Here is a 71070-nt window from a genome sequence, read left to right on the forward strand (position 1 = left end):
AATTTTTTTTCAATGAAGTTTAGTAGAGATAAGGTGGCGAGACGGACAAAATTGACCGTTTCCTGCAGCAGACGGTCAAAATTGACCGGGCGGTCAATTTTGACCTGGTCCGAGCCGGACAAAATGTGCCGGCCTCTGTATCTCCACAACCCTTTATTGAAAAAAATTGAAACTTTAGATCTACTCTATGGACACTATAATGAGTTAACCCTGTGAATTTCAGCAAGATCAGAAAAAAAAATTTGTCTCGTCACTAATGGGTTAACAAACATTATAAATACTACAAATTAAATTACTTCAAAACATTAGTGTGAGGAATATTCTTGGCTATATTTTATACGGAAATTATAACTAGTATTCCGATAGGCGTTTCAAAGATGATTGGAGAAGATGAATCAGCAAATCAGGTTTTGTTCCAGCTTGGATTAGCTTGTCAATTGCATAGGGCTAGAGCTTGCATTAATACATTGCTATGACACTAAAAAAAAATATTGATTATCAAACATAGTATAAATCATGCAAGATAAATTTTAGATATTCTTTTCTGTAGGATCATGTGGTTTTTAGTAAATAAAAAATATGAACTACAAATTATTTTCCATAAACGTGTAATTTCTCTGCTTAAAAAGTTTCAAATTGTAGGGATAAAAGTAAGATAAAGGTTCTCTAAGATTTACAAGGGAAAAAATATGCAAGTCAAACTAACCTGATAAAACTCATGAGACACGTGAACATATGTAGAGATAAACAAAAGTTTAGGATTGTGGAGCAGTATTTGTGGCATATATACAAGAGCGAGCAATATTGCAGCCACAAAGTCCACATTTTCTGAACTGTTGGCACTAAACATTAAAAATATCCATAAATTAACTAACTTAAACAGATTAAGGAACAGTATAAAAATTTTGATAAGAGGCAAAACTTTTTCGAAAAAAATAGAATTTTTAAGGATACAACAGACCTCTTTAAGCTAGATGTAGGTGGTATGTAGTATAGGGTGTACAGTCAGGTTTCAAGGTAGTATTGGCACACAATTGATACAGTACGAGAGGTGAGATGGTATACCCCTGTTCTGAGAGAAGTTCTCGGTGTCCTGTGTGGTCCTGGTATAAGTTAAACCCGGATAAGGGAACAGGTAGTTCGATGGGAATGAAAAGAATCATTAGAAAAAGTTGAAAACTCATTGGGTTGATTCTGATAGGGAGTGTATGAATTGTTCCTCTTAAAGGAGGAGGGGGCTCTGTATGAGTTGGCTCTTTTCTCCTCTCTTTCTTTCTCTTCCTCTCTTTCTTGGCAAGATCTTTAACTTTTTTCGACTGCTCTGCTGTTAATCCTGCTGAGGAGAGATCAGCCGCAACAAATTCATGAGCTAGATCGGCACCATGAGTGAGAGCAATATAACCAGCTTGATAGGCTGATGTTGCTTCCTTTATAGCTTTGTTGATTTTCCCCAGGAACTCTTGTTTCCTCTGCGTGTGAGTATTAGGTAGATCACATTCTTTGATGAATCTGTAAGAATTCTCCAGGTCAATCTTCACACTAAATAGACTCCTGGTGAGATCTGTAGATACTTGTTGAGCTGGATTAGATACTTCTTGTTTCTCAAAATTGGGGTTAAGTCCTTGATGTTCTAGGTCCAGATCTTGCTTGGTTGGGGTTATAAAATCTACAGGCATATTGTAGCTAGGCAGACAGTGGGAAAAGAGAAACTAGGCAACCTCTCGCAACTGCAGTAAAAGTGAAATTAACATTTTTTATTATTTATTTTTAAGGCTTGCTAGACTAGATTAAGAAATTAATGTGTAAAACACAAACAGGAAATCTTAAATAAAAATTTTAAAAAATAAGAAAAAAAAACTGAAATATACAGAAATAGAAAACACTAATAACCAGGGCTGCCAGATGGCTATTTTTCCAGCCACATTTCCTTAAAATGGCTATCTTTCAAGGCTGTGGCAGAAGTGGCTTAAAAGTGGCTTTTTTTTCAAAGTTTTACAGTAAAACCTTTAAATTTACATTTATCGACAGTAAAAACTATAATTTCTTCATGACACATCATGCAAACCAAAATTTGGCTGCAGTTCTCTCTCTCTTGATCAAAGTTTCTTGTAAGTTGTACTTTCAAAAATTGGGTATTTCAACTGTTTACATCTAAAGAGTATTTTCATCTGGACACAATTTATAACTGTAAAAGTGTTCACAAACCAGTTTGCCAGTTTCAGCAACCCTGAAACACTTCATTTATCAGAGGAACGAGATTCTTTTGAAAATAATCTTTTGTTTAGTGCTTGCATTTACAGTTATACAGCTTGGATTAGAATTGAAATATACTTACTATTCATATTTCATATTTTTATTCAACTACAAAGCATGAGATAATACAAATAAAAAATCACAATTTACTATGTAGTTTGGACCCGCCTAACCAGAGTAGGTTGTTTTAATTGGTTGGCCCACTATAAACGAATGAGAATTGCAGATAAAAACAATGTACATTGTACATTTTAAACATAAGAATGATAATAAATCAGGTAAAAGGTAAGGAGGAGGTGAGGGAGTATAAAGAAAAGGGAGGAACAGANGATTCATCTAGGTCGTCCTCACATTTTCTAAGCTGGTTTTTTATCTCCTTCTCTTCTTGCTTCTGTTGTTTGAGCTCTGATATCTCCTTGCTCAGTATAACCACAATTTCAACTAAATGGTTTAGAATTGTACCAAAACTAGATTTTTCAGGTTGTATATCAGTCTCAGAACCAATTCCTAGATCGGACTATGTTTATTAATTTACAGTTGATAAATTATTAAAATTGTTTCATAAAGAATGGGTAGTCCAGTCAAAAGAAAAAGGTTACCAATAACTAAAATCTCTCCAAAAAAGAATAAAACACCTATTTTTATAGCTTAAAAAGTGGCTTAATATTGGTTTTTTTTAGACCAGAAATGGCTTAATTGGCTTTTTTTAAAAATCAAAAGTGGCTTTTTCCTAATCTCAAAATCTGGCAGGGTTGTCCATTACAGTTGTATAAAAATGACTCGCAATGTCGATTGGATTCTATATGGTAAACAAAATTATTCCAAATTTAGATAAAATTTATTCAATATTATTGTTGTGATCTCGCGCACGTGACTAAAAAATATTGATTAAAATACACAATAAAAAGTTTTACAATACTTTATCTTTAATTCTAGTTTCTGAAGTAGAGGTCAATACTTTTCATACATTTAATACATCTAATTAACCCCAAGGGATTAATTATAGAGCTAATCCAAAACATAGAAATATACTTCCTTAGTTAATCTATTAATTACAAGTCTTACAAGAAAGAGAAAAAGAAGTTAATACCTTAAAATCAGTGAAACAAAAATAGCTACTGTAAAAAAGGGATTACAAATTTATTTCATGTTTGTAAGTAATGAAAATGAGTTAAAATAAAGGTTTTAAAATTAATGAACAACTCCCCCCCCACATACCACCCCTTTACATTTTCATTAATTAGTCTCTTTGATCAAACTGAAGTTTAAATTCAACCTTTTTCACATTATCCTCATTTGCCTTATTTTCCAGCCAGGGAGCACATAATCTAAAAGTTGCAAGAAAACAACAGAAAATTGTGTAGTCCGGACGACGATAAATAGGTGAAACAAACACATTTTTTACTCTTTGATAAAATAGACTTAAAAGTTAAATATCATTTGATTTTTTAAAGAAAAAAGCATTTTAAACCGTATCCGCCCACGAGAAACATGACCATTCATAAATTTGAAAAAAAACAGGTGTTTTAAGGCATGAAAAATACATTTGAAATCCCAGCAGCAACGCCTGGACGCTAAAAGGTGACGTTGGAAGGAATAATGATGAGTTGTGACGTCATTTGTGGTGCGGACGGAAAAGTGGTTCTGTGTGCCTTCCATCGCTTGCTCAACACACCCTGAAGCCATTTTAAAATACATATAAATAAATATATTATATATATATATATATATATGCTCAAAAGTAATAGAGAAGAATAAAAACTGTTTTTCAGATGAGTCTCAAGGGGGAACTAACCTTATACTTTATACAATAACTTTTATTTTCTAAACATTAAACCTTTATTTACATCTCAATTTAAACTCTAAACTAAAATTAAACACCTTTTATTCATTGCATTTAAACAACATTTTTTTCTTTGATAAATGAATTCTGAACTTTTCTTTTTGAACAAAGAACAATTAATTAATAACGATATTCAAATTAACAATATATATCTTTAATATCCTACTTAGTCCGGTAAATATATATTATTATTATTATTATTATTAACCCTTTTTTGTATCAATATCAAGAATAAAATTATTGAAACTAACATCTTGGCAATATCTAAATTGTATTTTTATTTAGTGTTATAGATTTAATCTGCCCATTTAAAAAAAGAACATGATTTGAAACAAATATTAAATAAAATATATTTTGGTGAAATGAACTATTATTTCTGTTAGATAAGACAGAACCCGGATATTAAATGATACGTTTCCGGAAACTTGAAACATGCATTTCTCCTTCAGAACAACATGACTTATTTAGAAATATTTTAATTGTATAATGTATATCTATAAAATAAAACTCTTCGCTTATACACATATATATCTGTATGGACATGCATATATTTATATGTCCGCTATAACTGACCAAACGGCTGGTTTCAAAAATCGATTTTTTTAAAATTTGAATTTTTAAAATTTCCACGGACAACGCCTGACACTTCAGCTAGTAATTACATTATATTTGAAAGTTACATTACAATGTGTTATAAACCGAATTGCTATTCATGTAAAACTAATTAGATATGTTTTAATATGCTTTGATATTTGTTGTGTACATGTCAGAAAATTAGTTTAAACTCTAGTTATTCTAATAAATGTGTAAACTACTTTGCATAAGATAAAATCGCACCCTGATCTCTAAAAGTTCTCCTTAAATCTATTTAATTGAAATGTGTTGTTATTATTATTAAAATTAGGTGAAAAAAATAATCAAAACAGCCAAGAGCTATTTTCCACCTAGTTGCTTTATACTTGTATTGTTAATATAATCATTAATTTGTAAACTCGTTCTGTACACAGATACATGTATTTTAGCAATAAACTTTATTTATCTATCTAATTATATATAGTTATAACTTTGTGCTAAGTGAGTAATGTCAAGTAACCTTTCGTTTATAAAGTGCCATTTCAGATTCACAACGCTTCTTTTAAGTAAGTAAGCAATTATATATTTATGGAATATAACAAAAACATACAAAATGAATTGTTTCAAGAGAAAATATTTTAAAACCTCCAAAATAACAGGGTTGTGGGAACATTTCCCCCCAATTGTAAAAAAAGGAAAAGGAAAGAAAAGGAAAGTTATAAAATTATTGTTTACATTACATTTAAACATTTGGTGGTGGATTGTTAGTATTTTTAAGTTTTTAGATTTATTTTTTATATCGAAAAAATAGATTTTAAGGGATGTAAAAAATATATAGGTTTTACACAAAACGGGTATTTTTAAGCATCATTTAATAAGGGATGAATGCGATAAAGTAAATTTAATATTTTGCCAGATAGAAAAGTGACGAAATCTTTATCATCGTTTCTCAGATGAAGGGGTTAAAGGGAGTTTTTGTGAATCCTACATGCTTTTATTTTTACTGAAGGGTCCCTTATATGCATGTTTACGGTTCCATTATGTTATATCAGGGTTCGAATTGTGGACTAAATTTTAAGATATCTTATTCAGATTTAGATTGATGGACTACTAGAAAAAATCGACTGTAGATGTTCAATCAACAGAAAATAAAGGACATATTGAAAATATATTGTATAGAGGTCTTGAGGACGGACTTTAATAAAGCACAGGGATAACTTATACCAGTATATATTTACTTATAACAGGGTAGGGATATGGAGATCATTGTTTACAAGTTCCACGAGATCAGCATAAGTTTACAAGTTCCACGAGATCAGCATAAGTTTACTAGTTCCACAAGATCAGCGTAAGTTTACAAGTTCCACGAGATCAGCTTAAGTTTACTAGTTCCACGAGATCAGCATAAGTTTACTAGTTCCACGAGATCAGCGTAAGTTTACTAGTTCCACGAGATCAGCATAACTTTACTAGTTCCACGAGATCAGCATAAGTTTACTAGTTCCACAATATCAGCGTAAGTTTACTAGTTTCACGAGATCAGCGTAAGTTTACTAGCTCCACGAGATCAGCATAAGTTTACTAGTTCCACAAGATCAGCGTAAGTTTACTAGCTCCATGAGATCAGCATAAGTTTACTAGTTCCATGAGATCAGCATAAGTTTACTGTTCCATGAGATCAGCGTAAGTTTACTGTTCCACGAGATCAGGTAAATTTACTAGCTCCACAAGATTAGCATAAGTTTTATGCTCTGTCATATTCTGAGCTCTCAGAGTACTGCTGTGGAACTATCGTCGTCCACACTCGCATGTTTTTAAGGAAATAAAAAAAGTTGGTTAATTCTCTAAATACAAATATTGAAATAAGTTTTTAAACAAGGTTTTATAAAACGGCAGATTAAAAAGCATTTGAAGTTTTTATTGAGTTGCAAGAAAACTTTGTTATTCTGCAAATCCAGTTCCTTCCGTATGGAATATTCTGTTTGAAATGATTTCTCTAAACTGGAAAATCATTTCCAAGATACAAACCACAAGCAAGGAACCTTATTAGACAAATTCATGAAATCATCATTTTTGTTTCGCCTTTCATCTCTAGAATTAATTTTTTCTATGAAATGATGATAAACTGGGCTATTTTTAGCAGGTTGTGATCTTTGGGGAGGATTCCAACAGCCCCCCCTGACATTATTACCTCCCCCCCCCCTTCTCTGAAATACAAAAGTGTGATGTTGAGACTTCTGAGGTCTTTTTATTTTTAAAAATTTCAGACCTAAGAACATAAAATAAAAACTTTGCGTGCGTTAGAAATTAAATTTGTTAGTAAACTTTTTAGAGTTTTTAGTTTTTTCTTCAAATTCAAGGCCTATTTTTATATTTTTCAAAAACATGTTTTGATTAAAATTTCAGGCTTATTTTTAGATTTAAAAAAATTGTATACTTTATTATTAACTGATTAGCTGGGTCGGGAAAATCAAAAAATATTTAAGTGCAAGCCTTTTTTTGAGGTCGCGGGGGGAAGGGGGGGTAGTGTAGGGTGAAAGCGCACGAGTATACTTTTAAAGTCTTATGAAAACTATTGGTGTTTTTAGTCAATGTTTTACTGTTTGGATGTGTTTGGTTTGGTTAATGTTTACAAAGTTGTGTTTATATTTAGTCCAGTAAACAAACTAATATTGGTCAACAAACCAATAAAGGTTACATTTACACAGATAAATAAACTTTTTAACAGAATTCTCAGGGAGAGACATAAGGAACAAAATTGTATTCCATTGTAATTATTTCGTCTCAAATGTACCTTCTATTATAAAGCATAATAAACTATTTGAATTATGAATGTTGATATAATTACAATAGTTACATTACTGAAATATAATATGAACTAAAGGAATCCCTAATGATAATATGTTGTCAAGTAATTTTATAATGCTTTTCCTGAATTAGTTGATGTGTTATAGGGGTTTGAAATCTAGTTAAACTTTTTTAAAATCATTTTACTGAAGCAAAATAGTATTCCACTGGGAATTCTAAGACATGTTTATGAAATACATTTTTTACAAAATTTAAAAATGTGCCCCTCAAATGGGGTTTCATGATAAAAAATCACTATTGTAAGCGAAAATGAAAAATTTGACAATATTTATAATATTATTATATTATAAAGATTTTTATTATAAAGATTTATTCCCACACAAAGATATAAATACATATATAAATGGTGTAGTTAAAATTTGTTTAAATAATTTTTTTTTGAAAATACAAGTTTCCAAAAGAAAAGAGAAAAATATGCAAAACTATGCACAAATAGAAAACATTGATTTTTACTCACTACATAACATATTTATCATTTCAGTTATTACGTAATCATCGAATCCTTCAACATATAAATAATTCTTGTACTTAAAAGTTCTTGTAAAACCGGAACTTTCCATTCATGTTCCAATGGGACATCAAAATATTTCATTTGATTCTTAACTAACATTTTACTAAGATCGGAAGGATTTACAGATTTATGGGTATCCATTAAACCAGCTTGAAAACGTAGCCGGATCTCGAAACAATTTACTGAATTGAAAAATGGACAAGTTATGGTCAAAAATAATTTTTTTTTTATCTTTCCATTCTGGGAATTGATTTGAATTCAGAAATTCAATTCGGTTCCAATGATAACCAATTCAATAAGTATTTCAAAATGTTAAATTTTGCTGATACTAGTGACTTTTTAAATATTAACCCCCATTTGAGGGGCATATTTTGATTTTTGTGAAAAATATATTTTATAAACATATATTAATATTCCTGGTAGAATACTTTTTTAATACTTAAGGAAAAGAACATGGTTACCTCACAACAATATTATATATGATAGAAATTTCTCTTTGATATTAATATCGAAATGATAGCTTTTGGACAGTTTAAATGGGTCTTACTACTTGTAATGCGTACCTGTGCATGTCTCTAAATTTTCTGTTAACTAGCTTTTATATTCCAAACAGCTTTTGTTTTATCAAGGATGACTAAGATTTATAAATTTTATAATTGTGTTTACTCCACAAATATGACTTGCGTTTATATACTACAGACGCATTGAACAACAATTGTCAGAATATAACACATAACAACGATTATTACAATACCTTTGTAAATAGAACCTACGACTCTATAAATGGAGGGTTACTTGAAATAACATCTCTAGACCCTTTCATGTCATTGAAATTTCTTTGCTCCACGGGATTTTCCCATTAGATATGAGTTTTTGTCACAAACTCAAATTTTCCAACCCTTATATCATGACAACCTGATGATATTTTAAACTTGAATTATTTGATCTACAGTTATTATAGTTTAAAACATCTACAACACTAGGGTTCAAAGATTAGGATTAGAAAATCAGATTTTTTGGCAACAACTCAACTTTTTGAACAACCGGTTCTTAAAATCTGGACTTTTTAATCATTTATCATGAATCCATAAAAAGGGTCATAACCAACGCAGCTTCTATATCTTCAAGGAAAAGTCTGGAACTGAATCCTTTTGTATGGAATACATTGCTGTAAATAATAGTTGAATATAACTAGAGATGCATTAAATTCAATTGAAATACAAGGTTTGTTGACATTCTCCTAGTATTGTTTAATATTCACATATGAGTATGACAGAGGGAGTCATACCACAAATAGGGATGTTAACGTTATCATTTTTTTGAAAAAAGATCGTTTTGTTATGAAAACGACGATGAAAAATTGAAAACGAAACGATCGTTTTTAAAAGCTGTTACAACAAAATAATGTTAGTTTACAACCATTGCAACCTTTGGAATGGATGTACAATGTAGAGAAAAATTCCGGTACTTACTTATTAAGTTTTCATTTTTGTTGAGGATTGAAGGGACATGAGGCTGCAGTAAACTGAATTTTTTGAAAATCTAAATTTGGGGGAAGCTAGTTTTATCATTTTCTATACTTTGTTTAACAAATAGTCAAAGGTCACTGGATCAGAAAGTAAATCAATACATCTATTAACAAAGGTCTTGTTGGTGAACGTATTTTATGTTTTTTTTTCAACTTAAAGGGACTGTAAAGGAAAAATGAAAAGGGGTATAGGATAAAACCTAAGATTTCAAGTTTTGAACAGTACATATAAGACATCTATCTTATTTTCCTATCTCGAGAAGTGTCAAAATTATACCAAAAAGGACATATGTCAGATTTTATATAAAAGTTGTTGCATTTAACAATTACGCAACCATTCTGAAAACAACTATATCTCACAGCAACCTGAAAATCTCAGGTTTGCTCCTGTTAAAATTATTTAATTTTTGATTTCCATTTATTATGGATACATAATTGATAAGATACGAGATGCTTTAACTTTCTTGAAAATACAGGGCAATAATATGAAATTGACAAAATGAAACAATATCAAACTGGGAACCGCGCGGATCAGTTGCTGAAAGTTCTGGTCCCATAATTCTTCTGTAATCCACAAAACAATATGGCAAGAACATAATGGTAAACTAAACCAAAAAAACGATTAAATGATATTCTACACATGCCTAAATTTCTGCCATTTTCTGAAACTTTATTTACTTCATGCACTTAAATCCAAAGCATTTAAATGTCATTTTAATGTCAGGTAAATAAGTTCAAAAGAGTAGAAAAATAAAAAAAAGATCATTTTTATTTTTTTCTTAACTTTTCATCTCTGTTCAAACTACGCTGCCTATACATGTCAAAAGCAGTCGGAAGTGGGTCTAACTATTGATTTAGCCTGGAAGTGAGTCTTAATATAGATTTATCCTGGAAGAGGGTCTAAGTATAGATCTAGCCTGGAAGAGGGTCTAAGTATAGATTTAGCCTGAAGGTTAATGTAAATATAAAAAAACATAACAGTATCTACATCTACATTTATTACAAAAATTTTGGTATATTTTCTGAGATCAGTTTGTGATTAGATAATACAGACAAGATTTGGTTTGATCTAAAGAGTAGGCACTGTGCACATTTGTCGCAGCCTAGTTACGTGTAACAGGTATTATGTATGTAATAATTATTTATGGTGCATGTGAAGGCCCTGGAGGAGTATCCATCTGATCACTATCAGACTCAGCTCCAGGGGACTGAGGTGCAGGAGGGGCAGCAGTGGTTGCAGACCTCTTAGAAGCACTGTATGTAGGTGAATCAGGGCTTGTCTCTTCCTGGTCGATGGGGCCTGCGGGATTTCTGATACATTCAAGGTCTCAGCCGCCTTGTTGAACTTTCTTTTTGCCTCCGATGGGTCAACCTTGAATACCTTCATCATCTCGATGTAACTCTCCTTGCTTATCGCCAATGCAGTGTTGTTGACTCCACACAGCCTCTGGATTTCTTCCGTGACTTTAAGAGTCTTATCCTTAGTGGACTTGCAGAGCTTGTCGAACTCTGCACTAAACATAGCATGGTTCATTATAATGTGCTTTGAGACGGTTATTCCTGTTGCACATAGAGATGAGTGATGATGTCAGTGTGCTCTGGGGGCAGCGGTGGTAAAGAAAGCTGCTCGACCTTCATGATTCTTACACCTGGGGTTGACTTTAAAATCCCTCCTGCAAACAGCAACTTCATCCAAGAAGTCTTGATAGGCATTGACACACTCTCGGATTTTCTCACACCCTGGTGCTCCAAGCCACATTATGTTTTTATGGTGAATTTGCATGGTTGCATGAACAAGAGCTGCCTTGGCCATCCCAGCAGGTGCTGCATTGCGGTGAATCTTCATGTCATCAGCCAATTTTGTAGTCTTGACTGGCAACCCACAATTGTTTGCACACACCCCGATCCCGGTTCTCATGCCCATCACGTTCAGTGCCAGGTGGGTTGAGATCCAATGACCTATCTCCCACACTCTGCTCTTGGCCATGTTTATGATTGTGGTTTTGCTAGCCCCCATCCAAGGGTAAACGGTGCTAACAATCTTGTGGATGAAATGAGTGGCCTCTTGTCCAACATAATGGTTGGTTTGATACCAATTAATTTTAGTGGCCATCATCTTGGTATGAGCCCCACTCACAGATTTGTTAGTGCAGTAGGTCACAAGCCACTTAGTATCTTCGGACGAGTCAATTGCAATTTGCATTGATTCAGCCTTCTCCTCCTTCGTCATGTCTCTTGCATCCTGGGCCGGGTTGTCCACCGCAATATAAACATCTCTGTTCAGGGCCCATTCAATCGTCGAGGGGTATAGTGGATCCATAGTTCCCATCTCGCTCACAAGGCCATCAAACGGCTCCACAGCATTGGAGCCCTTATACAGGACCCTGTCATCGTCTGTGTACTCCACATCATCAGGTCGGGCTTTAAAAATGGCCGCATAGACCGGAATACACAGCAACAAATGCTGCAGTTACTTTTAGTCCCTTGTAATGGTCGTCTCTGGACAAGTCAGTGGCCTACCTGTTCAACAATCCCTCCCTCTTAGCAATCAATGCAGCATGAGCCATAGACATGAAGGCTCTACTGGCCTCTGGGTGGGACGTCACGAAGGTCCAAGGGGTAGTGGAGGCATCCTGGGAGGCAGCATAGTCAATTGCTGCAGGTGGAGCAAGAGGGAGTTTCTCACTTTCCCTCAGCCTGGCATCTCTCTGACCTGCCAGCCCTGCAGTACAGCTCCCATTGATGCTATTGTTGAACTTGGCAAGGTAATCCAAGATAGAGTCTGACAGCGGCCTTGCTATCAACTGGTCTGACTAAATTGCAGTAATTCCAGGCTAATCAATCTTGTGATGGGCAGCACAAGTCACTTTGTAAATCTCTTTTAAAAGTGAATCAAGCAATATAAGCTTGGTCGTATATTAAATAATATAGATTCAGCCTGGAAGAGGGTCAAAATATAGATTTATCCTAGAAGAGTAAAAAATGGTGTTAGGCATTATCCCAAAGGCATTTAACAAAGAGCAACTTCCAAAACAATTTCCCAGCAATTTAGCAGCAACTTCACACAGCAATTTCAGGGGGGCTGAGAGCTGCGGCTTTGATGGTATATGGGGCAGAGCGTTGCAAACAAAACAGGTATGGGGGCTAAGTGCTGCAGCTAGGACAGAGTTGGGAAGTTGCCGCTTCGTAAATTGCTAATTTGGAAAATACACTTAGGAATTTGTCGATTTGGAAATTGCATTTTTAAGGGATATAATACCTAATGTAAGGCTTTTATTAGGTATCCGGTGTTAAAGCTCAATTTAAATTCTGAATTGGGACTTGTGTAAATTAGAAAGAAAACAAAAATTAATAGCTATTTGCAGAACTTATAAAGTTATATCAGAAAAATGTTAGGGGAGGGGAAGGGAATAGGGTTACATTGAAGGATATGTGAATATATTGATACATTTGTGAATTGTTTTTCCTTCATTTAGCAGAACTGAACAATACGTTTATTATTTATACATTGTAAAACATGCTCTAAAGTCTAAACATTCTATCAAAGATTTTATGTGACATAAAAATATAGAAATATAATAAATGTTTTTCTTAGAAAAAGAAATAGCATATGGGCAATATTTATATTTATATTCATTTGATTATTCAATTATGTAATAGTTATTATATAAGGTTGTATATGAGGTTGCCTCTCATGATCCTTTTCATAGGAACTTTTTAGGTTTTGAAGTTTTAAAAGGTTTCACAAGAAGGTTTAGAAGTTTTTAAAATTTGTTTTTCTAAACACTTGTTCTCCTTAAACTTTGGCAAATTCTAACCCTGAGTGGAGATATATGCATAAACAAACAGAAATTTAAAAAGAAACTTTTACAGATTACAGTTCACAGATTACAGTTTACAGATTACAGTTTACAGATTACAGTTTTAAAATAATTTAACCTTCACAAGTTCACAGTATTTGTGTTGTTGCATTAAAAGAATAAAAAACTTTAGAGTTCTAGAAAATCACTAAATCGTTGCAACCTAATGGGATAAACCTTGTTATGTAAAACTAAGATTATTTGAGTTCAATATTTGAAATATTTAACATTGAGTTGCACATGTTATTAAAGGTCTAAGATACGTTGGGTTGCCCAGCTATAGGGATTATAACCTCTCAGTTTTTGACAACAAAGTTCCTTGAACAGATTTATAATTTTTTTCTCGTGGATATTCGGAAAATAGAAATATTCTTAAGGCCCACTAAAAAAATGCGTCCAATCGGTTCAGTCGTTTTTACATTAAATAAATATACACAGATACGCCTGCAAGCAAATTACAGATACAGAAAACTTCAAAATACCATTACAATTATAAGTATGATATAGATGAAAAAATACTATTACAATTACAATTATGATTTAGATGAAAAAATACCATTAGAATTACATGAGTATGATATAGATGAAAAAATACCATTACAATTAAAAGTATGATTTAAATGAAAAAATAACATTAGAATTACATGAGTATGATATAGATGAAAAATACCATTACAATTTCAAGTATGATATATATGAAAAAATAACATTACAATTACAAGTATGATATAGATGAAAAAATACCATTACAATTACAAGTAGGATAAAGATGAAAAAATACCATTACAATTACAAGTATGATATATATGAAAAAATACCATTACAATTACAAGTATGCTATAGATGAAAAATACCATTTCAAATTCAAGTATGATATAGATGAAAAAAATACCTTTTATCTTTTATTCTTTTCCCCTAGAGTACAAGAAATAAATTTGGGTTGGATAAAATATTAAATATGTAAAGTGGAACTCATATAATAAATACACCAAGCTTAGAGATGGGAACGTTTTTTACATTTTATTTACGCTTTAAGAAGATGCTCCATACTTTTTTAACAACTTTTAAAATTTTATGTCATTTTTAAGTATTCGAATTTTTAAATTCGAACTTTAAAGTTATGGAAATTTGGGATTTTCAAGTTATACATTTAAAGTAAAAAAAAATATTAAAATATTTAAAAGATTAATAAGATTTTTTCACTTTTAATTCTTTTAAATAATCCCCATCTCTAACTGTACCTATGAAATAAACGAAGTGCAGAACATAAATTCTCTAAGAAATTTTGGAAAGAAAATCCTTGAACCAATTTAGCAAAATCTGTCCAAAACCTAACTTATAGCTTCAGAAATAGGAATTTCTTGACATATGTGATATACATCAGATTCACATAGGTACCTCTAAATTCTCATGTGTTAGACTCATAATCATATCTTTTTTTTCTTGTATTATTAAAAACCTATAGATGAAATTAACTGCCACAAACTCTGATTTTCTAATCCTGTATCTTTTCAATTTTAGTTTCAAATAAAAAAGGTTTACACTCCAGGTTGAAAAGATATAGGAATTAGAAAATATGAGTTTGTGGCAAGAACTGAATTCCTTTGAACACTTTAAAATAAAAGATAAGCGCTATCCCAACCAACAGCTTTCACCTCTGAAAGGTTAAGTATTCTGTAAAGAGAAAAGCTTTCTTTTTCCTGGTTCTGATTCCCCCCTAGACTTACTGAGATTAAGAACTAATTCCTCAGATGATTTACAGTCGGAGAACTGAGAATTGAGAACAAATTTTAATTCTAAATATATTCCTGTTTAAAAAATATTTTTTTTTACCAAATACATTTCAAAATTACTAACATTTCTATAGATGAAGAACTTTTTTATAGTATTCATAATAAATAACAGCTTTAACCCTGAAAAGGTGTTGACAAAATGTTTGTAATTTTGTCTGCTCAAATTATTTCAAACAAAAATATTAAATATTTTTTTAGTCATCTTCACATTTTATATTTTCCCTTTCTAGTTTAGCAAGGAATTAAAGGTATTTTATATCTAAAATTCGATTCCTTTGTAAGTAAAATATTAGGAGATTAAAGTATTTTATGAACTTCAATTGAAATCTTGTTTCTGCTCAAATTTAAACCATTTTCTTTCTCAGAGTTCTCAGAGTTGATTTGAAATATTTCTAAAAATTAAAAGGATTTCAAAATTAACTATTTATAAATGAATATGATTGCATACCCGATTGACTATGGTACCCTCTAAACTTTTAACTGACTAAAAATGTGGACAATAGCTTTGTTTTTATACAAATTTTAAATAGAAAATGATAAACTTCAGCATTTGTTATCAGAGCCCGCGATTTAAAAGCTTCGGCTTGGGTCGTATTTTCTTAAACCCAGCTTTAAGATTCAATATTAGACTTAACTCAGACGACAACTTGTGTCATGATTGACAGCTGAGAGATCTTAGACTCGCACTATGGAGTTAAGCCCAATGAAAATAAAATCGACCTTGGTTGGTTTTAGTGGAGAATAAGGCTCAATGTTGCGGGTTGTTCTCATAAAAACTGGGAATGCGCCAATTCCTGCCATGAAAATCCGCCAAATAAAATATTAAACCAGTTTTTTGAATTACCTCGGTGGAAAATAAGATGCAGCTTGAATCCAAAAGCTCAAGCTTAGACAGCTTAGACCTAAGTCATATTTTCTTGAATTTTTTAAATCGCCCGCTCAGGCAAAATATTTCAGGGTACTGTTGTCAACTTGTAAATAGGACATCCCACTCTTTTTAAATGGAGAATCATTTCAAATTACGTAAATAAATACTTGTTAATGAGGTATTCACTATTCATTTTATAAATGGTTAATTCAAATTTGTGTTTATTAATTATTCATTAATTATTACATACATGGTTAATTCATTACTTGTTAATCAGTTATTCGCTATTCATTTTATAAATAGTTCATTCATTATTATTTAATCAGTTATTCATTATTTATTATTCATTTTATTAATGGTTAATTCATTATTATTTAATATGTTATTTATTTTTCAAAGAAAATGTGAGATCTGAAAGAAAGTATTCCTGCAGTCCTGTGTAGTAAGAAAATACAAATCAACAATAATAATAATAATGGTAGAAGCCTGAGCTTTGTCTGACAGGAGTCTCACAACAATATCTCAAGATTGGGAAATGTGACATAAAAAAATTGTAAAAGTCACAAATTTTGTCTTTTATATGTTGGAAACAGTTCATTTACAGTGAGAATTTTAAAACTATGTAATAAATGTGTTGACTTCTTGAATGTAATATTTTTTTGAAAACAACCCTTTTATGTATTATTGAAGACCCACATTTTTTAATAAAGACAAGCAGAATTTTTGAAAAACATTATAAAAAAATAAAGGATGGTATCAAGATATAACCAAAAACTTAAAAAACCTCAGCCCTCCCCGCTCCCGAGTCCTTTCTTTCGTCCTTGACTGTTGACATTGATTATATTTCCCTACTTAGGTTCCCCTCCCCAACTCTTTCTTACAAATAATATTGAATTCTAAAATGGTTTCCACTTCTCTAGTTCCCACCATGTGCTCTCTAGATAGTTTTATAGACAACTTTCCGATCCAAGGGATATATATTATCCACGATTTTAAAAGGGACTATACATAGTTTAAAGTGATAGCTACACGTTTTGTATCTATAGTTTTATGTATTTGAGAGTGTGATTTTCTTAAAAAACTTTAATCTCTATATAAATTTGGCTTGTCTGTCTGTTTGTTTGTTTGTCTGTCTGTTTGTTTGTATCGAATAAACGTCAAAACGGCTGAACCGATCGGGCCCACATTTTTTGTGGGACATCTAGGGACTCCAGGGAAGGTTTATGAGTGATCAAAATTTCAAATATTTGTCTCCATCAAAATTCGATCGTCATTAAATTTTTGAAAATTTTGAAAATCCACAAATTTTTTTGTGAAAATCCGCGAATTATTTTTGTTTTGTTTTACGATGTACAGAAAGAGAACATGTTCACAATTAATTTAGAAGATTGGCACGAAGCGCCCTCTAAGGCTAGTCTATACATAAATTTGTCTTGTCTGTCTATCTGTCTGTCTGTTTGTTTGTATCCAATAAACGTCAAAACGGCTAAACCGATTGGGCCCATATTTTTTGTGAGACATCACATGATCAAAGGGAAGATTAATGAATGATAAAAAAAAATTTAAAAATGTGTTTTAAAGGTTTTTAATTTTGTAAAAAAAATTTAAATTCTTGAAAATCCGCAAATTTTTTCTTGAAAATCCGCAATATTTTTTTGAAATGTAAACAAAAAGAACATGTTCACAACTTAAAAAGAAGATGGCTAGAAAGAAGGGCGCAAAACGCCTTGAATTTTTAGTTTGATAGATTTTCATATAGATAAACATGTCAAATTAAAATTACTTAAACGGTCACTATTCAGAAAATATTTTCTTTGATCCAGAACAATTGAATTTTGTTTAAGTAAAAGATTCGATAAGGAATACCATTTATGATTTATCTGTTAAATGTAAAAAATAGCAATCTTGGCTAATTTCTTCCTCTTTCTCTTGCCGATATCTGCAATTCGATCTCTATAAATAAAGAAAATAGTCGATATTAAGATTGTTAATCCTTGATGGCATTTAAATGAATAGGTTGACGAAATTCAAGAAATCTATAGGAACTGAGGCCGAATTTAAAGAATTTGAGCGGCGGTTTAAATTTAAGACGTGGCTTAAATATGGTTGGTTCAACTTAAAATTGTTACAAGATTTAAACCGGCGCTTAATTTAAACCGGGATTTGGCAGAATTAAACTGCTGCCCAAATTCTTTAAATTCCATCTCTGAACACTTGACTCAAAGATAAAGGAACGAGAAGATATTTAAGTGTTCACTCATTTTAATTAAACAAACAAGCTATCATTTTCAATCGATCCTAATTTTGAACAATTTGACATAATATTTGAAACGCAAAAAATTGAAGTTTAATTGGTCTAGTTGGGATTGAAAGTGTTAGCCTGCTGGGACAAAGACCGACCAGCTAGATAATTTTTGAAAGCCTAATCAGTTAGTTATTAACTGTGTTTATTTAATTTAATATTATTCATCTATGCTATCATTGAAAGATAAAAAATAAAATTCAAACAAAGATTTATTCATTTTATTGCTTTTTTTTAGTGTTTAGAATTTCAAACGTAAATAACTGATTTTCCTATACTTGATTGGTTTGCGGATCTATGACGTAGAGACTAGGGTTGAAATAAAGAAAAATATGCATTCCTACATGGTGTAAAGCTTTGATATTCTAAATTTTTGATTATTTGATCTTATTTATATATATATGGTCTACGACATTGGGTTGCAAAAATAAATGGTTCAGAAAATCAGAGTTTGTGGTAAAAACTTAATTCCTTTGACCTAAAAATATATTTTCTCTGCAAATCTGTATTTGGACTTGTCAAATGCATTTGACAAGTCAATCTTAAATCTATGATTCAAAAGAAATTGAAAACTGGTGAATTAGAGAAGTTCTGAAAACTGGTGTATTAGAGAAGTTCTGAAAACTGGTGTATTAGAGAAGTTCTGAAAACTGGTGTATTAGAGAAGTTCTGAAAACTGTTGTATAAGAGAAGTTCTGAAAACTGGTGTATTAGAGAAGTTCTGAAAACTGGCGTATTAGAGAAGTTCTAAAAACTGATGTATTAGAGAAGTTCTGAAAACTGATGTATTAGAGAAGTTCTGAAAAAATTCTTTTAAAAAAATTTAATTTTATAAAATGTATCAAACAAAATTATTTATAAAATATCATTTATTTTCATGAAATCACGCAACATAAACTGTTTTATATAATAAATATTGTCTTCTTTATTGTATATTTTAGACTTTAGTAGAACCATTATTCAAAAAAGAAACAATACTATAAATTTAAAATGTTTTGAAGGAAATAAATCGTCGAAGAAACCCTAACTGTATAATTTCAATCATGTTTAAGAAATTTAGTTGTAAGTTAAGGGTCAGGTAAAACATTCAAATTTTACTTAATTTGTTTAAAATCAAATTGTCATTTGTTTTACCTAATTTTGTGAATCTTTTATTTCGTTTTTTGTTAACACATTGTTTTATGATAATATTCAGAGTAATTTGGAATATGAAAAAATATACATTACTTATAGATATATGTAAAAATTTTAAATGTACAAATAAAGTAAATCATTGGAAAATTGTGAAATCAATACAAACATAGAGAATGGTCTCACTGTCAGGGATTTTTTTCTCTGAAACTAAGTATTTAAAATTCTGATGATGGTGGGGGCTTCATGGTTAGAAAATCACTTTAAAAAGTTTGTGAAACCGGTCTCAGGCTGCAGATTGAACAGTGGAGGGGCAGTATTCAGGCTGCAGATTGAACAGTGGAGGGGGCAGTATTATGGCTGCAGATTGAACAGTAGAGGGGGCAGTATTCAGACTGCAGATTAAACAGTGGAGGGGGCAGTATTTAGGCTGCAGATTGAACAGTGGAGGGGTAGTATTCAGGCTGCAAATTGAACAGTGGAGGGGGCAGTATTCAGGCTGCAGATTGAACAGTGGAGGGGGCAGTATTCAGGCTGCAGATTGAACAGTGGAGGGTGCAGTATTCAGGCTGCAGATTGAACAGTGGAGGGGTAGTATTCAGGCTGCATAACTTTTTTCTTAGGGGGCAGTATTTAGGCTGCAGATTGAACAGTGGAGGGGGCAGGTTTGGTTTTCTTAACTTTTTTCTTTTTCAGCTCTTTTCTCCTCCTTTGTGCTGCGGCTTCAAGGTCGTCTGCCATTTTAGAATAAACATGCTTTCCAACCTCATCCTGATAAATAGAAGTTTTAATAAAAGAGTTTTATAAACTGTAGATCCAATTTCAAGTAACCCTCTATTTGTAAAGGTGCTTTCCAATTCACAACAGTACTATTCAGTTTTCAAATCTCTATCTGAGACCCATCTATCTTAAAAAAATGAATTCTGACTTTTTAAAATTGTTTCTGAACCATAAATCAAAAAAAAAATCAATCAGTCATTATTGATCTGTCACAGATTATGTTTGAAAGGTTACGTTGTGAATCGCACACCCGACCTATAAATGATGAATCCCTTGAAATATCGTTAACAGTCCCTTCAAGTAAAAAAATAGTGAAAATTACAGGGTTTCCCACAAAGGATGAGAAGCGACGATTGTACAGAATTGTTTCTGTTGCTTTATATTCATAATTCCTTTAATTCCCGACAACTGTGAAGTTCTTTTAATCTTTATCAAATCATTGAATAAGCCATTTAATTACAAATTACAAATTACCTATTTAATTAAGAATTATTTTTTTAACAACGAATTACCTATTTAATTACAAATTACCAATCTAATTACATATTACCTATTTAATTTCAAATTACCTATTTAATTACAAATTACCTATTTAATTACAAATTACCTATTTAATTACAAATTACCTATTTAATTTCAAATTACCTATTTAATTACAAATTACCTATTTAATCACAAATTGCCTATTTAATTACAAATTACCTATTTAATTACAAATTACCTGTTTAATTTCAAATTGCCTATTTAATTACAAATTACCTATTTAATTACAAATTACCTGCATGATCGCTCTAATTATCATGTCAGCCTCCTCATTAGCATCAGCCTTAATCAGATGCATTAATTAAATTAATTAATTAAAAATGTATTCTTTTGAAAATGTTTAACAATGTTTTGATGAGTTTTGTCTTTGTTTACATATATTGTTATTGTCTGAAAGTAAACACGCAAATAATGGTTAGCAAACAGTAATATTGGTCAACACTTCTTTTAACTGACATTGTGCCAGTACTATGCTACAGGTTTTTCTTCTTTTAAACTGACATTGTGCCAGTACTATGCTACAGGTTTTTCTTCTTTTAAACTGACATTGTGCCAGTACTATGCTACAGGTTTTTCTTCTTTTTAACTGACATTGTGTCTGTACTATGCTACAGGTTTTTCTTTTTTTAAACTGACATTGTGCCAGTACTATGCTACAGGTTTTTCTTCTTTTAAACTGACATTGTGCCAGTACTATGCTACAGGTTTTTCTTCTTTTAAACTGACATTGTGTCAGTACTATGCTACAGGTTTTTCTTCTTTTAAACTGACATTATGTCAGGACTATGCTACAGGTTTTTCTTCTTTTAAACTGACATTATGTCAGTACTATGCTACAGGTTTTTCTTCTTTTTAACTGACATTGTGTCAGTAGTATGGTACAGGTTTTTCTTCTTTCTATTCTTACTATTCATAAGTCTTCTTTATTTCAAGATACAAAATTGTGCATTGTGTCAAATTGAGTCAAATTTCTAATCCCTTTATCTTTGCAACATGATTTTGTAAACTTTTGCTATTATAAACTTAGTTTATTTTATCCATCAGAATTCATAGTTTGAAATATCTAAGGTTTACGAATTGTGGTTGCAAAGATATAGAGGATACAAAATTAGAGTTTGTGACAATAAAATTCTTGCATCGTTCAAGATTTTAACAGATTTGCACGTTTTGATTTGTTTCATTTGTAAATAAGATTTTTTAATTTTAAAGTTTTGTCTGCTGTCAGTGTTAGTCAAATTTTTCATTTTTAAGAAAAAAAACATGTTTTAAAATATTGAAGAGTTTCACGAGATAATGTACAACAATTTTAAAGAAGTGTTTCTGAAAACTTATGTACATCAGATTTGCGTAATATATACACATAAAACCTACTGTTATAATTTTCTAATTTAATGATTTTGATTCATCTCCCTAAAAATAGATTTAAAATACAATATTTAAAATTACCATCAAATGATTGCCCAATGACGGGATGTCATGTTTTTTTAACTGTCCCTTGGGAAGATAAAGTAAAAAAAACATCTCCCTCTGCGCGGTTTTTGTAAAAATCATTTTTTTAATATCCAAAGCCCTCAATACTTCAAAACTAATTTCTTATTCTAAGTTCTTAAAAGTTCATTGTAGTTTACATATTATAACTTAAAGTTTCTTTGAATTAAATTTGCTAAAATTCCTTTCTTTCGCTTAGCGTTTTATCTTCTCCTATTTATTTCACAAGTTTTATTAAAACTCTGTAGTTCTTTTTTTAATTAAACTTTGCAGCACATAAAAATATCTTCTTTTGGTATTTTTAGTTTAAACTTAAAATCTAATTTTGTGCTAAACTATTTAATATCCTTGGCAATAAATAGACTTTACAACAACATTTTTAAATTTAAGATGAAATTAGAATATTTCCATCTTTATGAATTTAATCTTTAATCTAAACGGAATTTAAATTTAATGAATGAGGAAAAAAACTCGCCATTTTGTTTTACAAAAAGGGGGAAAATATGATTTTGAGAAACTTTTTATTATAAGGTCTATAACATCAGGTTGCAAATATAAATAGTAGAAAATTAGAATATTAGAAGAATAATCAGTTCTTTTTGAGAAAATATTTATCTTATTTGATATTGGGAAAAAAAGTTTGGTTCTGAGCATCTTTAAATTTTACTTCAATAGTCTCTACATATAGGTTTAGCACTTTTTAAATCTATATATATATACTTTGCTTGTCTGTTTGTAAACCATAAACGTTAATTTGTTTGGGACCTCATATGACCCCAAAGAAGGTTTAAAAATTTGTCAATTGAAAATCCGTGGTAGTGTGATCTAAATGATAAATTAAAATGAGATGAAAAAAATAAAAAGTCAAAAATGAAAAATGAAATAAAATTAGTTCACCTGTTGGTCCACATTGAGCCCAACCTGCATAGATAAGATTTCCTCCATGATTTTTGACGCCTCATCCCTAAATCAGAAAAAAACTTCTGATTTTCGACCAAATACGAATTATAACAGATTTTCAGCTGAACCGATCAATTTAAAAAAAATGGATTCCAAATAAATATTGATTTTTAAGTTTTCGTTTTATTTTTATAATTCAAAATCTTTTGGCGGAAAATTCAAATTTATAATTTTGAATTATTTAATCATATCATAGAAGAATTCTTTTTTAACTGAAAACTGAAAACTTTATGAAAACATTGTAAATATATGTTATGTATTATGTAAACGAAAACTTGTAAAACTAATTTAACTTTTTAATATAAAAACCCACCTATCTATTGCAGGGTATTTAGTTTCATGCATCTTGAGCAGTTTCCTGAAATAAAATCTCATCGTAGAATACCGTAAGACTATTTAGAGTGGCATATAATTTTTAAAGTGACATGTATGATACAGAACGATACCCTTTGAACCTTTTCTTCCAGTCAAGGATGGATGAAATAAATTTTTCTAGCTAAACCTTATTTTTCATTTTATGCTGCATAGAGAATTGAAGAAGATGACCTGGGTTTAACACTTTTAAAAACAGAAAAACAACTATGTCTTCCACACTATTAGATTGTCCAGATAAAGGTTAAAAAGATACTGTTGTGAATTGAGCATGACCCAAGTAAAATATAGGGGCCCTGGATATATAAAAAAGTCCTTTAAAATAAAAAAAATTTATAAATCCAGGGTTCACACTGCTTAAAACAACCCATCTAAAAGTCTAAAGTTTAGCTATGTCTATATATCTAATGAAATTTCTCTCTATTATTAAAAAAACTTAATTAAGAAAAAAAAAAAAAAGCCCCTATTCTAAGAATCAAAATCAAAGTAAATATAATCATAAAAATATTAAATCAAATTAGAACTGTAGAACCATGGACAATATTTTCTAAACCAACTGCATGGTTTCTAACAATTAACGAAAAAATGTCGAACCTAAGATAGAATTTAAAGAATTTGAGCTGCGGTTTAAATCTACCAAAACCCAGTTTAAATTAAGCGCCGGCTTAAATCTTAAAACATTTGATACAATTTTAACTGGAACCAACCATATTTAAGCCGCGGCTTAAATTTAAACCGCCGCTCAAATTCTTTAAATTCGGCCACTAACCTTTTATTGCAGTTGTTGGAAAATAGTGTTTAATTAATTTGAAAAAAATGACTTATTTGTGGTATTTCATTAAAATAGACATTAGACATTATTAAAGAGACAGTCCAACCAACCCTTTTAAACATCTAATGTAAAACTAAAGTAAACTGCATGGAAGATTGATATCTTCATGGAAAATATGATAATGTTTGATTTTGATTCCTAGTTAACTAATATCTATAAACTACATACGGCATCAGAACTTTCAGAAGCGCACTAGACACCGTCTCAGATGATTTGATGTTTCCACGAATCCTCTGTACCTCCTCCTCCTCCTCCTTCCTAGCCATAGCGTCGCGGGACATGGCGCAGCCGTTGATGATGGCAGCAGGGGAGAGGGGGTAGGCAGGCCGAGCATGAATTCCTATTTGATTTCATCAATTTAAAAAAAATGTTGTGTGAAAATTAAAAGAATTACTTTAGATATATTAGTCAATCTACTTTCAAAATTAAAAGCTTTTAAAAAAACTTTTCTGAATTTATTTTTCTATTTCTTAAAAGCCTTCCTAAAACCATCAAATGAGTTGGGGTTGAAACAATGGGCTTTGCACATGTATTGGTGGAACCTTTACTTTAAGGGACCCCCCCCCCCAGCTTGAATAGGGTTAAGGTAGTTAAATATACCTCCTTGGCCTTCAAAAGGGTTTGTTGCATCCTCATCAGGATACCGCTTACTCTGGAACTGGTTTACACCAAAGTTTTTAGTCACCTTGTTATCATGAACAACATGCCTAGAATATAGTCAAGATGAAAATGCGGGAAACCCGGCACAAATATTCTGTTATAAATATGGAATATTGAACTGCTGAAAACATTTTGAAAATACTAATATTTAAACAGATTGTTAGATAGTTCTAACGTTCTGTTAGTTAGTTTGAACAACGTGTCTGTGATTTCAAAATGTGTTTAATGAGTTGGATATTGGGAACAACATGTTTGGGTGCCATCTGAACTTATGAATTATGAACAACATGTTTGGGTGCCATCTGAACTTATGAATTATGAACAACATGTTTGGGTGCCATCTGAACTTATGAATTATGAACAACATGTTTGGGTGCCATCTGAACTTATGAATTATGAACAACATGTTTGGGTGCCATCTGAACTAATGAGTTATGAATTTTGGGTTCAGGCTTTGATCTCCAGATTATGTAGATCTGCATATTAAATGATTCTTTGATCATTGTGGACATACCCTTCATGTATATTATGTTTATATTATGTTCCAAAAAATGCAATATCTGTCATGACCTATTTATACAGTTTACACCTTTAATCAAGCTCTTCATAAATTTTTTTTTGCAAAACTGTGCAAATATAAATATCGCAAAAGCGGAATATCGCAATTTTGCGCAAAACGAATTTTGTCGCAGAGGAAAAACCTGCACCTAAGAGTTCCCATCCATGGAGCAGCTCCATACAAGTCATTATCTTCCTTCTTAGAACTCTTCTTGGCTCTCTCCTTAACATGTCTCAGGGAGCCAGCCCAGGGGGAGCCACCAACATCCTCTAAAACAGAATTAATTCTTAAGTTAGTTTTTAATATATCTGGTTAAAGAGTATTTTCTAGATAGAGTGGCATGTCAATTTTTACACTTTAACAAAGAAGCAACTAGGGGAGGAGGGGGGGGGGAGGACCCCCACTGCTAGTGTGAATGAATCCCTTGAAGATTAAAAAGGAAAATTTTAGGTTTAAAAAAGTTAGAATATTATGACATTCTCCAAGAAAGACTCATAATGGAAGTTCTAGGATTCAGTACAGCAATACAATTGCTATAATATTGCTACAATATACAATTTACCGCACCCCTTCCTTCCAATTAAACATCCTGGTTGCCCCTCTTCACCCACCCATAAATTGTACCTTGTTTTGACCCCTGTTGTTGCTGGCGGTCAGTTTTCTTCAAAGATCCTGCCCAGGCAGCTCCGTCAAAATCAGGCAGAGGAACATGCTTGAGCCCAGCTGCTTCAGCAACCTGAAAGCAGCATTATATAAATAATGTCAAGCAGCTCCATCAAAATCAGGTTTGATTGCAGCTGCTTTAGCAACCTGTACTGTACTGTATTGTACTGTACTGTACTGTACTGTACTGTACTGTACTGTATTGTACTGTAGTGTACTATACTGTACTGTACTGTAAAGCAATTTACTGTACTGTACTGTACTGTACTGTACTGTACTGTACTGTACTGTTTTGTACTGTACTGTTTTGTACTGTAGTGTACTGTACTGTATTGTACTGTACTGTATTGTACTGTACTGTATTGTACTGTACTGTATTGTACTGTAGTGTACTGTACTGTACTGTTCTTTACTGTACTGTAATGTACTGGACTGTACTGTACTGTACTGTACTGTACCGTATTGTTCTGTACTATATTGTACTGTACTGTACTGTACTGTACTGTACTGTACTGTATTGTACTGTACTGTACTGTACTGTACTGTACTGTACTGTACTGTACTGTACTGTACTGTATAGTGTATATAATGTGTATTGTATCTATCTGAACACATCTTCAGCAACCTGAAAGCAGCATTATATAAATAATGTCAAGCAGCTCCATCAAAATCAGGTTTGATTGCAGCTGCTTTAGCAATATGTACTGTACTGTATTGTACTGTACTGTACTGTGCTGTACTGTACTGTACTGTACTGTGCTGTGCTGTACTGTACTGTACTGTACTGTACTGTACTGTACTGTACTGTACTGTACTCTGTACTGTACTGTACTGTACTGTACTGTACTGTACTGTACTGTACTGTACTGTACTGTACTGTACTGAATAGTGTATATAATGCGTATTGTATTTATCTGAACACATGTTCCCCTGTGATATACTACTATAGAATGGGCTGTAATGGAGTTGATGGAGTCGATATTGATAAAATTATAAATCTGAACCGTATCATTTCTTTAAATGATCCCTTAGCTTAGTGTTGAAAAGAACCGTGTTTAGGAGAAATGATAAAACAAAATTCATTCTAGAATCAAACACTTTCTCTTTATAAATAGTTTACCCTTTAAACCTTTAAATTTTTCCTTGTTTTCAGAAAATTGATTATTTTTAAATTAGCTATTTTGTTAATATGACTAGACGATTTATGCAGCAGGAATGCAATTAAGAAAAATGACGATATTTGTAATTGCGATACAGAATTAAACCCTAAATGAGCCATACATCTTAAAGAAATTATCAAATGTCCTCTTGACAATTTTTCAATGGAATTTATGCCATTTTAGGTAAATATCAGTATTTGCGAAAATAAATTAATAGCCATAAATATGCGGGAACAGTTTTAAAGAGCTCCATGTAATCATTTAATTAAAAAACTAAATATCTGCATATTTCTATTATCAGAAAGTGAAGAATACGACATTTGATTGTATTTATTTGGTTGTATTGGTTTATAAGCTTATTTAGGGTTAAACTGTATAGAGCTGTAGTCCTACATGTATTGGTTTATAAGCATATTTAGGGTTGAGCTGTAAAGAGCTGTAGTCCTACATGTATTGGTTTATAAGCTTATTTAGGGTTAAACTGTATAGAGCTGTAGTCCTACATGTATTGGTTTATAAGCTTATTTAGGGTTAAACTGTATAGAGCTGTAGTCCTACTGTAAAGGGTCCCTTAAAATACCGATATCAGTCCCTTTAAGTAAAAAAAGGAAATTATTAAAAAAAAATCAGTTCAGTGATTGTTTGATAAATAAATCAATTTTTTAACTTTTAAACGCCAATGAATATATTTGGACTTTAAAGCACTATTTTTTTTTGGGGGGGGGGAGGATATCTTTGTGTACTCCTGGGGTTGAGGGAGTATTTATGTGTACTGTACTGTGTGTATTTGACAAGAAGAAACTAATAAAATATAGGTTTCTACTTTCTTCCAGAGCCATATTTGTATGTTCTTTCTACAGATAACACAGATAGGACAAATACACGCCATATTTATATATTCTCTCTACAGATAACACTGATAGGACAAATACAAGCCATATTTGTATATTCTTTCTACAGATAACAATGATAGGACAAATACACGCATATTTGTATATTCTTTCTACAGATAACACTGATAGGACAAATACAAGCCATATTTGTATATTCTTTCTACAGATAACACAGATAGGACAAATACAAGCCATATTTGTATATTCTTTCTACAGATAACACAGATAGGACATATACTAGCCATATATATATATTCTTTCTACAGATAACAATGATAGGACAAATACAAGCCATATTTTGATATTCTCTCTATAAATAACACAGATAGGAGAAATACAAGCCATATTTGTATAGTCTTGCTACAGATAACACAGATAGGACAAATACAAGCCATATTTGTGTATTCTCTCTACAGATAACACAGATAGGACATATACAAGCCATATTTGTATATTCTCTCTACAGATAACATAGATGGGACAAATACAAACCATCATTATATATTTTTTCTACAGATAACATAGATAGGACAAATACAAACAATAATTGTATATTTTTTCTACAGATAACACTGATAGAACATTCTCTCTACAGTTAAACACTTTAAAGTTGACTTTTTATAAACTAGTTTTAAACAAGTATTTCATCCTAGTTCTGTTCGCTGGAATGTTGTCTCATCTATATTTTATCTGTTATTCCTTCCTTGGTTCCCATACAAGCAAACCTTTTTACAACTTGTATTCAGTCGGTATTGAATATAAATAGTACACATTTCACAGCTTTTCTTATTCCTATATTCCTTTACTGGTAGATATAGCAACATTTCCGGATGCCCTCTCCCCCTGTCCTACCCCCCCCCCCCCTCATTCAATACCATTCATATTCAGCTCTCACTTCTCTACATGTATGCATAAGCTCTAAATAAAGACTGGAGCAATAAAAAACCTTTCAGGCAGACAGACTCTATTGCTTTATATGCAATAAGTACACAATGTATGGAAATTACTTTTTAATATAATTTAAAACTTTGAAAAAATAGTTTTAATAATTCTTTTAATTTGTAGCATAACTATTTATACTGCAGACTTGTACTATTGGTAAGCAACACTTGACAAAGATATTTTTTTATGTGCAGATTTGCTACAAATTCTCATTTTCTAATCTCTTTTTCTTTGAACCACGTCTCACTACTTTAACTACTTTTTTTAAAATTCCTAGCTCTGTATTTCCCAAGCAAAGGTTGTATAATCAGGTTGGTTTATACTCTCGATGCCCTCCAATGTACGAAAAGGTCGTCCCCTAAGATAGATAGAAAAAAGCCTCATATGACGTCACTTTGCCTCTATAATCAGTGACGTCATATGTGGTTTTTATCTATCTATCATTTACTGTTGATTTGAGCGTATAGAGATTGACCAACCTTATCATACAACCTTGCCCTCTAGCTGATGATGTATGGTTTGTATTGAGTGTGTAGAGAAACGGTGAAAAGTTTAAATTGTTCTTATATCTTCTTTATGTTACTCTGCGGAGAGTTGTATTAAACATTTCTTGTGAAATTTTGGAGAAAAATCAACATCATGCATCATCTTAATGTTCTACACAAACAAAAGCTTTCAATTGAAAATAGGATCAGACAGAATTTTAACTTTACTCTTTCTGGATTTGGAGTTTTTCTATTTGGAATTCAGACTTGTAAATATTTAAAGCTTAAGATAGGAAATCGAATCAGAGACATAATGTTGAAATCTGGTGAAATATCTAGGTTTCAACCAAAAATAGTAAATTAAGAATTTGAAACAAGAAAGAAAAATAACATTATTAGATTAACTTTCTTTTAACCCATATTTACACACAGAAAATCAAATGAAAATTCTATTTTTTCTGTCATTAAAATTTTTAGAATAATCTCATCAATAATTCAATTTTTTTTTGAGGGGGGGGGCGGAAAAAAATCCGAGAATCTGTTTTCCTTTAAAAATTCCAAAAGAAGGGATAATGCTGTTTACCTGTTTCCTACTATCCTCTGTATTAGGTTCTCCTCCTAGAACAATCTTAACCTGCTTTCCGTCTCCTGAAATAGTACGTTGTAATCATATAATTATATATTTATATAATTATATAATTATATGATTATATAATTACAGTTTTTTTCAATTCACAACGGCACCCTCCACAGCTTTGTATATGATCAAAAATCAATGAGATATCCATGTTTTTTAGTATGATGATTGATAATTTTCAATCAGAAACAACGTAAATAAGTGTCATAATTGAACACTGTTTCACTGAAAAAAAAATTTCCAAAGTATTGATCAGAGAAAGTTTAAAAGAACACCTGTTTTTTTTAAATGAAGCTAGGGTTGCTTGAATTTACAAAAAAAACAGGATCTTTATATGAATTTAAAAATATTTTAGAATTAGATAATCTTTAAATATTGAATGATATCGTACAGATGCTAAAATAATTTTGTATTTTGTAAAAACATTTTCTGAAAGTAGCACAAGAACCCATTTAATACAAAATTGTTAACTAAAATTGGATTAAAACTACAAAATAACGGTGTAATAGGATTAGAACTACAAAATAACGGTGTAATAGGATTTTTTTCCAATTTGACAAATTTGATTGTGAAGGCTTAGTTCAAAAGCTTTATACTTTTTTATTTTGTCTTTTTCCTTAAAAACTAATGTGATATGAAAACTAAAAATGTTTTTTGATTTATCGTTTAGGCTTATTTTGAAAGCCATTCTTTTTTTATAATTTATTTACATAAAAAATTGATTTTGTAGCAAACTGGGCCGGGTTTTCAAGCAGCAAATGGAGTAGAAGTTAATGGGTTGGAAGATTAGTTTCATCGTATACACATAAGTAATACAGTTTTCCGACCAAATAACCACCATTTGCATGAACAACAAAACTTTTAGAAAATACCAAAACACAAATTTTTTTAATACTTGGCTTCCAGGGCGAGACCTTTCCTCTTCCTTGACGTACATTTTAAATCAAATATTTTGTAGATGTTTCTGCTTTTATTTGCGGATTTTAAACCTTTTTTAAATAAAACCTTTTTTTTGGAAGCTGCTTAAAATATTTTTTGAGATATTGAAAATTTGGACTTCTGTTTAGCCGTTAGTAAGTTCTTTGATAGAATGTCATCTAGTCTAATCCGGGCCGAGCCTTAAAACCAGTTTATGCAGTGCAGACATATTTTTAAATATTCATGTACTAATCCTGTATTCGGGTTGTAACGAAACATTAACGCGACCATTTTGTTTTGTCTTCAAAATTGATATTAATGCATTATATACCAAGACACCGAACCACAACAAACCAAGGACATTCAAGAGTGATATATGAAAGATTCTAATGCATTATTGCATCCTTTGATATTTGTTATAGCAGACATTTTTTACTGAAAAAATTAAAATTAGATTTTTTAAATGTTTTTGTATTTATTTATATATTTATAAGGATTTTAGGAGTTTTGAAGTTTTGAAATTTTTTAGTTTTTTAGTTTTGAAGTTTTCCAGTTTTCAAGTGTTGAAGTGCTGAAGTATTGAATTGTTCAAGTTTTTGAGTTGTTATTAAAATAAGATTAATAAATTTATGTCTGGTTCAGTCGCTAAAATTTCCGGAAATTCATGAAAATTGCACCTCGATATTAAGGACTTAAAAAATTCGATTTGTCCCTAATGCTTACAAGGCAATTTAGGTTGTGATCACATTTTCTGGAATTCGACGAGATGATCTATAGCAGTTCTTTTTTGTATCAAACAAGCAAACCGACAGACACACAAGCAAGGGAAATATATAGATTAATATTGTTAGAGGGAAAAAATCCCCGAATCAACAATAATCATAATAAAAAACGTCTGGGATTTGTCTGTCAAGGGCCTTAGAAAAATATGTTAAGATTAGGAAATATGACAGGAAAGAAAACATCAAGGAAGGACAATAATATTTTATATTTTATAGATGTCTAAATAAAATAGTTTTATGAAATCATATTAATATAAAAAAGGACAGCTCACAAACTAGTTTAATATTCAACAATAAGACATAATAAATTCAAGTGACCTTTAAATATTAGCGAAACCGCCATTAAAAATGATAAATGTTTAGAAAGGACAATTGTTTTTGATGATAAAATAGAATCTAATTTATCAATATAACATCTCCGATTTTTTTTTATTTCCCGAAAAAGTAGGTGTACATAATCTTATCGTCTTTTGAGATAAAATGTGCGAATTTTTATTATTTTCTTCATTGTCCCAAGGAACGTTAAGTAATATCCTCTGTTCGCTGAATCATAGGTCGGTAACTTTGGTCAAAAGCCGACTAAAAATTGAAAATAAAGTGATGATGAAAAAAGTTGAAACTCACCAGCAATAACTGTGATCTCCTTGGGTTTAGGGGGTTCGGCTGCTTGCAGTTTAGCCATTTTCATTTCACGCTGCTTCTGTAGAGCTATACGCACCTAATCAAAAATATCTTTAAGGGAAGTTGTAGATGTATTTTTAAAGAGTTGTATGTACGCTTTATAACGGTACCCTTGAAACATCTGAGAAAACATGAGTACGATTTTTTTCGTTTTTCTATTTGAAAGAGTGTTTAATAATGATGAATTCCTTCATTGTTGTCCGGCTGCATTAAGAAACCGCATTTGAAAATATTTAATCAAAAATAATATCTCACTTCTTCTTGATCAGAGACAGGTTAAAAGACTAACCATGTAAAGTGAATATGAAGTATTCTGAACACGTATCCACTCCCAAACGTCAAATTTGCGCTCAAACTCAGGATTTGCAGATCTTGAAAAAGTTTAATGAATCCGAAAGAAGTTTTCCACAACACTGCATACTCAGTTCAACTACCTTACACTCCCTTTAAGAAGATCCTACCTCTTCATTTGCCTCTCTTTCCAGTCTCTCCATCTTTAGGCGTTTGTTTCTCTCCTCCTCAGTTTCAATTATCTCCTCAAAATATGTCAAATGTAATTCTTGCGAAAATTATTCCAAAGGAATTGAGTCTTGGCCAACAAACTCTGATTCCAATACCTTTGCAACCAAATGTCGGAGACATTATATATTTCAAAATATTATTTTTGTAAGATCAAGTAAGGTAAGTTTGAAATATCTAAGGTTTATACCATTAGTTGCATAGATAGATATAAGTTTAAAGAAATATGAGTTTGTGTCAAAGACCCAATTACTTTTTTAATGAAAAGTTTCGATACTTTTTCAGCCAAAGTTTCCATTCGTTCAAAATTGAATTTTTAAAATGAATTGAATTTAGAAAATTAAAAATTTTTGCACAATTTTTTTCTTTTAAATTAATAATATAGAACGTTTTATTTTTCAGTTGCATATTTCTCATGAAATTTCTAAAATGTTTCAAGTTAAATTTTTTTCTTGCTGATTTTGATTTATAAAATCTTTAGTAATCATTTTCAAGAAATTGGGCAGTTTCTATATAGTTAATTGAGTTTATTAATTTGTATAAATTGGAAATCCGTCAATAGATAATTAAAAAACCATTCATATTTTCAGCATCAGAGGTTAAGCCTTTTAAGGGAGTAGAATTTATTTTAGCACTGAACCCACAGATTTAAAATTAAAAGAAAGAAGTTTTTCTCTTTATACAATCAAGTTCTATGCCATCTGTACCGAATTATTTGTATGGAGAATCTTAATCTCAAGTGAATTAACTTAAATTTGGAATTCTAACTGAGCAGTTGGATTCTCCTTCAACATAATTAATGATGGGCGTTAGTTTTTGACCCAATTTTCAAACAAAAGTTTTTTTCTTTTTTTCCCTTTTTTTTCACACATTCGAAATTTAATTCTCACTAAGTTTGCTTTTCTATTGTACTACACAAAATTCCACTCTTACAAAAAAATTTAACCAAAATTGTTTTAAGCTTATATCTAATGGTCGAGTTCATATTGTGCAATGTGCACACTATTTAACAAAATTAACCTTTAATGTTTAAAACAAAAAAAACCAAACCAAAAACGAAGCCCATCTCTGAAACATAAACCATGTTTAAAGACCATTGTTTATGGAATATATAAACTATGGATGCATTATGAACAATCCTTAATTTACTGGATTAAGTTTACAATCCTGGTTTACTGCTCATACCTGGTTTACTCCATTCATATGGTTCATTTCGCTGCTCTCCTCATACTGCTGCTGCTCCTGAATAGTGGATTTATAAGCATCCTATATGGAGAACAGAAAAAAAGCAGCTAATGTGACCAAGCATTTTTCATGAATCGAACCTAGATAGGACTTAAATTACAATTGCAAGATAGGTTTGATGCCCGCTGCAGTGCACGCAAAAAGAAATTTGAGTCTATACCACAAACTCAATTTTACTAATTTCAATATCTTTGGAACCTGATGTCGTAGACCTTAGATGTTCCAATCTATGAATTCAGCTGTTAGATCAAATAATCTAAATTTTAAATATCAAAGGTTTACACCACTATGCTACAGAGATAAAGGGATTAGAAAATTTGAGTTTGTGGCATAGACTCAATTCCTTTGAAAACTTGTTGAAGTTGAGAAAAATGTTAAAAATTGTCAAAAAAATTGTGTGGACAAAATAAAAACAATTGAAACTTGCAAGATGAAAAAAAAACTATTATGACTTGTATTAATAATGTAGAATTTATTATTATTATTATAATATTTATTATTATTATTTTAGAAATTTTAATATTTTCTTTAAAAAATTGGCATTCTAGACAGAAAGGTCTAAACCTCCTTCTTGTTTTTTATCTTTAGCCCCTTTTGTGTAAAAAAAGTTTTAAATAGCCCATATTGTTTATTTATTTAAGGCTACCGATCTGAGAAATGAATTTTAAAATAACCCTAAAAAATTTGTGTAACATGTTATTATTTATAAACATTTTTTCGACCTTTTTTTAGTATATTTTTAGCTATCCTTGAAAAAAATAGTGCTTTGAACATGCATTTCAACCCAATACATTTACACTAACACTTTAAGTCTATAAATAGATGGAGACCCCCCAGCCTTCATTGGCATTGCAAACTAACAAGGAACAGAAGGTCAAATTTGATTAACATAACTGTTGCTTCTCTAGTTCTGGCAGACGTGAAATAAAAACAAATTAAGTCTTTGGAATAAAATCAAATAAATAAACCTCAATATCATTAGAACTCAATGTTGTAAACCTTTGATATTTCAAACTCAGATTATTTAATCTAACAGAATTCATAGTTTGAAATATCTAAGGTATGCAACATTTGGTTCAAAAGATATAGTGATTAGCAAATCAGAATTTGTGGCAAAGACTCAAATCCTTTATTCGGTTCCATATTTTGAGTTCAAAGCATTGTTCTTCTCAATGACATTTTAATAAGAGAAGTTACAGGGTGTCCCAATAAACATGGGAATTCAGTGACGAATTCGATATCGTCTTTTTAAATAATTCTTTGATTTAGTTTAGTGATACCTACTGAGAAAGCTGTAATCTATTTCGTCTGCTATGTTCACATTTTGTTTGTTTATGTTTTGACTGCATACTGTTGTACTTAGTAAAACAAGCAAATTGCAGTATACAAACAGTGTAAACTTGTCCGTCTTCACTGCTTGCGGAGACATTATAGACACATCTTTACAGTCTTTTACCCTTTTCATAAAATAAACTCTAGCAGACATGATAATATTATGGCTTTTGAAATTAGGTATTACTATGCTAATTCGTAAGAAAGACGATATCGAATTCGTCACTGAATTCCCATGTTTTTGGGACACCCTGTATGATATAAAAAAACATATAAATTTTACGAACATTTTACTGTAGTTTGACGTGAGGTCTGAAGGATATCCTTAATGTAATGATAAATTACCTGGTAAATCTCTTGTTCCCTCTGGTACATCTCCTGCTGGGTCAACTCATTAGACTCGTACATGTGGTTAGAGTCCCCATTCATCAAGTGTTCCTCCTCCTTTACAAATAAGTAATTTATTTTTAAATATATTTAAAAAAAATGTTATTTAAATACGTAATAATAGATAACACATTCCATGTGATATAAATCAATTCTGTCTTAATTCAATCTGATAGTTCTAATTTGTCCCAGTTACTGCTTTTCCTCCAAAACAATGAACTGAATGTCCTCTTTAGTAAATTCTTATATTCATACAGTAGAAGATCTTTGTATCAATTCATGCACTGTAAATATGGAGAACCCCAGAAAATTTTAACAGAATGTTTTACTTTAACCGTCAGCAATTAAACAACAAAAATATCTTATATTTTACAAAAAATCGTTTGTTTGGCAATCATCCAACTTTTGGGGTAGAAATGAATTACCTGATAGAACTGAGTCTCCTGCTGAAACAGTTGCTGCTGTTGCTGCTGCTGCTGAAGCTGCTGCTCGTAATAGGCCTGCTCCTCAGCATACTGCTGGCTCTCTACAATAATAGGAGATCGGAATTGTAAAATTAATGCAATCCTAGTACTTAATTGAATTACTCTTTGATATCCAGTGATGGTCATACCGTGCAGGGATAGCTTGAACTAACTGATCAAGCAATTATCATCAAAAAAGTGCACCCACGTTAGATATCGAGATAAAACCTTTAAGATTAATAAAATCTTTACGAAAGTTACAAAACAAATTGTTTGTTTTTTTATTAAACAGTAAATCTATAGTCAATCATGACAACCCAGGATCAGCAAAAATAAGGCGGATGCATTGAAATATAGAAATGCTGTACTATAAATGAAATACGGAATTATAGCTAATTACGGAGCTGGATAAAACCCTGTACATTATGAGGCCGGGCCAGTACAAATTATGTACATATTGTACATAATTCTTGATAATCCTGGTTTGGAACAATTCTTGCTGGAAGGGACCAAGAGACCCTTCAAGTAACGATAACAATGCCCGATTCACAACAGTACCTTTATCTGATCAATGATAAGGAAGATATTGTCGTTTTTCCAGATTAATAAACAATTCCAGTATATATGCTTTCTTGCAGTAAATATTGTGCAATTCACTTTTGTGGAGAAACCACAATTGAAAATAATCTATTATAAAAAAATTAACATTGATATCTAATGTACACTTGATCAGACATCAAGGCTACTGTTGTAAATCAGGCATTGCCATCTTTGCATGAAGGGCCAGGAGAGGTCCCACGTACAGTCCTTCTTTCTGCTACATGAAAACTATTCATACTGTTAATCTTTATAATTAGATGTAATTAGATGTTAAATATAAAATGACAACTAAATCTAAATGGAACTAAGTCCACAGAATTAAAATATATAGAATTTAAACTTATATATAATGTGACAAGACAAAACTAAGTTAACACTATGTAAGCCAGTTTAAAGCACTACTTAATCCTTTCTTTGCTTCATAGATTAACCCAGCTAAGAACAGACTACACTAGTTGTATCTCGAAGAACAGACTACACTAGCTGTATCTCGAAGAACAGACTACACTAGCTGTATCTCGAAAAAAAAGCTTAAAGGGACTGTAAAGGAAAAATGAAAGGGGGTATAGGCCGAAACCTGAGAATCTTAGGAGTTGATTGAGACATATAAGAGTTCTATCTGATGTTCCTGTCTCGAGAAATTGATATAAAACTGTGTCAAAATTAAACCTAAACGTAAATATGTAAGATTTTGTATAAGATTCGTAGTATTAAACAGATAATATTCAACAAATACGCAACCAATCTGAAAACAACGATATTCCAGAGAAGCTTGAGAAACTCAAGTTTGCTCCTATTATTATTTAAATTTAATCATTTTTAATTTTTCATAGATATAATTGATAATATTATTAATGTCACCAGAACTCCAACCAATGGTAGTGCAGTATTATTGTCATGTGTCTCCGACTGTATCACATGACCATTGGAGGGAGTTCTGGTCACGTGATACAGACGTATATTATACATATATATGTTTTGTTATAATTTTGACACTGTTTTATTTTAATTTCTCGAGACAGGAACATCAGATAGGTATCATTCCTGATATTCTCAGGTTTCAGCCTATACCCCTTTTTATGTTTCCTGTACAGTCCCTTTATGATTAACTTTTTACATAATTTAGTCTGCACTCTAAATTGTGGAAGAGTTCAATTTTACATACTTCTCAAATATATTTTTTTAGTTTTTGATTTCAAGAGTTTTTCCTTTTTTCCATGTCACCATTTGAAGACCAAAATCGACCTTTTTTCAATTTATGGGTTAAGAATTAGTTCATTAATGCTAGATAGTTAAATTGACCTGGGCATGTCTAAATCTAACTAAAAACAAACTGTTTGTGTTAAAAATAATGATGCACAAATATTAGTTACATTTAAATTACAAGTGTTTGAAATTAATTTATAGAAATCATATTTACATTGCATGTAGTCTTATTTTAATATTTTTTCTTTCTTCTATTGCAAGGTTTTGCGATTAAAACAATTGTAAACGGAATTATAACATGCATTAATCAAATTAATAACAATATACAATATAATACGAATTTGTTAACATTTTTTAGACATGATTGTTAATATTATCATGGTTTTATATAACATTATAGCATTTAAGTTTTTAGTTGAATTTTTAGTTTTTTCGTATTTTTCGGGGTTAATTTTTATACCAATTGATTTTTTACCCTTAAGGAAACTGATTACAAATGTTCTATTCCCTATATCTTTGCAGTCTGTTTTGTTTTACCTTTTTCAAAGTTTTTTTATATAGAAGAATTCATATACTTACATGTTAAAGGTCTTTACCATTATGTGTAAAAGTAAGCGAATCGGAACTTATACATAAATTACTTTTCATTTACAATTAGTGAGATAAAAAAATGTTTCAAAAAATGATTGATATACAATTAGTGCATATTCAATTATAGTTAATATAAAAATTGTAAGTATATCATGCATGAAAATTAAGAGTTACAAAATGTAATAAAAATGTTTATTAACTTCATGCAATACTTACAAATGCCATAATTATAATTACTTACATAACTTTAATGTAACTTGTATGTAATAACAGACACAAATATACAATTCATAATTCTAAATTTATTTTCTATTAGATTTTGTATTGTTATAGGTCAGAAGTGCTGCAGTAAATCATTTATAGTTTAAAGGTTGAATGAAAATGTTAATATCAATTATTATCAAATTACATATATTAATTATCTTAGTTTTTTTCTTCCTAACTTTTTTAACTTCATAGTTGAAAAGTTAGATAAAATAGCCTGATCAGGATAGGTTTAACAAACATACAAATAAAGAAATTAGAGCTGAAAACTTTAGAATGAGATATCCTTAATCCCGATTACTTAATCTGAGTATCCAATGGACACACTTTTGATTTTCTTCTTAAACCGTTCTTCCTTAAAAACCGGTTTTTCTAAATTATAGAGTCCCTCCCTTTCCTGTATATAATATTAAATGGCGCGCAAAATTTCAAATTTATAAGCTTTACATACGAGACTCTAATTGGTTGAACTTTATACACTTTTCAGGATACAAGTACAAGATTAGGTTTTTCTCGATATTAAGAAAAAGAGGCATTACTCTTGATATCCACCATTCTAAAGTTTTTACCCAGGGTCACTTACTGTGTAAAATTAAATAAAGAAATTCTGTACACTTAACTCAAACTCTAATTTTGTAATTCGTAAGGTTTAAACCCCACCAGGTTACAAAAATCAAAAGATTGATGCATGTTCAGTTCCTTTGTATATCTTTATAAAAAGATAGAATTTTAACACATATTGAAAACCAAAAAAGTTCAGAACATATGTTTAATTTAGATTATTCACAACTTTTTTAGCTTTAAATTAAGCATACAAGGTATACGTTTGGTTTTGTTGTAATAAATTATTATAACTGTTTGAATTCAAGTATTTTTTCTGTTTTTTAATGTTAATAAAATACAAAATTTCATTTAAAAAACACTTTCATTTTTTAACACCCCTAACAAAGCTTTCGATGTGTATTGCAGTAAATTGCAGTACACTGACCGAAGAAATAGTTGGTTTAAGAAAAGAGTGTTAATGCTATAGTCTTTAAAAATATAAAGTTCTTCTAGAAATTTGCAATTTTAGATATTCTCCATGAATTTTAAAATTTTCTATTATTAACTACGAAATGAAATATTTATTGAATCATCTACATCTATTGATGAATTATTTTATTTTAAATTATAATTTCAATAATAGTATTCTTAAACATTTTATAATTTGAAAGTTCCTCAAACAGATTTTGAATTTTTTAAAAACAAAAATTTTAAAATCTTCTGTTGATGTTTACAATGAAATTTTCAATGATTAATCTACAGCTATTTCTATTTTTATTATTAATTCTAGTTTCTTGAACTCTCTGTGAAGTCTAAAGTGAATTACCGGCTAGAGTCGGAACATAATTGGATGTGTTCTCTATGTAATTAAGGGTTGCCTCTTCTTGTTCTGTCGTAGCTAATGCATAATATTATATTAAAGAGACTGTTTACGTTATTTCAAGTTAATCTTCAGTTAATGCCAGTTGCATATTTTTGCAACAGGCGAAAAGAAGGAAATAGAATGCAACAGCCTTCAGACACAAAAAAACTATGATTTCTTCATCATTGTTGTTCAAAGACAGATTTAATTTTTGTACTTTTTGATTTATAGGTCTCTTGAAATACGCTGACAGTCCCTTTAAAGTTATAAACCTGTTTCAATGGTATTATTTTCAATGTAAAAAGGTTTAAACATTTTATATTCAAACTGCACAAGCTTTTACAAGTCTCCGCTTACAAAATAGAAAATAGGAAAAAAATTGTAATGTATTTTTTCACCAATTTGACAAATTTAAGTAAACTTAAGCTTATGTAAAAAAAAGTCTTAAGAAAAAAAACGGATTTACTAGAAAAATATTTTTCTCAGGCCACCTCTAGTACTGGAATTTAATCAAAAACCCTTTCTTTACCTTTGAAATCTGAGATCAAACGATTTAAAAAACCTTTTGCTTTTCTTCAGATTTTTCGATTTTTTCAAAAAGTTTTAATAGTTGACATAGTCTAAAACATTTGTGTTAAAGATAAATTCGAATATATAAGGAAGGAGATTTCTTCTAAAATATTTGATCCGGCAAATTTCTTATGAGATAAGTAAAGATTAAATAGCAATACATTATTTCTTTCATCAAAAAAAGGAAAAGATTAAAATCCTACCTTTAATCTGAGAAACAATGGATTTGTATAGTCCAGGGTTTGATGCTGCCAAGTTTTCCAGGTTCTTCAACACGTCAATCAGCTCATCAGCAGATGGTTCATAACAATCCTAGGGTGATAAAATAATCAGCAGACGGATCATATTAACCGTAGGGTGATAAACTAATCAGCAGATGTTTCATAAAAACCTTAGAGTGCTAAATGAATCAAAAGACCGTTCATAACAACGCTAGGATATTAAAGTAATAAAAAAATGAATCTTAACAATTCTAGGGTGATAAATTTACCAAAAAAGGTTCATAAAATCCCAAGGGTGATGAAGTAAGCAGCAGACGGTTCATAACAACCCTAGGGTGATTAATAATCAGCAGATGGTTCATAATAACCCTAGGGGGATAAAGTAGGCAACAGAGGGTTCATAACAACCCTTGGGGGATAAAGTAAGCAGCAGACGGTTCATAACAACCCTAGGGGGATAAAGCAAGCAGCAGACGGTTCATAACAACCCTAGGGGGATAAAGCAAGCAGCAGACGGTGTTCAAGAGTTAAATATGTTCACAAAGAGTAAGGCTAGTATCAATCATGATGGAATTTGTATCAAAATCTTAAATTTGGTTGTATATGGGGGAAGGCTGAGGAGGTAAGGGGGGGGGGGATTATCTCTCCCTTTTCTATGGTGTCAGGTATTTTCCCAAAGGCATTTACCAAAGGGCGAGTTGCCAAGTGACAATTTCACATATAGCCACTCTCCAAATGTGCAATTTTCCAAGCGACAACTTTCCAAAGGTTAGGTTAGGTCCTCTGAGTCGCATCGGGTGCAATGAGGGCTAATCACTGCGGCTAGGATGGGATAGAGGGCCAAGGGCTGCGGCTAGAACAGACGAGGGATCAAGCGGTGCAGCTAGGAAAGACTTTGCTGCCGCTTGGGAAATTGTACATATCTTTAAATATATTTCTCTACCTCTTGACCAACCATATCTGTAGGTTGTGGAGTTACTGGTTCTAAATCTGGTGGAGCCTGGGAGTCACCCTCACGGTCACAATAATCTGAACAGTATTTTCATCATTATAGATATAGTTTACATAACTCTATAAAGACTGGGAGGTCTGAATCTATTTATAGACTGGCAGCCCCCCCTGGGTGTTAGGAAGTTTAAAAAAAAGGCAAAAAAAGGTTGAAAATGTTAAAAATTATTTTTTTTGATGTGAAACATTTTTTTGATCCATAATTCAAAAAACACTAAGCAACAAGTGAGAAATGCTTGAAAATAAAAAATAAACAAAAATATTAATTTTGCAAACACAATTCAGAACATTGATATCTAAATGTAACCGGGCAAGAAAATATTTGTTTAAACCTTCTCTGCATATTTATTTCTGTAAAGACCTTGATACGAAAGATATAAGGAAAAATGTAAAGAATCATTTATATATTAATATAGTATGTATGTGGGTTGGGGGGGGAGGGGGTTTCCTGAATTTCTTGATATGTTTGGTTATATTTCCGTTGAGTGAGAATAGATAAGCAAGCAGAGGAGTTGGAATAAAATCCTGAATTCAATTTAAAACCTTATTTACTAACTGTTCAAGGGATGAACAGGACGTCGGGCAACAGTAGCGGGAAGGATGGGTATTTCCAATTTCTTAATTAGAAATTTATATTTTCTTAGGTCCCGACTAGGGCCTATCTGACTTTTAAAATATTTTCCTAATCAGTCCTTGCGATTAACACTGGTAGCATGTCCTAACAGTAGCGATTAACATAACACTGGTAGCATGTCCTAACAGTAGCGATCAGCTCTGGTAGCATGTCCTAAAAGTAGCGATCAGCTGACTAACACGTCCTAGACGCAGCGTTCGGACCTGAAATGTTTTTACCCTGACAATCCCTGACCTTATATAGACGTTTATTTCCTATGTTAAGAGTTACGGGGGGGGGGGGGGGTTGTTACTCTGCCTCAATTTGCTTTTAGCATATTGGTAATAAATATTGGGTAACCTTCTACGTAAAACCCATTATTCATTTTGAACTACTTTTTAAATAAATACATAGCAGGATTAGCTTAATCCTGTGATATGATAATGCCATAGCTTGTAACATATAAACCTCAAATACATCCGTTGATACAGAAACTCAGCTTTGATTAGCATGTTGAGAGTAAATATGGTTTTGTTGAAACATACAAATTGAGATTTTGTCTTGTATAGAACATTGAACAAGATCGCGCCCAGTGGTAGTGGCGTTAATAGTTTACCGAGTGTAGCCCTGCGAATCGTGTCCTGTTTATAACATTGATCAATTGATTGCATAGTGTCCGGTTGACAGAGTAGATCGCGCCCAGTGTTAGTGGCTTTGAAAGTTAACGGGAGTTTAGCCCTGAGGATCATGTCCTTTTTATAACATTGATCAATTGATTGCATAGTGTCCGGTTGACTGAGTAAACCAGATCGCGCCCAGTGTTAGTGGCTTTGAAAGTTAACGGGAGTGTAGCCCTGTGGATGATGTCCTGTTTATAACATTAATGAATAGATCTCTATGGTCCAGTTAAATTGGCAAACCAGATCGCACACAGTGGTAGTGGCGTTGATAGTTCACATGATTGTAGCCATATGGATCCTGTCCTGTTTGAGACATTGATCAATTGATTGCATAGTGTCCGTATTGACACCAATAGCTAACAGGATTCTGCACCCTTTGATTTGGCATTGATAGTAAATAGCTTCCGATTGATATCAATAGCTAAAAATATTCTATCCGGGTTAAAGCATTGATAGCTAAGTGAAACTGAACTGAACCTGGATAGATACTGGTTTGATAAATTGTTATGGAGTAGGCGTTTACTACATATTTACATTGTTACAAAACCAATTATGCCTCTTAATTGTTGAATACAAGGGATAATTGACAAAATGAAGGAAGTATATAACGCCAGGACTACGTACTTTACACAAAACTAAATTTATTGTCCAAATATAAACTTTTTAAGTGACAATATTTCTGGCAATTAATTGTGTGTCACTTTCACATGGACACACAATTAGAAATAATCATGTTTCAGAGAAAAGAACATGGATAACTCATTCATTCTCGATTAGCTAGACAACGTTTTTTAAGAAGAAAAACATAGAATAGAAAAGAATCAAGTTAGGTTCACAGTAGTTTTGGACCCTAGCCAGGCAACCCAGCTGGGGCGGTCAGTTTTATTCTAGAAGGATAGATAGATAGATAGATAGAAATACAGATAGAAACAAAAAATATATATAATGTCGTTCCTTGGATAGATAGAAACAATAATTCAAAAACAACAACTTTTTTATGTGCAAAATTTTGAACAAAAGTCATGAATTTTAAATTGTTTTGCATAAATTTCTCAAAATTCATACTTTTATGCATTTAAGATATTTCGAATTTATAAATTATTTGTAAATGCTTGAGTCTGTGTACAACAATCTACAAATAATAAAAGAAAATTCTAAACAGTTCAAAGAATTTGAGAGACATAATTCTATGAATTTAATCAAAAATATCCAAGGATATTCTAAACAGAAATTTCATTTTTAAAATATTAAAATTCAAGAAATTGGAAATTTCCATTGATTTTTTTTTATATTAAAATCCAAAGAAACAAAAGCCAAACCATTCTACCTTAATCTAATTTATTCAAGCTGAAGTTTATTCAATCAAAATAAATAAATCGGAAAAAAAGAAATTGTCGAATTGATTAAAATTAATTTAATAATTTAATCTTAATAACAGCTTTGATTCGGTACTTGAGTAAATTGTTTTTAATTCAACCACTTATTTAATTTAACTTTTTTCAATCTCAATTTCTTTACCCCGAAAAGTGCAGTCCCAAAATATCACTTTTTCTTAGAAAATACGAATAAAAGTTTAAATTAAAAGAAGATAAGAAAAAATGGCAAAAGATATGTTTAAACTTTAAAAACTTATCGAACAGCAGGGATTATGTTAACTTATTTTTATTTTTTATATTATCATAATATTAAACATGTTCAATCCATTCCATTGTTAAACCAAAAAAAGAAATTTTATAAAAAGTTTAATACCAGCTGCCTAACTGCACTAGCCCGAAGGGTCACAGTAAACTGGCCTAGGATTCGCTTTACATCTATCTGCCTCATTTTTTTATCTATCTATCTTTCTATCCATCTATATATCTGTCTATTTAAGTATTCTTAAGTATAGCTTTCCCCCAAAAATTCCTTAAATTGTTGGTTTAAAGATGGATAATTTAACATTCTCCAAAATACTTTTCCCAATATTATCAAAATTCTATCTGTTTATATTTCAAGTTTATATTCACTTTCCTGTCAAATATGTGTCAAAAATATGTATTTTCAAGATCAGAACTATACTTGTATATATACATTATATACGTATAATAAATATATCAGAATTTTAAATTTGAAAATATGTAGATGTGGGTATTTGAAATTTGACACTTGAAGGATATTTTGCAACAGTTTTCCGCATATTAAAAGATTTAAATTGCTCATTTTCGGGCATCGCGATAAATCCGGAATAATTTCAAAAATCTCCAACACAACAAAATTTGTTTGCCAATTTATGTAAACACTTACAGAGTTTTTTTTCGCAAATATCTTTTGCTTCTAGGTTTCCTAATGGCATCAAACAGGTTTTTCCTGCACTTCTGCTGTTGCAAACGCACCGAAATACTCAACTTAATGACAGCCAAAAAGCCGACAAACAGACAAACATATTCACAGACGGACAGATGAAAAGACGAACAGATGATTTGCTGGCAAACTTCTGGATTATAGTTTCTATTGGGCTTTCACAAATACAGTCTAATATTATACGCTGTAAAAAAAATAGAGAAGAAAGAAAAAATAACGGAGGGAATTGGTAAAAACGGAGGAGAAAGAGGCAAAATAGGCAAATAGAAAGAAGATAAAACCAAGGGAAAAAGGGATAAAACTGATAGGAGAATGAGTCTAAAATCAATAAGAAAAAGGTAAAAAAGTAGAAGAAAAAGGGAAAAACGGAGGTAAAAGAGGCAAAACGGAGGAGACAGGGGCATAAACGGAGGAGAAAGAGGCCAAAACTGAGTAGAAAGAGGCGAAAACGGAGGAGAAAAAGGCAAAACGGAGAAAAAAGAGGCAAAAACATAGGAGAATAAGGCGAAAACGGAGGAGAACGAGACAAAACGGAGAAGACAGAGGCATAAACGGAGGAGACAGAGGCCAAAACTGAGTAGAAAGAGGCCAAAACTGAGTAGAAAGGGGCGAAAACGGAGGTGAAAAAGGCAAAAACGGAGAAGAAAGGGACAAAAACGGAGGAGAAAGAGGCCAACACTGAGTAGAAAGAGGCGAAAACGGAGGAGAAAAAGGCAAAAACGGAGGAGAAGGAGGCAAAAATGGAGGAGAAAGAGGTTAAAACTGAATATAAAGAGGCAAAAACGGAGGAGAAAGAGGTATTGACAGAGAAGAAAGAGGCAGTGACGAAGGAGAAAGAGGCAAACACGGCTCAGAAAGAGGCAAAATTGGAAATATGAAAGGAAAAAAAGGGGGGGGCTAATTAATTGTTGTTATGCGAAAAAGATCCATCATAATTTTATCCTATTTTGACGTATTCTATTTACTCATATATGGTTTTATGATTCATTTATTTGGCCATAAATCTCGAAAAGTTTCATGCTCTAGAAGATACTAGAAAATTTAATTGAAAAAAGATTAATATTAGTCTCTTGTGAAGGAATGTGATCAAAAGTTTGAAATTTTTGTCTCTTATATTTAGAAAATATGATTAAAAATATTCGAAATTTTTGTCTATTTTCACGAAATAAAATTGTAAAAAGCATGAAACTTTAGTTTTTTGTTGTAAAAAATTAAAATTTTTCGTTTAGTTTAAATGAAATCAATAATAAAAATAGCTTGAAATTTAAGTACTATTTTAGAAAATTTGAAACTGTTACCTTTTTTTCATGAAAAATGATTTCAAAAAGTGAAGTGTGGGTTTAAAACCATTAAATTAAATTTTCTATTTCTGGGTTTTATTCTACATACAGAGAATGAAAACATTAATAATAATAATACTTAGAAATGGAAACATAACTTTTCCTTAATCATATAATATCCTGGCTGCGGCCAACATTATTCTATAATGTAGAATATATATAATATATCGTTGTATAATGTACAATGTCTGAATTCAACACATGTACCAGTACAATGTTATTTCTTTTATACCAGAACATTGAACATGCAAGCTTTTTCTTCAAGTGATACCATAAAGAAAAGTTTTTACGTTTTTTGAGATGTCCAATTTCTAAGAAACGAACTAATTACAGATATTTCAGTTTTCAGTTTCTGGACGAATCTAATTATGGAACTAGTAATTCTTATTTTTTTCGTTTCTAAAGTCAGAAATTATTAATACAAGAAGAAGTTTAACTAGTCATGGCCTAGGATCATTGGGGATCCAAAAGTTTTGATCTCTGAGTTGAAAAGTTTAGAATGGGATATCCTTAATCACGATTGGTTAATTAATCTGGAGATTAAGAAAAATAAAATATGAAGCATTAATCTTGATATCCTCCATTCTAAAGTTTTCAGCTCTGGTTGTGTTAACCTTTGACATTTCATACGTTGACTTTGTGCTCTAGGAGAATTCATTTACAAAAGTTTTAAATATCAAAGGACTACAAGTCATCAACGATTAGAAATATGAGTCAAGATTATTTCTAAATAAACTAGGCTTTAAGGGCGCTTCGTGCCCATCTTCTAATTCAATTGTGAACATGTTCGCATTGTAACATTGAAAAATAAAGAAAAAATCATTTTGCGGGTTTTATTAAAAAAATTGCGGATTTTGAAAATTTAAAATTTTTTACAAAATAAAAAACTTTTAAACATAATTTTTTTTTAATTTGTATCATTCATAAACCTTCCCTGGGGTCACGCGAGATCCCACAAAAAATTGGGTCCGATCGGTTCAGCCGTTTTGACGTTTATTGAATACAAACAAACAGACAGAGACAAGCTAAATTTCAGAGGAAAAAGAATCCGAACTTTAAAAAAAATAAAAAAATATACTTACAATTATCATTATCTCTCGCCATGCTGCTTATCAGTCGTGAAGTGTAGGTTTCATCCTGGGCAAAAGAAACAAAGTTATAAATTGTCTCCATCATTAAAAAAGATTCAAATTTTGATCCAAAACTCTTTCAGAATTTTGCCCATCACCCATTTTTAAACTGAAGCTAAAAACAAAATTGGCCAGGAACTGTTGAATTCGAGCTGGGTCACTAAACTGCCAGTTCAAATCTTGAATCATTGACTTAAAGTTAGAGATTCATGAGAATTTGAATCCGTGAAATTCATTCAATTCAGTCCCAGAGCATGAAATTTAGCGTCTTGAATATGTGGCTAAGCTTTTAAATTCAGCTTCTGAACTCGATATCAAGTTAAGAAATCTTCAGTCTTAATTCCGCCAATTTCATTGTTTAATATTTAGAATAGATTCTCTGGAGTTGAAAACTTTAGAATGGGATTTACTTAATCCCGATCTGAATATCCAATGTACACACTTTAAATTTTCTTCTTATTCCTCTCTTTTTGGATATCCCTATTGTATTAAAGTTACGTTTGATAACAATTACTGGTATGATGGTATATAAATTGGACTTATATCCGATTGAACTAAAGTCAGCAGTTCACAAGCCGGCTTTTAGAGCATTTAAACAAATATAAATTTAATCATGTCAATATGAACTTATTGAAAAACCTATTTTATCACATTTGAGGACTATAGTCCTTTTGAACGTTAGTCTTAATAAACATTAATAAACTTATGTTTCAATCGATAATTGATTTTACGTCACAAATATAAAGAAATTGTTGGTACAGATTTATAGGAAAATTTATATGATTTTTCAACAATGTTTTATTTACAATCATTAAAATTAAAAGAATTCAATTATATAAAAAGAAACTTTGTAGGATGATCGAGGGTCGAGGAATCAGACTTTTCTATAGCCCTGGATTTCTAAGCAACAAAATGTTTTTTTTTACTTTTATATAAAAGAAGTATTAGGCAAAAATTGAATATTATTGGCTTGATATAAGATTAAATTGTACCTGAAGAATCCTCTCCTCCCTCTGATGTACCATCCTTCTGTCCTCTCTCATCATCATCTCCTCCTGCAACTCAGCTTCCATCTCCTCCTCGTATAATTCATCAGTTCCTAGATATGAATCATTTATCTTGGCAACCTAATAGTGGAAATCTTTGATATTTTAAACTTAGACTATTTGATCTAACAGAATTCATAGTTTGAAATATTTAAGGTCTACAACATTAGGCCGAAAAGAAAAGGGATAAGAAAATTAGAAATTGTCTCCATTTGTTTAGAATAAAGATCATCTAATGATATCACACTGAATTATATGGGACACCAATTTAAATTATTGAATCAACTTTAAAGTGTTGTAGCTCCTTGGCCTTTGGTTTTATCTTACAAGCTCAATTGTACATTTTTGTAGCACTAGATATTTACATTTAAGAAAACACAACTCATGTGTCTTTATAATCAATTTTAAAGGAGTAATTGCAGAGATTATGATAGATTTTTGGATGCATAAGAGTCTGTATATTAAGAAGATTGGTAAGGAACTAAGTTTAGAAAAATTTTGTGCTTGTGAGAAAGATGTGTTCGCATTTTATTTCCTCAACAGTGCATACAAAAATGCTTTGAAGGTAAAAATAAAATTTTTTTTTGATAATGACGTCTCACCAACGTTGATGTTACATCCTCTGGTTTGTTGGGGTATAAGTTACAACAGATAATGTACTACTATTCTATTTACACAGACGTAATAATTTACAATTAACTGTTTCATGCACCTACAGATGCATTGCATAGTTATCAAGCATGTTATGAAAGATAATTTTTGCTAAAACATTTATCATAAAAATGCAACCAATGCGCTATCTGCATTATCATATGATAGGCCACAGTTTATACCAAACGTCCAGACGATATTGCTTGAATCAATCATTTGATGCAAAAGCTTGAATTTTCAAATGTGGTTTCATGTGTTTCCAAATATGAATTAATAATCCCACTCTACGTAAAATTTTGCATAGAATCTGAAAGTATTGGTCCCTGTATGCTGTGTTCTATTGTTGATAAATCAAAGATTCAATTGAACCCTTCACTTGGAAATTTCTGTAAATCCAAGTTGAATACTGAATACTCAGAGTTTACTCCTTTCAAACATATTTACAAGTTTTCCAACTTGGATTTACCAAGCTTAACACTAAACCTTCCCTCAACAATACAATAATATAAAGAAAATAATATTCTTTCAGAATATTTCTTTTTCTTTAAATCTTAGACAAAAAAGAATAAGAGAATGAAAGGAAAAAAGAGGCAAGAAATCAAATTTTTTGTTTAATAGTGTAATGAGTTACTTTCTAAAATAAATTATTTGGCATTTTTTTGTAAGAGAAAGAATAAGATAAAAATAATTTCTTGCATTTTGAAAAAAAAATTTCTTCTTTTCCCCTATTTTAAAAGTTAATAATCTTAGAACGATAAGTAACAATTTGGAGAATAATGGAAATTATAAAAAATAATAAAAAATTTCCTATCATATCCTATCCTATCCTATCCTAACCTATCCTATCCTATCCTATCCTATCCTATCCTATCCTATCCTATCCTATCCTATCCTATCCTATCTGTCGGATCCGATCGGGCTCAAATTTGTAATGACAACCAACATGACCCAAGGGAAGGTTGCAGGCGGAAAAAAAATTCCACATTTTTTTAAATACGCCATTAAGAAAATTAGATAAATAAATGTACACTATTGGATTAGGTTTTATATTTGTACATATATAGACAGCGGTTAGTTATTATTATTGTCAATGAATATCGAACATTTGTTCTCATATACATATATATATGTATATACAATATACAATATATTCTTTATCTATATGCAGTGTGTCCCAACAAAATAGATTATGGGCTTCGAGCCTATTTACAAATTTAATAGTCTTGGGACACGATTTACTTTGTTTTAGGCTTATAACTGATTATAACGTTATATTGAAATATCCAAATGTATATTCATTATTTCAAAAAGACAAAAATTTCTCATGTTTAATTATTAAAACTTCTTATTTTTGAATTTAAGTTTTGATATCGGCAGATACATTTCTGTATATATTTGCAAATATATTTGGAGAGATTTTTGCAGGGATTGAGTTTACAGAGCAATATAGAGGTATCAGAGCTTTCTGGAGATAAGGATACATTCAGGATTATATGGATACAGGGATACAGGGGGAAACAGGAATACAAGGATACAGGGATATAAGGATACAGGGATATAAGGATACAGGGATACAAGGATACAGGGATACAAGGATGCAGGAATACAAGGATACGGGGATACAAGGATACAGGGAGACAAGGATACAGGGATGCAAGGATACAAGGATACCAGGATACAAGGTTACCAGGATACAAGGATACAGGGATACAAGGATACAGGGATACAAGGATACAGGGATACAAGGATACAAGGATTTTTGACACTATCACCGTTAAATGAGCTGGCCTTGAAAAATTGGGCTCTGAATATGAATTTCAACCCTATACCTATTCTCTAAGTTCTTTTTCTAGAAAGGGGGGGAACCCCTGTCTACACACAGATTCAGGCCCCCCAGCCTTTATAGGGTTAAAGGAATAAAGATTAGAAAATCCTAAGTTCGAGACAAGTAACACTGTAACCCAAGATGTACAGATCAGTATTTTAGTAATTATAATTTCAAGTCGAGAATGTTTTAATATTTACTGTTGTTATGTCAGTGGGTAATCAGGTTCTATAACATACTTAGATTATTTGATGTATTATAGTTGTCGAGGAGAAGCTGACGAGATCCAGGTCTGCTGTCAGCCTGCTGTCTGCTGGCTGGACCCCCCCTTATCTAAACATTTTAGTCATGAAATGTCTTTGTTTGCATGGAGAACAAGTGAAGCTCTTTGTTTATAATTGTCGACCTATATAAAACATAAATAAAACATATACAAAACAAAACTAAAAAGGTTTTCCATTTAAAAAGTCTTTGCCTGAACAAAAATGATAAAGATATGGATATGGATATGTACTATCTAGAAATTGATTTTTTCTTTTTTGTTTCTAAAAAACTTACGGATTTATATAAAGCAAACATTTTCGCATTTTCACAATTTAACTATTTTTAAACTTACAATGTCTTCTTGTATAATTTTTCATCAAAAACAAATTCGCCGTCAATAAAAAATGAAAATAATTATGTTTAATTTGTCAAATTTTGATCAATCATTACAACACAGGTGTGGGGGGGGGGGGGTAAAGCACACCTCTCATTGCCCTGTTTCTAATACAAAGTTATGAAAAGGTTTTCAAACTTTGAAGAAAGATATTTTATCATTTTAAAAATCTTGATAAAAGTTTGCAAGTTTGGTAAGATTTGGTGGCTGCAGATATTTGATAGATTTGTTTGTTTTCAACTTGAATTTGATACAAAGTAGTTCTTGTTTCATTTTAAACAATTATTTTTGCATCACTGTTAATTTAAGTCGTGCATACCAACTCGGTCAAGTAAACAGATTAAAAGAGGTCTTGACATAGGACATGTGATAAAAAGAAATAAGTTAAAAAATATTTTTATTGATAGAATATTTAATAAAAAAGACATTTCAAATATGCACATTTGATATATCTATATATATATTTATAAATGGTTTTTCTAGAAAGAGACTTTTTATTTAGGATTGAAATGCATTACTATAGAATATCCCGTCCTCAAATGGTATTCCCATATTTATCAAATAAAAAAGATTTTTTAGATTCATAATCATATTTTTGATAAATTCATAACATCGAAAGTTTGGGCGCTGCAGGCTTAAATTCAATTTAGAATGTTTAGATTAGTTGTTCATAATCTCAACCAAGGACAATATAAAGGATTGTTATATTAGGAATGATGAAAGGTAATTCAAAGACGGCAAGCTAACAAGGACTATAAATAAGGATTTAAAATATAAGAGAACACAATAACAGATTTACAGGTAACAGTTCTAACCATCCTTATTTAGATAATCATTTATTACTAATGGCTTACCATCTTTTCTAATGTAATCATTTATTACGTCATAGCTAACCATCATGTGTTACATAAGAATTGATTACCTCATAGCTAACCAACCTTATTTATATGATCATTGATCACCTCATAGCTAACCATCCTTATTTATAAAATCATTGTTTACCTCATGGCTTAACCATCCTTATGTTGCATAATCATTGATTTCCCCATAGCTAACCATCATTTGTTACATAATCATTGATTTCCTTATAGCTAAATATCATTTGTTTCATAATCATTGATTTCCTCATAGCTAAACACTCCTTTGTTACATCATTAGTTATAAAATCATTGATAACCTTATAGCTTACTATCCTTTGTTGCATAAACATTGATTATCCTTATGCTAAGAATATTTTTTTATAACATCAATGATTACCTAAAAACTAACCATCCTTAATTATAAAACCATTGATTACCTCATAACTAAAATCCTTCGTTACATAATCATTGTTTACCTCATGGCTATAACCATCCTTATGTTGTATAATCATTGATTTCTCCATAGCTAACCATTCTTTGTTACATAATCATTGATTACCTATTGCCAACTATCATTTGATATAAAATCATTGATTACCTCATAGCTAACCATCCTAAATTATAAAATCTTTGATTACCTCATAGCTAACCATCCTTAATTATAAAACCAATGATTACCTCATAGCTGACCATCCTTAATTATAAACCATTGATTACCTGATAGCTAACCATCCTTAATTATAAAATCTTTGATTACCTCATAGCTAGCCATCCTAAATTATAAAACCTTTGATTACCTCATAGCTTGTTTAAGCCCTCTTCCATCTTTATGCACCCAGGGACAATTCCAATCCTTTCTGTTGTAAGATTTGGTGAGATCGGCAGGATACTGGAACAACAATTAATTTCATTTTTTTAATTGTTTTAATTTCATATTTCAATTAGTTTTCATCATTGAACTAAAATAAATTAAGACTTTGCCACAAACTCTAATAAATATATTTGAAACCCAATGTTTTATTTTCTTTGGTATTTTAAAATCTAAAATCTGTTAGATAAAATTATTGAATAAGTTTTGAAATATTTTAATCCCTATATCTTTGAAACCTAATGTTTTAAACCTTAGATATTTCAAACTATGAATTATGTTAGATCAAATATCAAGGGTTTACACCATCAGGTTGCAAAAATATAGAAAATTTGAGTTTCTTTCAAAAGTTCAATTTCTTTGAAAAAGCTCTCAGTTTTTATAATCATTAAAAATTTGATTTTATAATTGTATTTTGTAAAACTTTTTTTTCCTAATAGTGAAAAAGAAAATCGATTAACTTCCTGAACTATATTGAAATGCTAAAACGTAAACAAGAACAAAGATCTATAAACTAAACTAAACTAAAAATAAGAAATTTCCAAACGTCTAATCCAGCCTGAATTCATTTGAAATTTAAAGGGACAGGTCGGCTATGCAAGGTAGTTAAACTGAGTATGCAATGCAGTGTTGTGGAAAAATTCTTTTTGATTCATGTGAAACATATAAAACGTTTCCACGATGTATAATTACTGAGTTTGAGTGCATAGTCGACGTACAAAATCATGAATTTGGGTGGATATGTTTTCAGAATCGGTTTTTTTTTAAATTATTTAATAACGACGACGAAAAATAAAGTAAAAATTACACAGTAAATGAATAAGATGGTTAGGAATATATTTCTCAAAAGAAATTTGTCAATAAATCAATGCTAGAGTCAATTATTTCGTTTTCATCATTATATTTAATTTCTTATTTTCTATGAATTTGTTCGCAGATTTTTACAAATTCTTCAAATGTTGTCTTTTCAATAATAATTCCAGAAAATCTGCAGAAAATCTTTGTGAATAAAATAAGAGATAATAGAAACTAATAATTGAATAAGATTACTTATTTTCGATGATAAGATTAATTTTTATTTTCTCAACCTGTTCCTAAACAACTAATTAGTTTGTTGTAGAATTTTGTTTACATTTTTTGTGATAGCTATTTAGTAATTAAAAAAAACAATTCTGAAAATATCCACTCAAAAGTACGATTTTGAACGTCGACTTTGCACTCAAACTCAGGATTTACAGATCTTTTAAAATTTTTATATGTCTCAAATCAATCCTAAAGAATTTGTCCACACTACTGCATACTCAGTTCAATTACCTTACATAGCCGGTTTGTCCTTTAATATTAAAGACCAAGCTTATCTGAATGCCCGATTCACAAAAGTACCCTTTAAACAATGGACAAAAAGGAAGATCGCCGTGTTCTATCTTAAAAAACATGATTCTGTCAATTTCCTTTTTTGATTCTGTCGCTTAAATCTGCAAGTCAGTTCAAAGTGCAACAGCAATTTAAAGAATAAATTGTTATGCATAATATGTGCTCGTACAATAGTTTACAGGGTACCATTGTGAATCCAGCGTCTCTTGAAATGAGTATTCTGCGAAAATACAAAAAAATTTAATTTGAATTTTTAAATGGTCTTTTATAAAACTAAACATAGATTTAGAAAATTTTTCTGATTAAAATCCGCAAACATGGACCAATCAAATATTCTAAATATCTTATTTTTTTTTTCATTAACCCGAAAAATTTCCTATTTTATTTTTAACGCCAAATTTAGTTTTTTTTGTTTAGGTGAATTTATATGATAAAATGTGAATTAAGTTTGTGTTTAAAGTTGTTCCGTATAGCTTATGATTAATTTACATAAGCTAATATTATTTAATAACATCAATAGATTTATTTCGTCTGAGGGCTCCGAGATTTAAAATTATTGACATTTCTAATCTACTTTAAAGGGAGTGTTCGCGAAAAATAAAAGGGGGTATAGGCTTAATGCGATAAAAAAGCGCTTTTGATCGCTACTAATCTTACTTCTATCTGTTGCGTCTATAGGGAGAAAATTGTTAAAGACGTCTCATACCGAATAACTTAGCGCTCATACAAATTCAGAACATTGCAACATACGACTTAGACTGCAAAAAAATAAATTTAATTTCAAACAAATCATTCAGATATTTCAACCTATAGTCATTGATTATCTTTCGCCACATTTGTATATAGTTTATATTTTATAATATTTTTTAATTAATTTGTTTTGAATTTGATTATTTCTCTTGTCGCTTGCGCAACTATCTAAGAATGCCGCGCACCACTCACATCTTTTTAAATCAGTTAAAACGTTTTCTAAAAAAATAAAATATATGTTGCAATTTTCTCAATTTGTATGGGCGCTAAGTTATTCGGTATGAAACGTCTTTAACAATTTTTTCCTTGTAGATGCAACAGATAGAAGTAAAATTAGTGGCGATCAAAAGCGCTTTAATATCGCATTAAGCCTATACCCCCTTTCATTTTTCGCGAACACTCCCTTTAATAATTTTAAATATAATACTTAAACTTCTAAGCATTTGTGTATAAAAATGATATTGATTGTTTATAAGTATGCAATTTACGGGGAATAAAAAAGACGCAAAGGAATTGAGTCTTTGCAACAAACTCTGATTTTCTAATCACTATATCTTTGGAACCAAATGTTGCATACCTTAGATATTTCAAACTATGAATTCTGTTAGATCAAGTAATCTGAGTTTGAAATATTAAGGTTCACAACATCGAGTTCTAAAGATATTGTGGTTTAAATATTTGATTTTGTTCCAAAGACTCAATTCCTTTTAACAATCTTTTTGTGATTTAACGTTTATAAATTCAAATTTTAAATATGTTGACATATGTATTCAGCATTAATGAAATTTATAAACGGTTTTCTCCAGACTGGCAATTTTGAAATTGTAAAAAAATCTCTCTTTCTAAATTTTGTTTTATTGTGTGTTAAAGACTACTCCTATTTCAATTGATAGACAAGCTTGAGTAATGATTTTTTAGGGTTTTCTAAACCAACAGTATTGCTAATTTCTAAAAATATTATTTTTTTACGAACGTCTCGTTAATTTTTTTTTTTATCAATTTACATCTATTTTGATAGAAATGCAGAAGAGTTTTTATGTAAATCTCAGGCTATACCGTATATTCAGAATGGAGCCATTAAAAGCGCTTTATCTCATTAATTATGCATGAATTTCCATGGAAAATTTTCCCAGTGTAATACTTTTTAAGCTAAAAAAGACAAAATTTTCTATATTATTGTCGACCAGCTAAATGTTTAAAGGGTATCGCTGTGAATCGCTTATTGCCCTATTTGAATGTAGGGTAATTTTGAATTACAGCCAGAATCATTTTAATGGCATTCTTTGAATAATGTACATCTTGTAGAAACACTATTTAACTATTTTCTTTGATCTCATTCCTTCTCACATGTTTTATTCTTGAAGAATCAATCTTGTTTCTCTTTATACTTTCTCCTGACTCGTCTCGTACCATCTTATATACAAGGAGAAAATGATTTTAAGTTTTCGAATGTTTTAATGTAAATACATTTTCAAATTACATACAAAAAGTTTCTTTCAAGTTCGATCTCTTTCAAGTTCGATCAAGATATATCAAGAGCTCTGATATCTTAATTTTTTTTTTAAAACCAAATTTAGACTTCCACAAATTAAATTTCAGAAAAATATTGAGTTCAGCATTTTTATATTGACAACAAAAATGTAAAAAGGGTTGACTTTAAACCCGTGTTTTGAATTATTTATTGTGTAATCTAGCAGCAGGATTCCTTTTTTAAAAATTCTATTTTATGTTCTAGAGAAATATTCTTCAGCAACTTTAATATTTTCTTTGAAGCTCTGTGTAAAAAGAGTTAAGTGTATCCTCAGGCATAATGTACATTATAATATTTTGGATAAAATTACTCTGCTAGGAGAGAAAACGTAATGAGAACGCTTTGATCAGAATTTTAACCTTTTTAAAAATATTCCAATCGCCTCGTGTGAGAAACACGATGGTAAAGATGTATCAAATCCTTTCTATAATTATTTTTATTCTTAACTTATTAATTTTCTCATACTTGGTCATTTGAAACTTTTTTCTCTATTTTCGCAGAACTAACAAATATATAAGATATATTGTTAAGCAATTATCCCCCCCCCCCATTTTAAAAATCCAAATTTTTGAATAAAAGTAATTTTTTAAATTCAAAATTTTACCTCCAAAGTTTTCGAAGCAGAAAGGTCCGACGGTTTCTTCTCATACTTTTTAAAGTTTACACTGAACAATAAAATATATTTTTTACAAAAACATAATTTTTTTAAAAACGTTAGCACACAGAAAAGAAAACTTTATAAAGGTATTGATTCGTTACATTGAATTTTGATACCGAACACAGCAAAAAATAAATTTTTCTTTCTCTACACCTTAAAGTATTGGAACTTTTTTGTTTTTCAAGTTTTAAACCTTTTAAACCTGTAGAATATGGAGTTATGATGAATAAAGCCTCAAGCTGAACCAAGATGATATTGCAAAGTATGATTTTGCAGAATTTCTCACCTAAATCTACATTTTAATATCCAACACGTCACACTTTTTTAATAATTCACAATTTCTATTTCCTATTTTTAGTTTCTGTCTGTTTCTTACTTTTTACTTTTTTAAGATAAATTACATTATTTATCCTGATATCTCAAGTGCTTTTTTCATTTGGCCTCTTCAAATATAAATGTGTTTTTTTCACTAAGCAACAGTTTTTTCTCTAAAACCAAACTCTATCAATTTTATTTATTCTAGAATTTTAGTATCTAATTTCTATAAGTTTCATGAGATTCTTTAAAAATCAATAATTCTTCAACCAATTAGAAATTTCCAGCCAATAAGAGTGACCAATTGTGAGCTAACCTTTTTGTAGATCGAAGATTTTGATTGATTAATTGGTCTTTGATCATTTGTCCAAGACATTAGGACGCTCAATTAGTCCTTCTATTGGTTAATGTTAATTGTCAAACCTAAAATCTAGATAGACATGCCATAGCTTTAAATTAACCCGAAGATCTAGAGAAGGCAATTGAAATATTTCTATTTTCCAGGATTGCAATACCCATGTTACATGATTGAAAATACCATTTTCTTTTGTCAGAAAGATCAAGATCAAACATGGTTTCTAACTCTTCATTGATCATTTTATCCGTTAAACTTGGGTTGGAGATCGGCCGATCCAAACTATGACCTCCTAGAACAAAATGATTGATCCAAATTAAGTGAAAAAATTTTGACTTTGAGGCTGAAGCCAATAAGAGCTCAGGAATATTTTTTTCAATATATATATCTGTAAAGGAATTGAGTCTTTGCCACAAACTCAAATATTAAAACCCCAATATCTTTAGAACCCGATGTTGTAAACCTGTGATATTTCAAACTCAGACTATTTGATCTAACAGAATTCATAATTTTAAATATCTAAAGTTTACAACATTTGGTTCCAAAGATATAGTTATAAGAAAGTAAGAGTTTGTGGCACAGACTCAATTCCTTTGCATCAGCTGATTATAATATTTACGATTCCATTGACCAATGATAGATCAGTTAACTAGCATCAGCTGATTCTACTATTTACGATTCTATTGACCAATGATATATCAGTTAACTAGAATCAGCTGATTCTAATATTTACGATTCTATTGACCAATGATATATCAGTTAACTAGCATCAGCTGATTCTAATATTTACGATACTATAGACCACTGATATTTCAGTTAACTAGTATCAGCTGATTCTAATATTTACGATTTTATTGACCAATGATATATCAGTTAACTAGCATCAGCTGATTCTAATATTTACGATTCTATTGACCAATGATAAATCAGTCAACTAGTATCAGCTGATTCTAATATTTACGATTCTATTGACCAATGATATATCAGTTCACTAGCATCAGGTGATTCCAATATTCACGGTTCTATTGACCAATGATAGATCAGTTAACTAGTATCAGCTGATACTAATGTTTACGATTCTATTTACCAATGGTAGATCAGTTAACTAGAATCAGCTGATTCTAATATTCACGATTCTATTGAACAATGATATATCAGTTAACTAGCATCAGCTGATACTAATGTTTACGATTCTATTGACCAATGATAGATCAGTTAACTAGTATCAGCTGATTCTAATATTTACGATTCTGTTGACCAATGATATATCAGTTAACTAGCATCAGCTGATTCTAATATTCACGATTCTATTGACCAATGACAGATCAGTTAACTAGCATCAGCTGATTCTAATATTCACGATTCTATTGACCAATGATATATCAGTTAACTAGCATCAGCTGAATCTAATATTTACGATTCTATTGTCCAATGATATATCAGTAAACTAGCATCAGCTGATTCTAATATTTACGATTATATAAACCACTGATAGATCAGTTAACTAGCATCAACTGATTCTAATATTCACGGTTCAGCTGATATCAGTTAACTAGTATCAGCTGATTCTAATTACAAATTGATTCATTTCTGTTCTAATGCGTGAAACAGTTAAGCTTAAGTAGTTAAGTTTGTAGGTCAAGTAAATGAGGTTTAACAAAGCCGTTTACCTATCTGCGCTTGAATAATTTGAGCTATTGTAGGGGGAGGTGGTGCAGGTGGTGCCAGGGCTCTAACCCTAAATTAATAAGTTTCAAGTCTTATCCAAATGATATATGTGTAAAATCAATCATTCAAAGTTACAACGATTTAATAACATAACAATTGTCATCATCGCTCTCTCTTTTCTTAAAATAAGATTTTTTAATTTTCCCCTATTTCATCTCTAAAAATGTACCCCATTACAATTTTTTTTTACAAATATATCAATAACATCAGAAAACCTAATTAATCTAAATTTTTGTTATTCAAGTTAAATTTATTAGCAGAACAGATAGGACATCTATTACCACTGTAGTCTATGTAAATTATAAAACAGATATCTCCACTATTACCACTGTAGTCTATGTAAATTATAAAACAGATATCTCCACTATTACCACAGTAGTCTATGTAAATTATAAAACAGATAGAACCACTATTACCACTGTAGTCTATGTAAATTATAAAACAGAAAGAACCACTATTACCACTGTAGTCTATGTAAATTATAAAACAGATAGAACCACTATTACCACTGTAGTCTATGTAAATTATAAAACAGAAAGAACTACTATTACCACTGTAGTCTATGTAAATTATAAATGTAATGCAATCCACTACTTTCAACTTATTAGAGAGAGGAAGGAAGAATAAAAAGGAAGTGGTTCCAGTAGGAACCCTAAACCGGAGATAATAATCTAGACAGGAACTTATCCCATTTCCTGCAACCATAACCATCAAAACCTACTCATGAGAATGGAAAATGAAAATTGAAATTTTTAACAAAGATTTCAGTCAGACCAAGGTACTATTTTGCCCGAATGCGGCTTGATATGTACCTTAGGTCCCTGTAAAACAGTGTTATACTCAGAAAAAACATTATGGGGAATGACAAATGAAAATAGATCTCTTTAAAAAGTTGGGGCTTAACTAAGATGATTTAATAAATTACACGATTTGAGTCATTTACAGACTCTAATATGCCTTCACTAGAGATGGGCACACTCAGCTTTTTTATTTTGTTGGTTCATTGTTCATAAACGATCTGTTCCATTCTTTTTAATCGTTCTGAAACAAATTAACGTTTGTTTTCTTACTGAACGATCATTCAGTAAACTCGTTTTTTCAGTAAAAAATAATAGTTTTTTTTAAAAAAAAATATGTTCAAAAACTATTTGTTCAGTAAAAAAACGATAATTTAAAAAAAGTTTATTAGAAAAAAGCCGTTCGTTTATTACAAATAAGCAATAGTTTTTCAAAATCTTTTGGAAAATTCTATCCCTTTGTAAAAAAACTAAATTTTTTAAAAGTTCGTTTAAATGATTCAAGTTGTTCGTTTTTTTCTGAACAACAACATCTTTCACGAACAATTTTTTTCGTTCAAACAAATGATGCCCATCTCTAGCCTTCACTTTAGCTCTGACTAATTATGATTATTTCCTAAAACTTTAGAACTAAAGAGTAATATGCACTATGCATTAATGTATCTTGCATAGGCTATGCATGAAGGATAGAGCTTAGCATGTTCAGAATTTTTATAAGTCGTTTGTTAGCAATGGAGAAAAAATATTATGACAATATTCAATAACATTAAAATATGTTAAAAAACATCTTAACAGAGCAAGTGCATTTTTTAATTTTTTAAGTTTCATGCAATTTTAAGTTAAAAAATAAAAAAAGTCATTTACTTAAAACTTAAAATTATATTAAATTTTTCAAAATTTAAGCCGGCGCTCAATTAAAACCGGTTTTTGGGGGATTAGAGACGCGGCTTAAATTCATTAAATTCGGACAATGGTAATTTTGAATTTCCCTGTGTTACAAAATGAAAATCAACAGTTTTTGCAGTTCAATAGCGGGCTCTTCCGTTATTTTTCATAAACTTCTGTTTCGTTAACTGAATACTGCCAAGCCCTAATTAAGGGTTTATATTTGAATTTCTATTACAACTGTCCAAATAAAATTACATTATATAAAAGGTGTCCCACATATTAGCAGGTAGGAAAGACATCAAAACATTCAAAACAGCTGAATACAAGAGAATTTACATTTTTGGATTAGTTAATGATACATCATATCATTCTTTTTTAAAACATTCTTTTCTGTGATCTCATGAGCAAAGTTTCTACTTGCTTTAAACAAAGTTAGGCAGGAAAACTTGATAAGAGACACACATAGAATACAGAATTATGTAAAAATGTTACAAACCTTGCAACTTCTTCCTCCTCCCTCCTTCGTTCTTCCTCTTCTCTGTACAGTATACAATCAGATTAATTTTTTTTTAACAGAAGATTTGGGGTAAAGTTTTTCTATCAAAAGTAAATTTATGTGGAGAGTTGCAGCGCTACCCTTTAAACTTTTTCTGAAAAAAAGACGAAGATATCCTTATTATTCTGGCTGAACATTGAATTTCTCTGTGAACCATATCACGCCAATGTACAATTTATTTTTCTAAAAAAATATTACTCAAGAAGAATTAGAAATAAATTAACTATAAAACCAAAACTGGAAATGGTTTAAACTTTAAGCCCAAAAAACTGTTCTTACACTAGTGTGCTGAAGTTCTTAGGAAGTATATAAATAATGCCCAAGCTGCAGTACATTTAAAAAGATTCCTCAACCCGGAATCCATATATAATACCAAGTAATGTAATACATGATATTAAGATTCCTCAACCCGGAATCCATATATAATACCAAGTTATGTAATACAGGATATCAAGATTCCTCCGCCCGGAATCCATATATAATACCAAGTAATGTAATACAGGATATCAAGATTCCTCAACCCGGAATCCATATATAATACCAGGTAATGTAATACAGGATATCAAGATTCCTGAACCTGGAATCCATATATAATAACATGTAATGTAATACATGATATCAAGATTCCACAACCCGGAATCCATATATAATACCAAGTAATGTAATACATGATATCAAGATTCCTCAACCCGGAATCCATATATAATACCAAGTAATGTAATACATGATATCAAGAATCCTCAACCCGGAATCCATATATAATACCAAGTAATGTAATACAGGATATCAAGATTCCTCAACCCGGAATCCATATATAATAACAAGTAATGATATCAAGATTCCTCAACCCGGAATCCATATATAATAACAAGTAATGTAATACATGATATCAAGATTCCTCAGACCGGAATTCGCCTAAATTATTTTTATTTCATCTCAGAGAGAACTTTACTGTTGCACTGTTACAAATTCAAATCATGTTTATACATGTTTTTAATTGAAATTAGGAAAATGTATAAACTGTTCTACTGGTGCAGTAAATTCGAAGAAATTATATATTCCAGGAGAGCTGAAGGATAAAACGTATGGGATGGAAGGGGGAGAGGATATAATGTTTTAAAAAGATTAAAAGCTGTATATTTCAAAAATGTAAGAGTTTGGGGAAGAAGGGGTTTGAGGACTTAATTTTTTTTGGGCTTTTAGGAGTGGCACCACAAATTCACTGGTTCAGAATATAATTTTCTATCATTCTTTTTTATATTATAAAGTAATTGAGTCTCGCCATGCGAACTCTGATGGTCTTTATTTTGCAGTTGCAACCCTATGCAAGTGTCAGATTAAATAATCAAAGTTGAAATATTAAAGGTTTACACCATCATGTTTCAGAGATATAGCGCGTAGAAAATCCGAGTTTGTGGCAAAGATTCAATATCATTTATAAATCAATTTAATCATTTGATTGTTCCTGTTCTTCTTCAACCGTTCTTCAACCTCTTTCGGTTTGGGGAATACTTTGTTTAAATCCATAATGTTGTGAAGCTCCTCATCTCTATTCCGCCAAATAATGATTATTTATCAAATAAATGTTGAGTAAATGTACTGCATGGAGAGCCTACATCATTTCTACAGAATTTTGGACATTAAAAACTAAAAAATAATGATTGTTTGATTATTTTAAAAGTTTTAAAATTGGTTTTTGATGTCTAACATTGTGTTGAAATGATTAAAACACATAGAGTGTAGGCTACCCACGTATATATGACACCTGAGCTGGGACTATGAATTGTGTATATCAGGATTAATGCTTGATCCACTCTTTTCTTAATCTCCTGATTAAATATTGCTTGCTCTCCTCATGAATTTAATCTCCAGATTAATTAACAGAGCGGGATTAAAGATATCACATTCTAAAGTTTTCAGCTCAGTTGAAATATATAAATAGTAACTTAATACTTTTGTAAATCCACCAATATCAGCCAAAAAATCTGCAAAATCATAAAATGGGGGGCTGATCAAGTTTTCTGAAAAAGATAAAAGTTTAAAAATAAATAATGAAATGAATGAATTTAATCTTGAATACTGAATACTTCTTGTAAAATTTTTTAGAGTGGATTTGTTAAACTTGCCTCCCAACGGAATACATTTCTAAACAAACCTACTTTTCTAATTGTTTTGAATTTAATCTATTTTGGAAAATAAACAAACCCAAATAATTTTCTAGTGCTAATTAACTAAAAGGTTGCTATATTAATTACTAAGTGTGGGCTAATAAAATTTTTGAAAATCTTCTATCTGTATATTTTGCTTTTTTGTCGGTCTGCTTGTATTCAATGAACATCAAAAGGGCTCTGAACCGATCGGCCCAAAAAATTTTGTGGCACCTCCCATGACCCCATGAAAGGTTAATGGATGATCAAAAAAATCAACGAAATTTTTTTGGCGAAACTTTTTGTCTGTATGCAACAAGAACATGTTCACAACTGAAATTGATGATGGGTGCGAAGCGCCTTAAAAACAGGGAAAAAATAGATTACTTTTTTTCTAGATTTTTTAAACTATGAAACTTAAACAGGGGTGTTCTTGGCATAGCTTGACACAATATCAACCGTATTTTCTTGACCCGCCGCAGTTGTTAAATCTAATTAAATAATTATGATAATATTCAGTAATTATTGAAGAAAATTAAATTCAATTTCAAATCTAAAATTCTTTAATTAGTGGTAGAAGTCCTATTCCATGGAAAATCCTAAGAAAATGTTTTTGTTTATTTATATTTTGTTTATTCTAAAACCTTCTGCAGTACATATGCATTAAACAACCAACTAGGCCTGGGCGTCTAAGTCATTTTTAATCAGACCGTTAGCTAAAAAAACTGAGTTCTTGCAACAAACTTATTAATTTTCAAAATTCTTATTTGATAATTTAACTCAGAACCATCTCATGAAAAAGGTTGTGTCTTTCAACATACATTGTATTCAAAAATTGTGAAGATTTGGTAAATGAAATACCTTATGTTTGTCCATCCCTATAACCAGGTAATGGAAAATATATCTGGACCTAACTCTTCTCCAGGCTCCTTTAGTAGCTTAGACAGATAATTAGTTTTCTCCTACATTCATTACACAACAGTTCTATTATTGTTTACACTAAACACTACAATGCTTTTTCTGCACCAGCAATACAGAAATAAATACATTTTACATTTCTATATACAGTGATGACCAGAAATTTAAGGAAAACTACTTTTAGACTCAGTTATGACTTTAAATATTTCAATGAGCAAGGGACACAGCAATTGTGCAGTGTAAATAGAACTATTTCACTTAACCATAAACAGGCTGGGGGGGCGCCCCCCCCCCCCGTAGTTTTTTTGTCCTAGCATTGACACTATCACCGTGAAATTTAAATTTTGTGACTTTTTATGAATAGGAATTTAAAGGATTTTTTGTTAAAACAATATTTTTTAACATTAATAGGGTAGGGTACATGGTGGAAATTTTTTTTTCTTTGGACTGGCCTTGAAAAATTGGGCTATGAACATGCATTTCAACCTTATAAATATTCTCTAAGGCCTTTTTCTAGGGGGGGGCGCCTAACGACCCCCCCATGCTATACATAGATTCAGACCCTCCCAGCCTTTAAAGGGTTAATTAGAGTTTTAGTAAGTGTCTAGTAAAACTATTTGCTTCGTAACCACATCAAATACACCAAATTATTACTAAAAAGTGGTATTCATATTTAAAGAATTTTCTGGTTATTACTTTCTTGTATACAGACTCACCACAGAAAGGATGTATCTTTATTATACCAACCTAAACCTATACCAACCTAAACCTATACCAACCTAAACCTATACCAACCTAAACCTATACCAACCTAAACCTATACCAACCTAAACCTGTAACAACCTAAACCTATACCAACTTAAACCTATACCAACCTAAACCTCATCTGTTGCTGGTTACCCATGTAGCATTGGAATTTACTGCTTGAGTTTATAAAAGAGAGTTATGATGATTCCCATTGGAAAGCAGTTACGCTTTCTTTCGTACAAATTTTGCCACTTACACCTTACAAACAGGTTGGCATGTTGCAGTTTGAAAATGTTTATCTCCAAAGCTATAAAACAAGTTAATTGTAGAGGTCAAATCAAAGGTCTATCAATTCTTAAAATATATTTTATAGATTCACTGAAAAGTACTTTACCAATATTTCTAACCTAATTACGTTTTTTTGCAACTTTGTTTCCAGCAAAAAAATAACCTGATTTCAAAAACAACAGAAAAATGTTAAGGTGTAGAGATAAGAAAGAAAAGAACAGGGTGTACACTGCACAAAGGATGAACAGGATAAAAAAGAAAACGTTTATAATTTCCATTTTAGGTTTTAATTTAGTTTTAGACAGTATATTCTTATCCAAAAGACCAATTCCTATCTGGAGAGTTTTACGGAAAAACAACTTGATATTAAGAAGGTTGTACAAGGCAATTTCTTAGATGATAAATAGTATTTTTTAAATCTAATTTGGCCCTTATAAATGCAGAACATATCTTAACTTTACGTAATACCCCTGAATCTGATATAAAAATAGATCTACATAAATGCCTTTCGAAGCAGAAAATTAATCCAATCCGTATATGTAATTTCAAGAAACCATCATTTTCGAAAGTTATAAGTCCGTTTCACAACCGCTCCGTTATAAGTGTTCTCTAATAAAGAATAAGATATCCATGTTTTTAACTGTGAAAAATGATAATTTAGAGCTACGTTTGTGAATCTAGCAGGACGCTCTTTAAATGGAGGGTAACTTGAAATTATGAAACAGTCCTGTAAAGTATTATGTCCTTCCTACTTCAGTTCAAGTTGATTGAATATACTGTCTTATTTAGGTTTTACTCCTCCAGCACGCCTCCAGTACCTGTCCTCCAACAGGGAAGGTGTGTCCTCCGAAACGGGAACGTTGGAAATGAACGCTTCGTCCACCTTCGCGACTGACGGAGCCCCACCGCCCCCCAGACGAAGGCTCACCGTCATGGCCGATTTCTCGAAGGAAATCTTTCTTCCTAACTGGTCACTGTTATCTCTGGATTTTTTCAAATTTATTAATTTTCCAATTTTTAACATAAAACTTGTTTTGTTTTAAAAATCAAAGTTTTGGAGGATGTGTGCTTGTTTTATTTTCAAATTTTTTGTTTAGTTTATTTGTTTATTTCTTTATGTTTCCATTTTAGACCCTGTTTTGAGAGGGGTTTGTCTGATAGTATGCAAAATATCAGACAGGTTGTATTTTTAAAACTAACATGCCTAGACAAGCCCTAAATTTTAATTGCATAATTGGAAATTTTTTTTACGTTTTTCCATTCTATTATTTTTTAATTTTTCCTCTTCCCATATTGTTTTCCTTCTTTATCACTTTTCCCTATTCATCCTTTTTTCTCACTTGCGTTTCCCCTGTTTTCATTCCGTTCCCCCTTTTCTTCTTCCATTTCCCTCTTTTCCCTGTCTTTCCCTCTTTCCCTTTCTTTTCCTTCTTTCCTTTTCTTTTCCTTCTTTCCCTTTCTTTTCCTTCTTTCCCTTTCTTTTCCTCTTTTTCCTCGTTTATCTCTTTAATGTTTTATTCCCCCCCTTTACGTCTCCTCTTTCCCTTTCTTTCCCCTTTTTCCCTTTAATTTCCTCTTTTCCCTGGCTTCCCCTCTTTTTCCCATGTTTATCTCTTTAGTGTTTGATTCCCCCCCCTTTTTATCTCCTTCTTTCCCCTCTTTTCTTTTTCTTCCCCTCTTTGTCTTTCTTTCCCCTTTTTCCCTTTCTTTTCACTATTTCCCCATCGTTTTTTCTCTTTCTCTTTCTTTTCCCTTTTCCCCGTTTCCCTGGTTGTTTCCTTGGCATTTGTATGTGGTGTGTATGATACTAAGGTTTATGTAGACCAGTAAAGGAGTTTATGACCTGGAAATTCTTTGGCAAACTTGAAGCCTGTGTGAACGTACAAATGACCAAGACATCTCATGTAATCGTGAATATGAATTTTATGGACAAGATAAAGATTCCCTCTCTCTCTCTCTCTACTCCCAATATTTTCTCATTCTTTTCTTTGCAAAATACCGTGAATATTTTTACAGTTATGTCTGTCCTGTTGTCATAACTTCAAATTTTGCAACCTAACCAAAAACTGATAAAATCTATCTAAAAGTGCATGCAAATACTATTCAAAAGTAACATATGTGTATAAAAATTAGGATTTTTTTTTTTTTTTTACAACAAATAGAATTTTGTTTTTATGTTGTTTTTTGTTGTTGTTTGATGTTTTCTACCTTTGAATGACCATCTGGAACCGGTTTCCTGCCCCATGTATGGCCTGTTCAGCCTGTAAGAAAAGTCAGACAAACTAACGTCAACAAATGAATTTAGTTTTTGCCACAAACTGTTATATCACCAGGTTTCAAAGGTATAGGGATTAGATAGATTCAAAGACAGTTCAAAAGAAAATCGAGAGTGTTCATTTATGGTATATATTGAGATAGTACAAACGAAATAGAGATAAAGTAGAAAATGAAATTGCGAAATAACGATTGTGGAAGAGAGAAACAGAACAAATAAAATCGAAAATGCAATGACAGAAATGTTAACGATAAAAATATAATTTTGTAATATGTATTGATTAAGAGATTGTAATTTAAGAAAAGAAAAAAGGTTCATAAAGAAAAAAAGGATTTATAATTTATTTCGAGAACCACTGTATTCTGAATTCCTCCAGTTTATGTTTTCAAGTTTGGTAAATAATGGTATTTGGTATCTTGTTCTAAAATCTGCCAAGTTGTGTTTATGGAGGAAGGAAAACCTCGGCCACCATAAGCCACACATATTTGCCATACAGTTTCGAGCCTCCGTTCTGTACACATTCTGTACGCAGAAAAAAACGCTATTTATAAAACTATGAATTAATTTTGGTTTGTTTTGTTGTAAACTGTGATTTAAGCAGTAGATAATTATTGTCGCAAAAATGTTGCTTTATAGAATTTTCAACATATAACCTCTAATTCTTTAATTAAAACAAAAAATAACTCAAGATGTATTTTTTAAATATCTTCCTATATAAGTATGCTGTGTTGTGGAGCGGCTCGGTACCGTATTATGGAAAATCTGGGAGGCTCTTGGCGGCTGGGGTGTCCCTCCCTCGTATAGGAATGAAAGTCATCCTGTGCTGAATTGCAGGGAAAATAGATTTAAACGACGTTAACTTCATAGTATTTCAGCCAGAAGGAACATTTATTTCTCAGAAACTAGAGATGGAAGCGCAGCTTTCTTTTTTATATCTCACATTTATGGTATAGAAATACTTGTTATACAATTCTTTTTTATATCTCATATTTATGGTATAGAAATACTTGTTATACAATTCTTTTTTATATCTCA

At 31.0% G+C, this 71070-nt stretch overlaps 2 protein-coding genes across 2 annotated transcripts in view; both read right to left on the reverse strand.

Moving 5' to 3' along the window:
• Positions 1-20065: 20065 nt before the first annotated feature.
• Positions 20066-52640, reverse strand: LOC111705534 (uncharacterized). Its single transcript, XM_023478117.1, has 21 exons — positions 52562-52640; positions 49793-49899; positions 48753-48807; positions 42633-42718; positions 41672-41780; positions 40863-40934; positions 36794-36894; positions 36327-36425; positions 34590-34646; positions 33347-33421; positions 32829-32922; positions 30451-30515; positions 26349-26460; positions 25873-25993; positions 25106-25212; positions 24674-24845; positions 23615-23659; positions 23239-23305; positions 21089-21136; positions 20174-20301; positions 20066-20138 (listed from the first exon to the last, which is right to left on the reverse strand). Exons 2-21 carry the CDS (start codon positions 49871-49873, stop codon positions 20129-20131), a joined length of 1704 nt encoding a protein of 567 aa, XP_023333885.1. The 5' UTR covers positions 49874-49899; positions 52562-52640; the 3' UTR covers positions 20066-20128.
• Positions 52641-54633: 1993 nt separating this feature from the next.
• LOC111705537 (PDZ and LIM domain protein 7) overlaps positions 54634-71070 on the reverse strand; it is a 24325-nt gene continuing 7888 nt past the window's right edge. The window contains exons 5-12 of the mRNA XM_023478120.1: positions 69969-70021; positions 65126-65209; positions 63601-63642; positions 61362-61429; positions 59875-59983; positions 58968-59028; positions 58180-58245; positions 54634-54729 (exon numbers count right to left, since the gene is read on the reverse strand). Coding sequence (XP_023333888.1) covers positions 54634-54729; positions 58180-58245; positions 58968-59028; positions 59875-59983; positions 61362-61429; positions 63601-63642; positions 65126-65209; positions 69969-70021 — 579 coding nt within the window. The remainder of the gene's footprint in view (positions 54730-58179; positions 58246-58967; positions 59029-59874; positions 59984-61361; positions 61430-63600; positions 63643-65125; positions 65210-69968; positions 70022-71070) is intronic.

This window comes from Eurytemora carolleeae, unplaced genomic scaffold, assembly GCF_000591075.1.
Source record: "Eurytemora carolleeae unplaced genomic scaffold, Eaff_2.0 scaffold674, whole genome shotgun sequence".
Lineage (NCBI taxonomy): Eukaryota > Metazoa > Arthropoda > Copepoda > Calanoida > Temoridae > Eurytemora > Eurytemora carolleeae.

Bases quoted from the DNA above. Each gene is read 5' to 3' on its own strand.
- LOC111705534 (XM_023478117.1), bottom strand. From the start codon at position 49,873: ATGGAAGCTGAGTTGCAGGAGGAGATGATGATGAGAGAGGACAGAAGG. The intron at 42,719-48,752 runs GTAAGTATATTT...AATACTGTTCAG, and splicing joins GGCGAGAGATAATGATAATT to ATTATTGTGACCGTGAGGGT. The intron at 36,895-40,862 runs GTAATTCACTTT...CTATTATTGTAG, and splicing joins TTATGTTCCGACTCTAGCCG to AGAGCCAGCAGTATGCTGAG.